General features: G+C 41.9%; 5 protein-coding genes and 2 pseudogenes across 7 annotated transcripts in view; 2 read left to right on the forward strand and 5 right to left on the reverse strand.

The window, feature by feature from the left end:
• Nucleotides 1–21,216: 21,216 nt before the first annotated feature.
• On the reverse strand, nt 21,217–24,151 carry LOC122038745 (L-type lectin-domain containing receptor kinase SIT2-like). Of its 2 annotated transcripts, none has more exons than XM_042598663.1 (2): nt 21,831–24,151; nt 21,217–21,745 (listed from the first exon to the last, which is right to left on the reverse strand). In XM_042598663.1, the coding sequence occupies exon 1, from the start codon at nt 23,857–23,859 to the stop codon at nt 21,841–21,843; it is 2,019 nt and encodes a 672-aa protein (XP_042454597.1). In that variant the 5' UTR covers nt 23,860–24,151; the 3' UTR covers nt 21,217–21,745; nt 21,831–21,840. The 2 variants fall into 2 exon arrangements, with proteins under 2 accessions (XP_042454597.1, XP_042454598.1); XM_042598664.1 differs by having other exon boundaries at nt 21,217–21,753.
• Nucleotides 24,152–24,285: 134 nt separating this feature from the next.
• On the reverse strand, nt 24,286–26,371 carry LOC122038746 (ribulose bisphosphate carboxylase/oxygenase activase, chloroplastic-like). Its single transcript, XM_042598665.1, has 7 exons — nt 26,212–26,371; nt 25,837–26,138; nt 25,635–25,740; nt 25,469–25,554; nt 24,921–25,393; nt 24,545–24,826; nt 24,286–24,462 (listed from the first exon to the last, which is right to left on the reverse strand). Exons 1-7 carry the CDS (start codon nt 26,260–26,262, stop codon nt 24,347–24,349), a joined length of 1,416 nt encoding a protein of 471 aa, XP_042454599.1. The 5' UTR covers nt 26,263–26,371; the 3' UTR covers nt 24,286–24,346.
• A 27,575-nt stretch (nt 26,372–53,946) lies between these two features.
• Nucleotides 53,947–55,447, forward strand: LOC122038747 (AT-hook motif nuclear-localized protein 20-like). Its single transcript, XM_042598666.1, has one exon. It carries the CDS (start codon nt 54,184–54,186, stop codon nt 55,195–55,197), a length of 1,014 nt encoding a protein of 337 aa, XP_042454600.1. The 5' UTR covers nt 53,947–54,183; the 3' UTR covers nt 55,198–55,447.
• Nucleotides 55,448–62,405: 6,958 nt separating this feature from the next.
• Nucleotides 62,406–62,579, reverse strand: LOC122039280 (annotated as a pseudogene).
• A 504-nt stretch (nt 62,580–63,083) lies between these two features.
• Nucleotides 63,084–63,226, reverse strand: LOC122039235 (annotated as a pseudogene).
• Nucleotides 63,227–64,820: 1,594 nt separating this feature from the next.
• LOC122008398 (zinc finger protein 11-like) lies at nt 64,821–65,405 on the forward strand. The gene has a single exon (XM_042564115.1). It carries the CDS (start codon nt 64,821–64,823, stop codon nt 65,403–65,405), a length of 585 nt encoding a protein of 194 aa, XP_042420049.1.
• A 3,800-nt stretch (nt 65,406–69,205) lies between these two features.
• LOC122038748 (transcription factor EMB1444-like) overlaps nt 69,206–71,235 on the reverse strand; it is a 7,298-nt gene continuing 5,268 nt past the window's right edge. Inside the window, exons 8-12 of one of the 2 annotated variants that reach the window (XM_042598668.1) lie at nt 71,142–71,235; nt 70,463–70,603; nt 70,190–70,315; nt 69,978–70,099; nt 69,206–69,600 (exon numbers count right to left, since the gene is read on the reverse strand). The exon at nt 71,142–71,235 is cut by the window's right edge and continues 5 nt beyond it. In XM_042598668.1, the coding sequence (XP_042454602.1) occupies nt 70,010–70,099; nt 70,190–70,315; nt 70,463–70,603; nt 71,142–71,235 (451 nt within the window). In that variant the 3' untranslated portion in view covers nt 69,206–69,600; nt 69,978–70,009. Of the gene's footprint in view, nt 69,601–69,639; nt 70,100–70,189; nt 70,316–70,462; nt 70,604–71,141 lie in introns of those variants that run through there. The other variant, XM_042598667.1, reaches the window with a different exon arrangement.

Here is a 71,235-nt window from a genome sequence, read left to right on the forward strand (position 1 = left end):
CACCTATCCGTCCGGCTGGACTACAAAGCCACCAACAATGAAGCAGAGTATGAGGCCCTCATAGCCGGACTGCAGGCAGCACGGCATGTAGGAGCTGGTCGGGTGACCCTCTATTCGGATTCACAGTTGGCCGCTCAGCAACTTTCTGGCACCTTTGAAATCAACAGCTACGCTGAAGCCTTTGAAAAACTCAAAGCTACTTTCCGAGAGGTCCTTATTCAAAAGATTCCCCGAACGGAGAACCAGGTAGCCGATGACTTGGCCAAACTAGCAAGTTCTATAGTGTCGGTCACCATTCAGCAACCAATTGAAAAAGTACTGCTGGTAGCGCACGTCGACCGGATGGAAAGCCCCACGTTTCCAAGCGACTGGAGGACACCCATCATAGAGTTCCTCCACTCTGGAGCCACACCGGCCGATCGGGATGAAGCCCAGCTGTTCAGGAGGAGGGCCGGTCGGTTCACACTCATCGGTGATCAGCTCTATAAGAAGGCTTTCTCACGTCCGCTGTTGAAATGCGTGAGCTCGGAAGACTCTGCTTACATTCTCCAAGAGGTACATCAAGGATCGTGTGGAGGGCATCCGGGCGGACGATCATTAGCTAAGAAGATCCTGCTGGCCGGATACTTTTGGCCGACCTTACAGATAGACGCCGCTCGGACAGTATCTACATGCTTCTCATGCCAGAAGTATCACAACTTCTCGCACCGACCGGCGGAGGAGATGAAGGCATCAACCGTCTCATGTCCGTTCGATCAATGGAGAATGGATATCATGGGTCCATTTCCGATGGCGACCGGGCAGAGGAAATTTTTGCTGGTGGTTGTCGATTATTTCTCCAAGTGGGTGGAAGCCGAGCCACTAGCCAGGATCACCGAATAGATGGTCAAAAAATTCATATGGCAACACATCATTTGTAGGTTCGGTATCCCTCGCCGATTGGTTTCCGACAATGGGCGGCAATTCACAGGGAAGGTGCTAGAAGATTGGTGCAAAAGCTACGGCATCGAGCAACACTTCACGTCCGTGGCTTACCCCCAAAGCAACGGTCAAGCCGAAGTAGCCAACCGGGAAATTCTCCGTATGCTGCGCGCTCGGCTCGACCACGTGGGAGGAAATTGGCCGGATGAAGTGCCGGGCGTTTTATGGGCCATCCGGACGACTCCTAAGGAGGCGACGGGCGTCACACCTTTTCATCTGGTGTACGGCGGCGAAGCAGTCATCCCGGTTGAAGTCGGCGTCGAGTCCGTCCGGGTCCAATGTTACGATGGAAGCAACGCCGAACGGAGGAACATGGAGCTGGATTTGGTTGATGAGGAGCGGGCCAAGGCAGCCGTACGGCTGATGGCGTACCGTCAACGGATGAAGCAAAACTACAACCGGCGCGTCATTCCCCGATCCTTCCAGGTCGGCGACCTCGTCTGGAAGAAAATCAAGCCGGTCGGCGACGTTAGCAAGCTTGAAGCTCCGTGGGCAGGTCCCTTCAAAATCATCGAAAAGCTCCGCTCAGGCGCGTATTATTTGGAGGACGAGGACGGTCGGCAGCTAGATAGGCCGTGGAGCGCAAATCACCTCCAGCCTTACCGGGCGGGATGAAAGGTGTGCCAGTGTAAATCATCCTGTATACTTTTTCCGACTGAATGCTTGAAATGCAGAAACGAAAAATCTAGAGAATAAATATAAGGCATCGTCAAGAAAAATCGAAGGCCCCGTACAGTTCGGACGGAGGTAAATTATCCGAGCCAAAATGCTCAATGCGGAAGACCCCGTGCCGTTCGGCCGGGCGTACGATACCCAAGCAATGACACAAAAACCGAAGGCCACGTGCGGGAAGCAAAGTGATGTAATATGGTGCTAATTGTATATTGTAAAGCTGCGCCGAACGGGAGCGTTAAAATTAGCCTTAACGGCCGTCTAGCCCAGACGTTAAACCGTAGAGCCGCGCCGACCGGCTATAAATATCCGCGCCGACGAGCTCCGTCGTTAAAGATCGAGAGACGAGCCGGCGTCTATAAACCCTCCGAGCCGGAGACCGACGAGCTCCGTCGTTAAACATCGAGAGCCGCGCCGACCGGCTATAAATATCCGCGCCGACGAGCTCCGTCGTTAAACATCGAGAGCCGCGCCGACCGGCTATAAATATCCGCGCCGACGAGCTCCGTCGTTAAACATCGAGAGCCGCGCCGACCGGCTATAAATATCCGCGCCGACGAGCACCGTCGTTAAAGATCGAGAGCCGCGCCGATCGGCTATAAACATCCGCACCGACGAGCTCCGTCGTTAAACATCGAGAGCCGCGCCGACCGGCTATAAATATCCGCGCCGACGAGCTCCGTCGTTAAAGATCGAGAGACGCCGTCCGGCTATAAACCGTCGCGCCGACCGGCTATAAATATCCGCGCCGACGAGCACCGTCGTTAAAGATCGAGAGCCGCGCCGATCGGCTATAAACATCCGCACCGACGAGCTCCGTCGTTAAACATCGAGAGCCGCGCCGACCGGCTATAAATATCCGCGCCGACGAGCTCCGTCGTTAAAGATCGAGAGACGAGCCGGCGTCTATAAACCCTCCGAGCGGAAGACCGACGAGCCCCGTCGTTAAACATCGAGAGCCGCGCCGACCGGCTATAAATATCCGCGCCGACGAGCACCGTCGTTAAAGATCGAGAGCCGCGCCGATCGGCTATAAACATCCGCACCGACGAGCTCCGTCGTTAAACATCAAGAGCCGCGCCGACCGGCTATAAATATCCGCGCCGACGAGCTCCGTCGTTAAAGATCGAGAGACGAGCCGGCGTCTATAAACCCTCCGAGCGGGAGACCGACGAGCTTCGTCGTTAAACATCGAGAGCCGCACCGATCGGCTATAAATATCCGCGCCGACGAGCTCCGTCGTTAAACATCGAGAGCCGCGCCGATCGGCTATAAACCATCCGCACCGATGAGCTCCGTCGTTAAAGATCGAGAGCCGCGCCGATCGGCTATAAACATCCGCTCCGACGAGCTCCGTCGTTAAAGATCGAGAGACGAGCCGGCGTCTATAAACCCTCCGAGCGGGAGACCGACGAGCACCGTCGTAAAAGATCGGGAGATTGATTAAGGCCGATCGGCCGTCGGTTTGCCAACACTTCGCATTCACTGAAGGCAAACAGTATAGCCAAGCACTAAACGATTTTGAGGAAGCAAGTCAATTGATTAACCCGATCGGTCGTTTAGTAGGAAACAAGGGGAGTCCAACTGATTCTACGAATAAGCAGCAACACACTAAAAGGAGACAATGAAGGACAAACAAAAAATACAAGCAAAGGAACATAAGGAGGCCGAACGGCACGTACAAAAAATTTTTTTTGCATCCGCTGAGCGGAGGAAATACAGAAGGCACTCGAAAGAACTCGCCTCACTCCGGGTCTTCAAAATTAAAAAAGGCGTCCGGGATATCATCAATCATGGCCGCCAGGTCGGAGGAGGGAATATGCATTCCCGTAGGAAGGTGGCCACCCTTCTTCAAATACGCCATGGTGACCTTGACCGCCTCAGCGAAAGTGGAGGAGACGTTGTCGCTGAATTTTGCGCCGAACCGTTCCGAGCGGAGATATTCTTGGCGCGCTGCTGCTAAGCGACTCGGCTCTCCCTCCTTATATTTTTTAAGCACCGCCCGGGAGGCAATTAAGGAATCTTGGACTGCCTTCAAGTCCATCTCAGCTTTTGTGCGTTCAGCCGAACGGACCTCCCGCTCGGCGTTCAGCTGGGCCTCCAGATCCTTGGATCGCTGATCTAGCGCACGGACATCTACTTTCATCTTGTCCAGATCAGCTATCGCTCGCTTCTTCCGGGCAGTAGCGCGTTTGGCATCTGCTTCGCGCTTCTTGATTTGGCCCTCTAGCCGAGCCACCTCTGTAGACAGGTCGGCGGCCTTCTTCTGTTCGGCCTCGCGGGCTTGTTTCTCCCGCTCGGCCGATGGACCCCCCGACACTTGGAGTTTCTCCAGGAGATCCTCCAGCTCGGCTAGCCGATGGCTAGTGGCGATTTGCTCAGCCCAGCGCTGTAAGGAAAATAATAAAATGAGGAACCGGACAGTAACATGGCACAGAAAGAAAAATGAATTCACCTGAGTGGCCTGCTGCATGTTGTTATCGCCGAGCTGCTTGGGCGTCATGAGGGCCACTTGAATCTGGGAATCCTCGAAGAGCTTGGCGAGCGGACCCGTCAGGGTTATTTCATGAACGGGGCTGGCTGGCCGATCGGCTGACAGTAAATATTCCTCCGATGGAAATCGAAGGGTAGTCTTGATGGTCGGGTGGCCGGTCGGCGCTTCCTCAGCCGCAGTCGCCTGGCCGGAGGACTCCCCTATGGTAGAGGTTTCGTCCAACCGTCGTAAGCGACGGCGAGTTCGTGGAGGAGAACCAGAGGGTTGTGCGGTAGGCGAGGCCGCTGGAGTCCCGATATGCGACGGCGTGCGATCTGGCGAAGCTACCCCGATCAGCGCCTGTGGTCCGCCCTCTTGGGTCGGCGGAAGGCTGGAGTCTCTGTGACGTTTTCGCCGAACTTCTAGTGGGGGATCCCCGACCTGGGGGACTCCCAGCTCTGCTGGAGCAGAGGAAACGGGATCCGCCTCAACCTCCGTTGAAGCGGCTGAAGTAACTTCTGTTTCAGGGGCGGACTGCGTCCCCCCCTCTCCTGTAGCTGCCGGACGGCTGGGGATAAGACCCCGCTCGGCGAGCTCTCTTTTGGTGGCCGCTTCAATTTCCACGGCCTTCAACTTCAGATGAGCGGTAGCTTTGGAGCGCCACATGACTTCAGTTGCAATAGAAGAAATTAAAATCAGTTAGACAAAAAAAGGCGAGGAGAGTAAAAAGTCCTTACTCATGCGGTAGGGGAGATTGACCCGAACGGGAGATAATCCGAAAATATACAACACCCCCTTGAGAAGCAACTGGTCGATCTTGTACCGCTGACCGAACAACCAGTTCGCCGCGTGAAGGTATGCCGGGTTGCTTCTGAATTTGCCGAGCTCCGGCTGGGTCGGCACGGCGGTCTGCCATTTGGTTCGAAATGCCGGCCGCTCGGGAAGTTGGATGTAGAAGAAAAATTCCTTCCAGTGCTTGTTGGAGGTCGGCATATTATCAAAAAATTTAAAGCCTATTCTACTCTGGAAAATGAAAGTTACCAACTCGGATTGTTTGGGGTAGAAGAAGAAGTGGAATATTTTGGGGTCAAGTGGGATACTATGCAGCTTAAAGAGGACAACCACCCCGCTCAGCAACCTAAAGGAGTTCGGCACAAGCTGGCCGAGCGGGATGCGGAAATAATTACAAACCTCCAAAATGAATGGATGGGTAGGAAATCTAAGGCCGCCCTGGAATTGGTCTAAAAAAAAGCAAATGGTGCCGATCGGCGGGTTATGGGGCCGATCGGACGGGCTGGCTATAATTATTTCGTGGTCATCAGGGATCCCATACGTCCGAACAAGACGCCGAGCGCCCTCTTCATCAAACCGACTCTCCATGGTCATATACCAAGGGCCATGAACACCAACAGCGGGCTCAGAGGAGCTTGCCATCTCGGAGAAGCAATAAGAGGGCAAGAAAACAGAGGAACGGGAACGAAAGAGGCAAAACGACTTGGGAGGGCCTTGTAAACGAAGGGAGAAGACTCACTGAGAAGGAAACGGGCGGAAAAAATCACCGGTGGGTTGGTAGCCGCCGAAAAACAGGAACTGGATCGTCGGAGGTCGCAGCAGAAGAAGAGGCGGAAGGACAACGCACGAGCAAGCATGCGGCAAAGGAAGTAGACGGAGGCTTTATACGGCCGAGGCTGGTCGGCCTCCGTCGTCGGATGCAGGTCACGAGAGACGAGGTCATCATCTAACCGTCCATTTCAAAGTAATCGGCGTCCCATCGTACGAATTATCACAGCCACACAAGAAGAGTCACGTGGCGCTCTGTCACCAGGCGCAATTAAGGCGCCCATACCGCGCATGCTTCGGTTTAATGAAGAGGATTTGCGTGATTTTCGAGAAGATTTAGACAAGCAAACATCCACGTTGAGCGACAAGACAACCAAAACGAAGAGCCGAGCGAGCCGAGCGGCTGAATTTGGCAGAAGGGCCGAACGGCCCCAGGGATATTATAAGCGACGGAAAGGCGACGACCGCCCGCTCGGACACATAGTCCAGTCAGTCGGACTCACTGCCTCCTTCGACTAGACTTGAAGGGGAGGCAAGTGATCCGGCGGTAAGAATGGGGGATCCACTTCCTGAAGGGTCTCAGCTTGAGGACAGATGGAGGGCTGACTAAGCGGTTAATGGCCGCGCCGAGCAGCTGAGTAGGTCCGAGCGGAACCAAAGATAACCCAGCCAGGCTTGGGTTTCCGACGCCAAGGCAGGAGGATTGAATGGCCGAGCGGGGCGTCTGCCCGGCTGGAACCGAGGGGCCGAGCGGGTTGTCCGTTCGGCCAGGATAAGGGCGAGGATACAAAGGTTACCCGAGCGGCCTATTCGTTCGGCTCGAGATATGGGATGTCAGCAGAGGCATGTCTAATGATTATGCCGTACACAGAATTTCACGATAGAAGATCTTGCCGTCACATCATGGAGAGGTTGATACAGTAGCGGTATGGCCTCATGGATGCCCTTCTGACAGACCCATACCTGGGCATGGTCGAAAGCAGGAGATTGCTTCGATTGGCGCGCCCAGGCTTCTTGGAGAGGTCTATATAAAGTCTCCATTTCTTCACCGGAGGTACACAAGTCTTCATTCTGCAGCCACTTTCTTCATCCATTCCTCGCCTGACTTGAGCGTCGGAGGGCCGTCGCCGGGACACCCCCCCCCTCCCCGGCTCGGTTTTGTTGCAGGTTCACCGGAGCACTCGAGGATCCAGCAGGGAGCGTCACGTCCCCAGCGTTCGTTGACCCCTGGTTCGGACAGGATCAATTATAAATAAATAATTCTAATTATATAACCTTATTGTTAAAAGCGTTTCGGTTTGTTCTTTGTTAGATTATTAGAATAATTTTTTTAAAAAAGAAAATAGAATAGATTCCTTCAGGACCATGTCACCGTGAACAATGCCTTTTATGTTGATAATTTTTTTTTAATCTAGCGCTATATAATATAACAGCTTCGATCTCCACCACTTCACCGCCTCGTTCGAGCCGATTCTTCATTTTATCATTCTTCATAGATCGCCTCTGTTTGCTTTCCGGTGGCGCAGGCCGGTGCGCGAGAAAATGGAGGAGGTGTTGACGGAGGAGGAGTGGAAGGCGTGCAAGAAGCAAGGGGTGTTAGGACGATCGGCGAGCACGCGAGTGAGGAGCACGGCGTCGAGGGCGACGCCGGTGACGCGGTCGTCGTCAGGGCGGTGCGCGAGGCTGGTGAAGGAGCAGAGGGCAAGGTTCTACATTGTGCGCCGCTGCGTCAGCATGCTCGTCCGCTGGCGAGACTGCTCTTGACGCCTGCGTCTGTCAATTAAGTCCTTAATTCCTTTATCGGAGATGATCGGAGTCTTCAGTGCAATCGCCGTCCTTGGAGGGAGAGGAAAGCGGCAGGGATCCCCTGTATACAGTTTGGTTATTATTATATATTATTCATGGTGTTTAGCTTTCTTATCTCTTAAATTGTTGCTTCTGCTCTCTTTGAAAACTTTGGCATTTGACCTGCAATTCAACTCTTTTTACTAATCAGATATGTAGCTCTTTTTACCGATCAAATGGATTGTCACAGAACAATTTTAGCTCAAAAATGCGTCCACCTAAAATTAGAAGGACCATAATATTGTTAGACATAAACAATCTACCGGAGATTTTAGGAGTATTAGCTGAATTCAAATAACACTGATTTAAATTCAACTTACAGTAGAGATGACCTGAGCGGATAATCTCAGGCTGCCAGTAGGGGCTGGTTTCTACTCCGAGCCGAAGAATTGCCGAGCAAGAAGATCGACTGAGCCACTAGTCTGTGTTGCCGAGCGGGCGGCTCGGCCGAGCAGAGGGCAGATCGAGATGAGGTCGGTCGGTCAGCCGGGTCGGTCGGTCGGGTCGGCAGGTCGGGCGGTCAACCGGGTCAGCGGGTCGGTCGGTCGGTCGGCTGGGTCGGTGTGCAGTAGAACAGGTCTTGACAGAAAGGAAGACCAGGTCTGTTTAGAGTAGAATGACCAGGTCTGTTCAAAGCAGATCTGCGGAACAGAAGACCAGGTCTACAGAACAGTCTCGACAGAGTAGTAAGATCGCACAACATCCCGACCGGGCAAGCTGACCGAGGCCTGCAAGTAGCAGTTTCCTTGAAACATATTCGCCCCCACCTCCGGCTGTGCTTCGAGGCTTATTTGGGAGGTCTGTTTCCCAGGATACAACGGTCTGACCGCGAACTCCACCAAGCACCGGTGGTCACGGCAAACTGAGTGGTACCCGAAAGCTACCGCGGGTAATCTGTCGAGCAGGAGTTGCACGACAGAGAAGGGGAATGAGGAGGAGAGCTTTTTCTTGCTTTTGCTGTGTTATCTGTGTAACTTTTTGCCTGAGGTCGCAGCCTCCTTATATAGGAGCTCAAGACCAAAGGACACCATTAATGATCATTACTCAACGCCAGCTTTTCACTTGGCCGTTTTGATTATGCATTAATTTTCCTTTAATGCATCCGTTACACAAGCAGCAAAAAGATATATGTGGCAAAATATTGGTTATTCCGCTTAGGCAAATTTTTGCCCCGACCGGTCCGGCATTCGTGTGCGCAGGTCGCGCTCGTGCACGAGTCAACTTGGTTCAATGCAATCTGGGCCCTGAATTTGCACCCCCCCCCCCCCTGCGCACCCACGCGTGAGAGAGAGCCTCTCCCCATGAATTTGTTCACTTTCTCAATGCATGTGAATCAATATAAACCAACAAACTTGCCTTGAAACTTCCAATGTGGGACTAAAGTCTCATTCACAATGGAGCTTATTCTCTTCCACCTCTTCTCCATTCACACTTATTCAACAATCCCCCACATGAATGGAGATAGGGTATGTGATAGCATTCAGCAGTTGAGTCAAGTATAGGATAAGTAGGGTTTACCCTTTGAACCTTCCCTTGTAAAGATCTGGGTGCTTACTGGCTGATAGTAGACACGATGTCCTTGAACTATACTGTCGTCTGTGTAAGCAGTGACAAATCTCACTCAAGACTCTCCCTGATACAACTCAGTTCTCATGAGTGTGTTCGTTCTTGTCCATGAACACACCTGGTTCTGTGAGAAGTTATAAGAATTGTGCCTCCAATTCTCTTCGAAGCGGCCCCACTTCTTTCTCACATAGGTGATCCCTCAAGAGTTACCATCTACTCTTTTTGATCATTAAAAGCTCATTAGCTTATCCTGCTTTAGTCACTGTTTCAATGGGCTACCCCCACAGTGTGTCTAGTCAGTGCAGATTAGTTGTCCCTTTGAACCTAGTTCTTGGGATCTCCAGTCAGCATAGGTTGGGTGTCCTCTGCACTGATCGCTGACAACGGCACCAAGCCCATTCCCTGTGATGAGCTTGCTACTAACTCTCGATTTAACCCCTTAGTTAACGAATCCGCTAGGTTATCCTTTGACTTCACATAGTCAACAGTGATAACTCCAGTTGAGAGTAGTTGTTTAATGGTATTATGTCTTCGACATATATGTCTAGACTTACCATTATACAGATGGCTCTGTGCTCGACTGATTGCTGATTGGCTATCGCAATGTATGCAAATCGCCGGCACAGGTTTCGGCCATCGAGGAATATCTTCTAAGAATTACCGTAGTCATTCAGCCTCTTCACCGCACTTGTCAAGAGCTACAAACTCATATTCCATCGTGGATCTGGTTATTACGGTTTGCTTAGAAGATTTCCAGGAAATGGCTGCACCTGCTAGAGTGAAGACATATCCACTCGTAGACTTAGAGTCTTTTATGTCAAATATCCAACTTGCATCGCTGTATCCTTCGATCACAGCAGGATATCTCGTGTAGTGCAGTCCATATTCACGAGTATATCTCAAGTACCTCAGTACTCTTGTTATCCCTTTCCAGTGCTCAACACCGGGATTACTCGTGTATCTACTCAGTTTGCTTACTGCGTAGGCCAAGTCTGGTCGAGTACAACTCATTAAGTACATCAGACTTCCAATTACTCGAGAGTACTCTATCTGCGAGATACTTTCACCTCGATTTTTCGATAGATGTTGACTCGTATCTATCGCCGTTCGTGCCAACGCAGTATCACCCTTGGTGAATTTCTTAAGAATCTTGTCCACATAATGGGACTGACCAAGAACAAGTCCTTCTGTCGTTCTAAGAATTTTGATTCCTAGAATAACATCAGCTAGGCCCATATCTTTCATGTCAAATCTTGAGTTCAACATATCTTTAGTGGATTTGATTATCTTATCATTGCTCCCAATGATAAGTATGTCGTCTACATAGTGGCACAAGATGACATAGTCACTCTCTATGGCTCTTATGTAGACACATTTATCACATTCATTGATCTTGAATCCACATTCCTTCATGGCATTATCGAATTTCTCATGCCACTGCTTTGGTGCTTGTTTCAAGCCATATAATGATTTCACCAATCTACAGACCTTGTTTTTCTGTCTTGGCACAGAAAACCCCTCAGGTTGGTCCATATAGATTTCCTCTTCTAAATCCCCGTTTAGAAATGCTGTCTTTACATCAATTAGATGTACTTCGAGATTCCATAGAGCGGCAATAGCCAACAATACTCTAATGGAAGTTATTCTCGATACCGGAGAGTATGTATCGAAGTAGTCAAGACCTTCTCGTTGTCGGTATCCTTTAATTACCAATCTGGCCTTGTATTTATCGATTGTGCCATCTGATTTCATTTTCTTCTTGAAGATCCACTTGCAACCTAGTGGTTTAATTCCCGGAGGAAGATCCACAAGTTTTCAAGTGTGATTTTGTAAGATAGATTCTATCTCAGATGCAATTGCCTCTTTCCAACGAGGTCCATCAGAAGAGCCTACAACTTCTGAGTAACTTCGGGGCTCACTCTCCAACATGAAAGTGATAAAATCCGATCCATAGGATTTTTCTACCCGAGTTCTTTTGCTCCGTCTAGGCTCAACCTCCACGGGTTCCTCGTCATCATCATCTTCTTCTTCGCCTTGTGTTTCGGTTGCCCATTTTGAGGAGCTAGCATCCTCACGGATCTTATACGGAAACACATGCTCGAAGAAAGAGGCATTTCTCGATTCGATTATCGAGTTCCTGTGTATCTCCGGTACGTGTGACTCATACACACAAAATCGATAAGCACTGCTATTATGTGTATATCCAATAAATATGCAATCAACAATCTTTGGTCCTATCTTAATCCTTTTCGGATCAGGTACCAACACTTTGGCAAGACACCCCCACATTCGTAAATATTTGTAGGACAATTGTCTTCCATTCCACAACTCATAAGGGCTCTTATCTATTTTCTTCCGGGGCACCTTATTTAAAAGGTAATTAGCTGTTAACACAGCTTCCCCCCACATGGACTTTGGCAATCCAGAGCTTAATAGAAGAGCATTCATCATCTCTTTAAGAGTTCGATTCTTTCGCTCAGCAACTCCGTTTTGCTGAGGAGTATATGGAGCTGTTGTTTCGTGTCTGATCCCATGTTCAACACACAACTCAGCGAACGGTGACACATATTCACCGCCTCGGTCACTTCGAACCACCTTAATTTTCTTATTAAGTTAGTTTTCAACCTCATTCTTATAGAGAGCAAATTTCTCTATAGCTTCATCCTTACTTTTGAGAAGATACACATAACAATATTTTGTGTTATCATCTACAAAAGTGATGAAGTATTTATTACCACCACGTATTGGTTTACCTTTTAGGTCGCACACATCAGTGTGGATTAGGTCAAGTGGTTCATTACTTCTTTCAATATGTTGAAAGGATGACCTTGTCATTTTCGCTTCAACACAAATCTCACACTTGTGTTTTGGGTCAAGGTGGAATGTAGGTATGCTTTGCATGTTTATTAATCTACGCAACACATCGTAGTTAACATGTCCTAGTATACCATGCCACAAATACGAAGACTCAAGCATATAAGTGGAAGAGCTTTCATTTTTATTTATCTTGGGTCTAATGGCCATTACATTGAGCTTAAACAGCCCATCAGATACATAGTCTCTTCCTACAAAAATTCCATTTTTGAACAATACAACTCTATCCGACTCAAAAACAATGCAAAAGCCATGCTTGCTCAAAAGTGATCCGGACACTAGATTCTTCCGAATCTCCGGAACATACAGCACATTGTTCAGAGTGAGGTCCTTGCCCGAGGTCATCTTCAACACCACCTTTCCTTGGCCCATGATGTCCGAGGTTGCTGAGTTCCCCATGAACAGTTTGTCTCCAGTGACTTCCTCGAAGTTGTGGAGCAGCTCCTTGTTGTAGCACACATGTCTGGTGGCTCCAGTATCGATCCACCATTGCCGCAGGTTTGAACCAATCATATTCAGTTCTGAGACCACAGCGCAGAGGTCATCCATTTCTGGTCTCTCGTTCAGGTTGGCCTCTTGCTTCTTCTTCGGCTTTCTGCACTCCGAAGATTTGTGACCTACTTTGTCACAGTTGAAGCACTTCCCAGAGAACTTCTTCTTGCTGATGCCTCCTCTGGGTCCCATCTTGGAAGACTTGGGGTTCTTCCGTTTCAAGCTTTGACCGTGCTCGACCACGTTGGCTTTCACAGTAGCCTGAGAGAACAGTTTCCTCTCTGAACTCTTGTTATCTTCTTCGATGCGAAGTCGAACAATGAGTTCCTCTACATTCATCTCCTTTCGCTTGTGCTTCAGGTAGTTCTTGAAGTCCTTCCAGCCGGGAGGCAGCTTCTCAATGATAGCAGCCACCTGGAAGGTTTCACTCATAACCATCCCTTTTGAGTGGTTCTCGTGCAAGATCACCTGAAGCTCCTGGACTTCGCTGATCACAGTCTTGGAGTCAACCATCTTGTAGTCCAGGAATCGGCCCATGATGAACTTCTTTGCCCCTGCATCCTCCGTCTTGTATTTCTTGTCCAGGGACTCCCACAGCTCCTTAGCCGTTCTCTTCATGCTATACACAGCGTACAGCGAGTCGGCAAGGCAGTTGAGGATGTAGTTTCGGCAAAGAAACTCAGAATGAGTCTATGCCTCCACTGTACTGATGGTCTGCGCATCAACATCCTCAGCTCACTTGGGATGGTCCTCAGTCAAGAACCGAGCCAGGTTGAGCGTGATCAGGTAGAAGAGCATCTTCTGCTGCCACCTCTTGAAGTTCAGTCCACTGAACTTCTCTGGCTTTTCCCCATGACTGATTGGCACAGTTCCAATCGGGGCGGAGGGGGCCTGCACTTGTTAAGTCTGTTGCACCTCAACATTTTGTTCCGTGGCCATCTCAACAGAAACGATTCTGTTTCAACATTGTTAGACACAAACAATCTGCCGGAGATTTTAGGGGTATTAGCTGAATTCAAATAGCACTGATTTAAATTCAACTTACAGTAGAGATGACCTGAGCGGATAAGCTCAGGCTGCCAGCAGGGGTTGGTTTCTGCTCCGAGCCAAAAAATTGCCGAGCAAGAAGATCGGCTGAGCCACTAGTCTGTGTTCCCGAGCGGGCGGATCGGCTGAGCAGAGGGCAGATCGAGATGAGGTATGTCGGTCAGCCGGGTCGGTCGGTCGGTCGACCGGGTCGGCGGGTCAGGCGGTCAAGCGGTCAGCCGGGTCGGCGGGTCGGTCGGTCGGCCGGGTCGGCGGGTCGGTCGGTCGGCTGGGTCAGCGTGCAGCAGAACAGGTCTTGACAAAAAGGAAGACCAGGTCTGTTTAGAGTATAATGACCAGGTCTGTTCAGAGCAGATCTGTGGAACAGAAGACCAGGTCTACAGAGCAGTCTCGACAGAGCAGTAAGATCGGGCAAAATCCCGACCGGGCAAGCTGACCGAGGCCTGCAAGTAGCAGTTTCCTTGAAACAAATTCGCCCCCACCTCCGGCTGTTCTTCGAGGCTTATTTGGGAGGTCTGTTTCCCAGGATACAACGGTCTAACCGCGAACTCCACCAAGCACCGGTGGTCACGGCGAACTGAGTGGTACCCGAAAGCTACCGCGGGCAATCTGTCGAGCAGGAGTTGCACGACAGAGAAGGGGAATGAGGAGGGGAGCTTTTTCTTGCTTTTGCTGTGTTATCTGTGTAACCTTTTGCTTGAGGTCGCAGCCTCCTTATATAGGAGCTCAAGACCAAAGGACACCATTAATGATCATTACTCAACGCCAGCTTTTCACTTGGCCGTTTTGATTATGCATTAATTTTCCTTTAATGCATCCGTTACACAAGCAGCAAAAAGATATATGTGGCAAAATGTTGGTTGTTCCGGTTGGGTAAATTTTTGCCCCGACCGGTCCGGCATTCGTGTGCGCAGGTCGCGCTCGCGCACGAGTCAACTTGGTTCAATGTAATCCGGGCCCTGGATTTGCACCCCCCCCCCCTTGCGCACCCACGCGTGAGAGAGAGCTTCTCCCCATGCATTTGTTCGCATCCTCAATGCATGTGAATCAATATAAACCAACACACTTGCCTTGAAACTTCCAATGTGGGACTAAAGTCACATTCACAATGGAGCTTCTTCTTTTCCACCTCTTCTCCATTCAGACTTATTTCAACAAATATTGCGTTTACTAGGACAAATCTTTGTTTTGCCCCCTTTCTAAAGGGAGCATCGCAACCATCCAAACAGGGAACGGCGACAGGGAAAGGCAAGGCTGTCAAGAGGGCGGAGGACCATGAGGGTCCTTGGTGGGGAAAGAGTAACGCGATACACCGAACTAATAACATCTAATTATCCAGTGATACGGTACATGATCATGGGGTCAGGGAGATGACGTGGTTGGAAGTCAAGCCCTTCAAAGGGTCAAAAGTCAAGCTCGTGTGGTGGTCAGAAGTCAAGCTCACGGGACGGTCAAAAGTCAGGTCTACGTGCATGATGGTCAAGAGTCTGGCCTACATGGAGGTCAATAATCCGGCCTACATGGAAGATCGAAGGGTCGAGTTATAAGAGGGTCCTGGTCGAGCACAAGTGTTAATCCGAGGTTAGGCCTGCGCGTCGAGTAGGAACTCGGGAGCAAAGATACAGGTCAGGACTTATAGTTTGACGGCACAGGACACATTGAAAAAAGCGTACAGGTCGGGATGTACCAGCAAAGGATACAGGTCAGGACTTATAGTTTGGTGGCACAGGACACACGGACCAAAGTGCACAGGTCGGGATGGGCCAGCCAAGGATACAGGTCAGACTTATAGTTTGGCGACGCAGGACACCTAGACAAAAGCGCACATGTCTGGATGTGTCAGCCAAGGATATAGGTCAGGACTTATAGTTTGGCGGCGCAGGACACTTTGACAAAAGCGTACAAGTTGGGATGTACCAACCAAGGATACAAGTCAGGACTTATAGCTTGGCGGCGTAGGACACCTTGACAAAAGCGTACAGGTCGGGATGTACCAGCCAATGATACAGGTCAGGACTTATAGTTTGGCGGCGCAGGACACCTTGACAAAAGCGTACAGGTCGGGATGTACCAGTCAAGGATATAGGTCAGGACTTATAGTTTGGCGGCGCAGGACACCTTGACAAAAGCGTACAGGTCGGGATGTACCAGCCAAAGATACAGGTCATGACTTATAGTTTGGCGACGCAGGACACCTTGACCAAAGCGCACAGGTCAAAATGTATCAGCCAAGGATACAGGTCAGGACTTATAGTTTGGCGGCGCAGGACACCTGGACAAAAGCACATAGGTCAGAATGGGTCAGCCAAGGATATAGGTCAGGACTTATAGTTTGGCGGCGCAGGACACCTTGACAAAAGTGTACACGTCAGGATGTACCAGCCAAGGATACAGGTCAGGACTTATAGTTTGGCGACGCAGGACACCTTGACAAAAGCGTACAGGTCAGGATGTACCAGCCAAGGATAAGGTCAGGACTTATAGTTTGGCGGCACAGGACACCCTGACAAAAGCGTACGGTCGGGATGTGCAAACCAAGGATACATGTCAGTATTTATGGCCTTATGACTCAAAATACATGGATCAAGAGCACAGGTCGGGATGTGCAAACCAAGGATACAGGTCAGGACTTATAGCCTTACGGCATAAGATACATAGGCTGAGGTGTACAGGTCGGGACTCAGGATAAGCAGAAGCAGGCTAAGGCGTACAGGTCGGGATTCAGGATAAGCAGAAGCAAACTGAGATGTACAGATCGGGATTCAGAATAAGCAGAACTAGACGAAGGCTTAAACAGGTCACGACTTACAAGGTAAGGCAGGTCAAGAATTCACAAAGCAAGGCACACAAGACAGAGAGGGACATATAGGTCTGGAGTTATAAAGCGGCAAACGCAGCTCGGGAAAGGTAGGTCCTCACCCACAAGTCGAGATTGACAGATACAAGGATCCAGTCCATGGTTAACAGAGCGGCATAGGCATACACTATACGACAAGCAAGCCAGAGAATCGTAACAACTTGTCAGGGAATAATCTCTGCATGTCAGAGAATATGCTAACGATCTGGTGCTCACCGCCCGTTGATTCCTTCCTAGACCTATAGGAGGACGCCACGTGTCATTCACCGCCCGACAAAGCCTGGCATCCAACATTCTCTGACACCCGTCAGACTCCAAAAGCATCCATGGCAGTATAAAAAGGGATGTTTTGTCCCTTACGCAGATACGCTCACTCGTCATTTCATTCTCGTCTTTACTTTTCGTCCTTTCTCTGTGTTTCTAGGGAAAAAGTACCTGACTTGAGCGTCGAATGGCCTAACCCGGGGACTTTTCCCTGGTTTCTGGTCTCTAATGACTCGTGGGCTCGTCCGAGTGTGCGCAGGATCCTTTCTTCGTCATCACCCCCAGTCATCCGCTCGTGTAAGCTTTTCCGGCGGGTGCCAGATTGACCAGGCTTAGCAATGATTTTCCGTCAACACCAGCAACAACGCGGCCCGCCTTCATCCGACTCACATTACGGATAGGATCATCAATCATTTATAAGGTTATATTAGATATCGAAACAATGACCTACGAAAACGAAGACTAATCTGAATCCAGTGCTAAAATCATTGTAAATTCCTACGAGCACATCGAAATGACTTTCTACTGGGATCGGAATGATTTTCTCTCAATGAACAAGAGAGACTAAGCTTAGTTCATCATGTCCAATTTGTAGAAATTAAGAAAAGAAAAAAAATAGTTATATTATTTAATCCAAAATTGATAATTAAAAATACAGAGTATACGATCTTATATAGTTTAGTTAAGAAATCCTAAACTCTAAATATAAAAAAGAAAATGGCTAAATTGTCCTAAAAACTATAAACAAATAAAGATATATAATCTAACATCCCCTCAAACTCATGATGTTATAGCTAGAAGCATTGAAAATTTGTCAGATAAGAAACGAAAGTGTGAAACGGAATGTGTCTTGGTAAATATATCAGCAATATGTAGCTTTGAAGGAACAAAAGACAATATGATGGTGCCAATCTGAAGATGATGTCGAGTAATGTGGCAATCAATTTCAATATGTTTCGTCCACTCATGAAAAACTGAACTATGTGCAATTTGAATGGTACTCTGATTATTACAATATAAAGGAGTAGGTTGATGAACAGAGATACTCATATCCGTAAACAACCAACACAACCAAACTATCTCACAAGTAGTTGAGGTCATAACACGATACTAGCTTCTGTGGAAGATTTAGGAATAACATCTTACTTCTTACTTTTCCAAAAAATGAGGGAATCACCAAGAAAAATGCAGAAGCCAGTGGTAGATTTACGATCTGTAGGATCACCAGCCCAATCTGTATTAGAGTATGCATGTAGTTCAAGAGATTAAGTAGAAGGAAATAAAAGTCTTTGAAATTGAGTACCCTAAAGATACCTGAGAATACGAAGAACAACAACCCAATGAACTATAGTTGGTGCAGTGATAAATTGACTAACCACATGAATAACATATGCAATATCTAGACAAGTCACGATGAGAAACCAAGCTTCTAATAATAGTTCTGTACAAACTAGGCTCTAACAAAGGTGAGACATTAGATAGAGAATATCGAGCATTAGTCTCAATAGGAGTATCAACAACTCTATTATCAATAAGACGAGCATGTTCAAACAGATTAGATATATACTTCGACTGGGATAAAATATAACCTTTCGGGGAATAAGCAACCTCAATGCCCAGAAAGTAGTATAGTATACCCAAGTCTTTCATAGCAAAACAACAAGTCAACTTAGATTTCAAAAAAGTAATTTCATCAGAATCATCACTAGTAATAATCATGTCATCAACATATAATGATAAAAGAATACAACCTGCACTCGTACATCTAACAAACAATGTTGAACCATGATTACTAGGATGAAAACCAAGCGAAGTAATCACTGTAGAGAACTTCTCAAACCAAGCACGAGGTGCTTGTTTGACATCATAAAGAGCTTTACGAAGTCTGCAAACTTCACCAGGTTGGTGTGAAATACCAGGAGGATGTGTCATATAAACTTCTACATGAAGATCACCATTTAAAAATGCATTCTTGACATCCATATGAAATATTCTCCATCGAAAAATAGAATCAACAACAATCAGAGTACGAACAATCGTTATTTTTACAACAGAAGTAAATGTTTCCTCATAATATATGGCATACTCCTGAGAATAACCTTTAGCAACAAGACGAGTTTTGTATCATTCGATAGAACCATCAGATTTAGTTTTAATCTTATATACCCAACGAGAACCAATAGTGTATTTTCCTGGTAGCAACGGAACCAAATCTCATATATGATTCTAGTGCAAAGCAGTTAGTTCATCAGTCATAGCACTATGTCAAAGTGAGTTACAAACAACTTCTTTATAGGATACAGACTCAGAAAGACAATGAATAGATGAAATAAATGAAGTAAAAGAATGAGAATAACAAGAGAAAGCAAAATTTGGTAGTTTAGTAGACTTACGAATACTAGTGGATTGACGATGGTGGAGAGAAGGATCATCTGTAACCTCAGGAGATGATTGGGTAATGGCAGAAAGAGGAGCATGTGGAGTAGATATCTCAGGAACCAAAACACCAGATTTAGTTGAGCTACCAGTAGGAGCTGTGGGTGAAACTTCCTCAGTGTCAGTATTGAAAGGATCAATACAAAGCAGATCTGACTTTGCCATATTATGTAGACTAGTTGGAATAGAAAAGAATAGAATATACTCAAGAAACACAATATAATGAGAGACATACAATTTTTTACTAACGGGATCAAAGCAACGATATCCTTTTTAAGTAACATCATAACCCAAAAGACACAAAGAGCGGACCGAGATGCTAATTTATCATACTCGACATGTGGACAAAGGACAAAGTAAGTACAACCAAAAACACGCAAAGAGGAATAGAGGGAGCATGCCCATATAATTTTTCAAAAGGTGACAAATCTAAATTATGTGAGGTTGGAACTCTATTAATCACGTGAGCAGCAGTAAGGATTACTTCCCTCTAAAATGTACTAGGAACACTGGTAGATGATAAAAATGAACATGTTATTTCAACAAGATATCTATGTTTTCGTTTAGCCACACCAGTCTATTCAAGAGTATTTGTACAAGAGATTTGATAAATAGTGCCATCTGAAGTAAGTAATTGTGAAAAATGATTCGAAGTGTATTTATCCCTCAAATTACAATGAAAACATTTTATGACATTAGAATGTTGAGTTTTCACAAGAGCTCTGAAGTTGTTGAAAATGGTAAGATAATCAGACATGTGTTTCATATGAGAAACTCAAATATAACGAGTGCAACCATCAATAAACGAAATACAATACCTTGATCCCTCCCCCCTTTTGTAGGAATAGGAGAGGATCTCCACACATCAAAATGGATAAGATCAAATGGAGCAAAAGAAAAAAGAAAGACTTTTAGAAAATGGTAAGGCAAAAAATTAGGCTAGTTTACAACCACTATAATACAAAATATCAAAATTTTTTAAAGGTCTGATACTCCTGTAGAAGCTAAAAACTACAAACGAGATGCTGAAACATGACCTAAACGAGAGTGCCACAAATAAAAATCAAAAGATGAATGACTCAAATGAAAAGATGATAAATTAACACTCGAAGCTACAACTTTTGGTACTTTGAGTTGATCTAAAACACAGAGTCCTCCTTGCCTACGACCTGTCCTAATCAACATCTGAGATTTCGGGTCCTGAACATAACAATTGGATGAAGAAAAAGAGACTAAGTATCTAAACTTACATAATTGACTAATAAAAATAAGATTTAAAGTAAGACTCAGAATATAATAAACAATAGTAAGAGATAAACAAGATGTAACAATTGAACCGACACCTACTAATGAATAGGAGTACCATCAGCAGTCATAATAGATATAGATAAACCGGGAGAAAAAGAAACAAAAGATGATAAATTAGATGATATATGATGGGAGGCATCAGAGTCCAAAATTCAAAAGGTTGAAGATATACTTGAAATACCAGACGATGACAAACCTATATAAGAGGAAGCTGACATGGCAGAGGGCTATGAAATAAATAACTATTAAAACTGCTCCAACATATACGAATCAAATTTTCATGAAGCATCTATACAACCAGACATGATGACAGAACGAATAATGCTCATAATAATCAAACTATAAGGATACACATTTGTACGATCCGTAAAAACTAGTGTCAAGATGACCTGTAGTCACACGAAGAATTTGAGACAGAAAAGGATGTCAAACATATAAATCAGCAACACATAGCGTTGGTATCGAAATAAGTAGAAAAGGACGTCAATGTCAAAATTGGTAACACAGGGTGTCAGCATCGAAATCGATAGAAAAGAACGTCGATACCAAAATTGATAGCACAGTGTGTCAGTGCTGAAATCCATAGCAATAGGAGACGATAACGGCAACATGAAGTAATAACAGAGAGCGGCAGAAAAAATTAGGTCAGAGAAGTAGAATCGCTTTGATATCATATAGAAATTAAGAAAATAAAAAAATTAATTATATTATTGAATCCAAAATGGATATATAGTATAGTGAAAAATAATTATTTAAATTTAATAAAATAATTTTTAAACCCTAAATTATATATTTTAAATATGAGATATGAGTATAATGCATGTGCAAGTGAGACCCACAATGAGTTACATATATTTTATAGAATAACAAGAAAAACGAAATAAAAGAAGACTTTAGGAGAGAACTTGTTACATCAATTAAATCATAAACGCTATTAAATTACATTGGATATTTTCAATGCTCCCATAAATAGTCATCTTTGACTTTAATCCAATCTTCTAAAATTTATCGCCCAATCAATTGTATTCAACTTTCTTTGAAATTGTCAAACCATTTATTTTTCCAATGTGGTTGAGAATTGTTATTCTCTTTAAATTCTTGATAAGCGCATTAATTCCAACCACAACCGCAGGCAACCAATGACCAAAATGACGTTTGTAGGCGAAGGTGAGGTTTGAGGGATCATAAAGACTTCTGAAGTGTCCTCAAGGATTTTGAACAAACGATATGTTCGTTGCTGAATGTTTTTATTTCAGTGTGACAGTTACACAACTTTAAGGCGCTATTTCTTAAACCTCTGAAAACTCGACCATGGAGTATCTGCCTGGTTAATATGTATACAGCTCCTGTTCATCCCGTACCGAGTGTCACTGAAAAGCTTAAAGAAACCGATGGGGGAAAACAAATTTACAAACAAAGTCGTAATTCTAACAAAATCAGACAATTAATAGTGACCTGCAATCGTTCAGCCACCGCCAGAAAATAATGGCGACGACTGCTGTAGAAGTGCTTCAGCATGTGAAGAGGACGGATAGAGCTTGAGGAAATCGTCGAAGGACTCGTCATACTTCAGCGTGGCCACACCGTCGATCAATCCCTCCGGCAACATGCTCGGCAAGGAAGCGTCGCCTTCTAAGAACTGCACCACCTGCTTCATGGTCGGCCTGGCCATAGGATCAGGGTGCGAGCAGAGCAGCCCGAGCTTGAGCACGGCCTCCACCTCCTCCTCCGCCTCCGCCGCCAATTCCTCCCCCAAATCCGCGTCCCTCGCCTCCAGAAGGGCCTTCTTCTTCCAGCACTCGAGCGCGAACTCCACCAGTCCCGGAGAGTCCGCCGACCCCTTCACCTCCAGCGGCCTCCTCCCGCAGGCGACCTCCAGCAGGAAGGCTCCGAAGGCGTACACATCCGTCTCCTTCGTCGCCTTCCCCGTCTTGCTCAGCTCCGGCGCAAGGTACCCCAAGGTCCCCACGATGTGCGTGGTGTGCGGATTTTCCCCGTGGTCGTACAGCCTCGCGAGCCCAAAGTCCCCCAGCTTCCCATTAAACTCCCCGTCGAGCAGCACGTTGCTGGCCTTGATATCCCTGTGAATCACCACTTGCTCCCATCCATCGTGCAAGTAATAAAGCCCCGCCGCCACGCCTTTGACGACGCGGAACCTCTGCGACCAATCCAGCCGCGGTCGGTCCTTGTAGAAGATGAACTTATCCAGGCTTCTATTGGGCATATAATCGTAGACCAGGAGCAACTCCCCCTGCCGTCGGCAGTAGCCGAGGAGCTGCACCAGGTTCCGGTGCTTCAGCTTGCCCATGCTCACGACCTCCGAGATGAACTCCTTAATCCCCTGCTTCGATTCGTGGGTGACCCTCTTCACCGCGACCTCGACCTTTGACGACGGTAGCACACCTCTGTAAACCCGGCCGAAGCCGCCGGCGCCGAGGAGGTTCGCCTCGTTGAAGCCTCTGGTCGCTCGGTACAAATCTTTGTATGAGAACCTGTGCGGTCCGTACTCCAGCTCCCAATCCTCTAATAACTCTGCAAATTTCCTCCTCCTTATAGCGATGAAAATCATCGCTGTTATGCAGATCGATGAGAGGATTACAGTAGCTAGAGGAAGGCTAATCGCCAGGACATCGGATTTCTTCTTTTGGCTTCTGGGAAGAGGAACTGGAGGAAGCTTTGAGATGTTGAGTGGTTGCGCATCTCCGTTGAGGTTAAAACTCCATCCGAGAATGTAGTGGGATCCTGTGGCGGCGCCGGTGGAGGCAGAGAAGCCCACGAACATCTCATCCAAGACGATGGAGGAAAGATTGATCTTTGAGGAAACGATGGGAATCTCTGGTTTGGAAACAGAGAGAGGAGCCACCACGACTTGGAGCAGCAGGTCGTGGCCATCGAAGTCGACCCACACCTGCATCGGGTCGCCGCTTATCAGCGTGAGGTTCTTGGGGACGCCGGATTCGAAATAGGCCACCGGCGAGGAGTTCGCCGACACCAAGGTGTTGACGTCGATCCCGACGTGGTTGTTGTTGATGTCGTAGAACTCCACGGACATGACGGTGTCGAACTCGACGGCCACGATGTGGTTGCTGGGGCTGCCGATGTTGGAGACGTTGAAGAGGCCGAGGTGTTGACTGGGCATGGAGCCTTGAATACCGACGGACGGAGCGATAGCGAAAGCAATGCCATGGCCGCTCACATCAGAGTGCTCCGGCACGATGGCGAACACGAAGGTGGCCGAAAAGGAGCGAGGCGCGCCGGTAGCGGAGTCCTTGAAACGGAGAGGAAGCGGGTGAAAAGCGTGTCCTTGGGCTTGTTCTGTGTCGTTGGTGAGCTTGATGAGTCCGTCGCCGGTGATCTCCGCAAAACCGTTGAGGCTCAGGTTCGCCCCTACGAATCCATTGTAGACGAAGGCCTCATCGGCGGCGGTTGCTGCTGCAACGACGATGAAGCAGAGGACGGCGGAAAGCATGGGCAGTTGACTCATCGTTGGCACAAAAACTATCTAACCCCAATTTCTTATGCTCATCTTGCATAATTAAGGCCCTAATTATATGGGCTCGATCTCACTAAATAGAGTTAGATTTGTTTGTTTTCTCTTTATTGGGTTTTTTTTTCTGTATAATAAATACAAAGGCAACGACTGAGGAGATACTATACGTTTAATTCAAGGAATAAGCGACAGCCACCTCTTCAAGAAGGCAATGTTAATTGTATGATTTGGTCTCACTAAGGAAAACAGGATCTGGGCATTAATGTATCGAGACGTGATATGGGCATGCTACCTTGTCTCTTACAACAGAATCCAAGTCAACGCTACGGCTAGATTAATTAAGTTTTCTACACGTTCATGCGTAGCCTTAAAACAAAAATTAAAGGAAATAAAGAGATAGAATTCAGATTAACCTCAGAATAAGTCAAAGATCCGAAAAGCTTTTATTGTTCAAACTTCAAACATTTAGCTTCATAGAGACTTAGACAGTGTACAAACAGCTACCGTCATCGCTCCTGGCTGTCGGATCGAAGTTCTTGGCGATGGGATCGGTGCATCCTTCCGGAACTGGAATGTGGACCTGCTGAGCCGCTTTCCCTGCGCACGATACGCCACACAATTCGTCGATCTTCTTGTCAATTGCAGAAATTGGAAGAAGGGATGGGATCGACATGCTCACCGTAGAACTCCCCGGTCTTCATGGCGTCCTCATTGGCGTCTCCGAGGGCGGCCTCGCTCAGGTACTTGTCGGCCAGCTGCACCCTCTTCACGTTCTCCTGCTCCTTCACCAGCATCTGCCCGTACTCCATGAGCTTGTCGAGAGTCATCTTCGGCTGGTCGAACGTCGGCGGCCCTTCCAGCGAGTTCACCAGCTTCTTCCCCACGGTTTCCACTCCGGTCTCTGCCACCCATCTCCTGACCTCGTCATCGTAAACCCTCGCTCGCACTGCACCGAAGAAGTCTGCATTTTGCATTGGAGGAAGTTGTCAATCATGATTGATTAACTGTTTTTGTTCATAAGAGAGGTTAGAAATAATGAATTTAATTTGGTTTACCGATAGATTGGCCAGGGAAGGAGTCGACGAGCTTGACGATGTCTTCTCTGGGCACGTTGTCGGTGCGGAAGATGCCGGTGCAGACGCCGATGCGGTCCTCCCGGGTGGGCGCCCAATAGAACTTCTCCATTCGGCCGTCGCGGATGAGCGGCGCGTAGAGGGTGGAGAAGTCGTTGCCGGTGACGATGATGGGGACACGCGGGTTCTCCTGCTTGTTGTACATCCCCGGCAGCTGCACGTTGGTGGGGTTGTCCGCGATGTTCATCAGCGTCGCGTTCACCATCTGGTTGTTCACCGTGTACTGGGTGGTGCCGCCCAGCCGCCCCGCGCCGGCGTCGAGGTCGTTGATGAACAGGCAGCACATCTTCCCCTTCTTGATGATGTCTGCAGCCTCGCGGTAACGCTGACGTAATAGTTTCGCCGGCTCCCCGGCGTTGCCGCTTTCCAGTTCTCCGGCGCTCATCATGATCGGACTGTCGACCGAGCAATTATATATATTAATCATCGAACAGTTTAATCGGATTTAATAAATTGAAGAACAAACTCACTTGATTCCCATCTTTGCAAACACAAGCTCGCATTGGAATGACTTCCCCTGCCCTTTGCCTCCCCAAATACCCAAGATCAAAGGAATCTATCAACCATCACGCAGAAATCAAAGATTCAAGTCGTGACAAGAACAACAAAGATATATACATTTGTAATTTAGGTAACCTTAATGTTAGGCAAGTTCATGAAGTTCTTGGCTATGTGAACGACGAGCTTGTCCATGAAGGCAGGGGCGATGTAGTATCCTCCCATGGTGTTGTCGAGGCTGTACCTGTTACGCCGTAACTGATCAATTCAACAAATTAACCCAACAAATCTGCAACTTGAGTGAAGTTTAATTCGATCGGTAGCTATATATATATGTTACTGGCGGAGGCCTTGGCTGATGTATTCTTGGGAGAACATGACGGCGATGTGGGTGCCGTCGCCCGAGGGCGCCTGGAACAGGGAATCCACCAGCCCCTTTCCTCTCGTGATGTCCTGTTGGTCGTCGGAGGTGTCGTGGTAGAGCCCTCCCCACCGGTCCTTCTCCGTCTGCTTCGACTCGTCGAGATCGGCGGCCAAGACTCTGAGAGTGCCGCCGGAGATCCTGGCATGGCTCGTGCCTGCGGTGCTCCACTTCAACCTGCTGCCCAAGAACGCCGAGCTCGGGAATGCATTCGAGCTCCGCTGAAAGTAACACAATTCGAGTTAGAAAACAGAGCGAGCAAGAGAGAACAGAGCTCATACTGATGACTGTTACCGGCGGCACTAGGTTGACAGCTCCGACGGTGGACGCTGCTGCCGTAGCCATGCTGGAAACGGGAATTCGAGGAGAGCAAACAAGAAAAGATGCGTTGGGAATTCGAATATATCGGTGAAGCAGCCGGACCGGAGCGTCGGCTTGACGGCTTCGTTCCTTGCATGTGTGGTTGTGGCTCGCTGAGCCCTGGCGGCCACACAATTTCAGATTGGCTAAATTTCCCTTATCTCTTAACAACGATTAGTCGTAAAATTCAACTTATTGCCATGACTTTCAGAATAAAAAAAAATACTATGCTAAATGATTAGAATCGGATTATAGAATATATTTTATAAATCATTATTAAGAATATTTTAATAATATTATTTTTAAATATTAATTATATATATATATATATATATAATTCTGGCAGCCACATTCTGACTAGATAGATTTATTGTAATAAAAAATTAAAACTAATTAGTCTTATTGATTAATCTTGGAATGATCGATTCGATAAAAAAAAAATATCGGTTATCAGGATATATTTAACGGTGAAGGATGCGTTGCCACTACTAGACCTTCGTACTAGGTCAGGCGAAGCAATTGAAAGTGGTACCCTCGGTCCTGCGCATACCACACACAAATCGCACAGAAGAATTAGAGCGAGAATCAGGGAAAAAGGTCCCTGATGTAAACCCTCCGACACTCAAGTCAGGAGTAGCATAAAGAAAAAAGTACAAAAAGAAGATGAATAGTAGTCCTGTAATAGATACGTGAGTGCGCGTACCTAGCTAACGGAGAGGACCTCCCTTTTTATACTGCCCCTCGGAACTTCTGTAATTATGAGGTATCAAAGAATGTTAAGTGTCAGGGTATGTTGGGTAATAAAGGATGTATGACGGACTCCCATTGAGTAGAGGAAAATTCTGCTTCATGTGTGTGGCAGAACATTAGAATATTCTCAAACAACAGTCGTTATTCTCTGACAAGTGGTTACGATTCCCTAACAATGTTATTTCCTAGAGATCCAACCAACGCTTGAGCCGACCAAGAGTAGACTAGGAATTGTGCCCAAGAGAAGTGAGGGACTAAGCCATGAGGGGCCGGACTGGGCCCTGAGGGACCTGACCAACTCTTGAGCCGACCGGGAGCATACTTGGAGTCGTGCCTAGGAGAAAGTGAGGGACTGAGCCCCGAGGGGCTCGACTGGCTCTTCAACCGACCGGGCGTAGACTAGAAGTTATACCCAGGAAAAGTGAGGGACTGAGCCCTGAGGGGCTTGACTAGCTCTTGGGTCGACCGACCATAAACTGGGAGTCGTGTCCAGGAGAAGTGAGGGATTGAGCCCTGAGGGGCCCAACCGGCTCTTGAGCCAATCAAGTGTCATGGAGACATGAGTCCCGGAGATCCGACCGACACTTGGACCCGGTTGGCTATGAACCACGAGCAATGACCAGGAGGCATGGGGAACTGTGCCTTAGACATCTGACCGACGCTTGCGCCGACTGAGAGTAAAATGGGAACCTTGCCCAGGAGAAGTGAGGGTCTAAGTCTTGAGGGGTCCAACCATCTCTTGGGCCAACTGAGAGTAGACAGGGAGTCGTGCCCAGAAGAAGTGAGGGTTTGAACCTTGAGGGGTCCAACCAACACTTGGGTTGATCAAGCGTAGAATAGGAGTTATGCCCAGGAGAAGTGAGAGAGTGGGCCCTAAGGGACCTTACCTGTGTTGGATCGAGTCGCACATGAGAGGGAGGGGGTGAATCATATGGTTTTGAAAAACTTTTATTTTCATTTTGAGATCAAAGTAAATGCAGCGGAAAAACATAAAAATTAAAAGCAAGTAAAAGACAGAAACAGACATGGTCAGTTGTACTTGGTTCAGAGCCTTTGGCGACTCCAACTCCAAGACTCAGGTCTCGTGGACCTATCGATGGGTAATCTACTAAAATATCTCTTCCGAAACCGTCGAAAGAGTGAATCAAGTACAAAGAAAGTTGGAACAAGTGCAACTGCACTTATTCTTTTGCAATAATCAAGTACAGAATTTAAAAATTACCAAACACTTTTTCAGAAACGATCAGCTGGAGCTTGGCATTTGAGCAGCTTCTTAACTGTAGACGGGCATTGCAGTGATGTAGTAGAGTCGTAGCAATAAGCTAGAGCAGTTGAAACCTCAATCGGACGCGTAGAAAGTTGTATCTGAGTTGTATCTTGAAGCTTGGTCGAGCACTTCTTTTATAGGCTGTGGAAGGCGCCTTCCATAGGGTTGAAGATGCCTATAGTTTGTAAAATATAATCTTGAAAAGTGTTGATCCTTATCATCGAAGATGTCAGAATTTTATCCTGCGGAAGACGCTTTCCATGCACTGAAGGCGCCTTCCATGAACAGTGCGAAGGGGTTTTCCTTCACCTGGAAAGCGCCTTGGGCACTGTTCACCCGAGGCCTTTTGTGCTCCCTTTGCCTTAGAAAATATGAGTCTAAAACTAACACATCTAACCTGCAACACAAGGTTAGCACAATAATAATTAGTTCCTACCCTCCCTAGACCAAGAACTAGTCAAGGTCTCAGTTTAAGGATCCAAAATGGATCTAAAATGGACCAATGTCTGCTTCCCTCAATCTAGACGCGTCCTCACCAAGTCACTCTACTGCAGTGACTTACCTTCACTTACCAACTTGTAGTCGATTAACTAGCCTCTTGACCTACCAGGTCTTTCTGCAGTTATCAGGTCAGCAGACCTAATTCGACTTCTGCCAATTGTCAGGTCCCGTGGACCCAATCGAACTTTCCTCCAGATATCAGGTCGATCCTTTGACTTATTTGGGCTTCGTACCAACTATCGGGTCCTTAGACTGGATTTCAGCCGGGTGTTAGATCCTCTAGATCAGTCAACTCCTGCATGCTCGGTAAAGCAATTAGATCATATAAAGACCTAACTTAACTCACTTGTCATTCATCAAAATTTAAGTTAGACCGTTAGTATAAATTGTACCAACAATCTCTTCCTTTTTGATAAAATGATAACCTGAATTAAAGTTAGGAAAAGATATGCATAAAATAAAATAGTAATAACTTTATTCAAGAGAAAAGATGCTTGAGTAAGATTTGTTATTTGTTTAATTCTCTTGATGGTTTTAGAGTTAAGATTTGTCACAATTTAGTGGCTTTTTCTTACTTAACTCTTACCCTCTCCTTTTAGTATTCATCAAAAAATATGCAGAGGAATTTAAAATAAATTGTAGAGTAAGCATGGAAGGTAGGCATAAAATTTTGACAAAGAATGTAGAAACTAACTAAAAGCTTAAAAAATTTGTAAGTACTAAGTCAAAAATTTGTATGTAAAGTTTTGATTAAGCTTTTAAAAAAAATTCTAAGTAACATTAGAGAACTTTTGTCAAGGATTTCTGAGTAAACATATTCAAGAATTTGATCAAAAATAAAGTTTTGCAAAAATATTGAAATATAGTTTTGCAAGAATACTTTTCAAAAGGATTTTTAAGGATTTTTATCAAAAAATTAAAAAGGAGATATTTTTCAATAGTTTTTTGAGTCATAGTAAGTTTGAAAAATGTTCAAAGGAAAATAATATTAAAGAAAAAAATTTCGTAAGTAAAAATTTCAAAGTGATTTCCAAAAAAACCTCTTCTCAGAGAAATGCTTCAAAAATTGTCCAAGAACTTGTTTGCAAATGTTTTAAATACTTTTAAAGAGAGATACTTTTCTAAGATAGATGTTTAAAGAAGAATTATTTCTAATGTGAAATACTGTCAAAAAAAAATTTTTTGGTAAGAAGTTCCAAAAGAAACTTTAGTAAATGTCTTCAATAGTTTTCATGTTAGTAAATATTTTCAGAAACTTAGAATTTATTTTCAAAACAAGAGTTTATCTTAAAAATATTTTCAAAATGCTTTTAAGTTATTTTGAGTAAAAAAACATTTTTAACCCAATCTTCGTTTTTAAAAGTGAAAGTTAAAAAAAAAAATTAAAGGTATTTTTTCATTATATATATTCTCCCCCTGAACATGATATTATTTAAGAAAAATATTCATATAAAAATTGTCCTTAAATGTCTAACTGTTAGTTACTGACTAATTATCAGAAGATAGCAGTGCTCACTTGGTTAGTCAAGTTAAGTAAATATATTCAGTTAGTGTTTGATTAAGATAGATTACTTAACTTGATCACTGTAATTTGGTATTTCTCGCCCAGACTTATGATGATGCATTGATATAAGTATCTTAAGTCCAGACAATTTGCCTATGCATGTCACACCGTTCTAGTTTTTTGAATATACAATCAAGGAAGGCCTAGTGTGTTTATGAGATGCTCAATACCTAGAACTATAGGAGTATGCTTTCTATGGATTTGATCTAGACTAAGGATAAAGTCAATTTTGAAAGACTAAGAAAATGGAAATTTATAAAAAAATCAAAGCAAAGACTTTTTCCTAAAATTTGTAAATTATTTTGAAAAATTATTTTGAAAGTAGCAATCCTAGTCTATGACACACATTCCTAATTATCGACGTAAATTACTAAATTTACTTTCAGGGAGGGATTTGGTAAATATGTTAACTAAGTTTTACTTAGATTCAATGTAGTTGAGTTCAATGTCTTCTTTAGTTACATGATCCCTGATAAAGTGGTGTTTGATTTCAATGTGTTTAGTTCTTGAATGATACACTAAATTTTTTGTTAAGTTGATTGAGCTAATATTATCAATTAGTACTTTTGTATTTTTAAAGTTTAAATTGAAGTCTTTTAGGATGTGCATCATCCATAATAGTTGTGCAACACATTCTCTTATTGCTATATATTCTACCTTAGTAGTAGATAAAACAACACAGTGTTGTTTTCTACTAAACCAGCTGACAAATGATGGTCCAAGTAGTTGACAACCACCACTTGTACCTTTTCTATCTAGTTTACAACCGGCATAATCTGAGTCAAAGAAACCTATAACTTTGAAACTGGTTGTTCTATATGGTACTACATTCCTATGTTGGATGTTCCTTTTAAGTATCTAAAAATTCTTTTAACATTAGCCAAGTGTGACTCCTTGGCGCATGTTTGGTACCTAGAACACATATTGACTGCAAATAAAATATCAAGCAGACTGGCAGTCAAGTATAGTAGGCTTCCTATGACGCTTCTGTAATATTTGAGGTCTATGGGTTTTTCGCTTGGATCACTGTCTAAGGTCACATTGGTGGCCATTAGAGTTTTAATTTCCTTGAAATTTTTCATACCAAATTTTTTAAGTAATTCAAGTGTATATTTTTGTTGATAAACTTAAGTTCATTTATTTGTTTGATTTGAAGCCCTAGGAAGAATGTTAGTTGCTCTACTAGACTCATTTCAAATTCTTGTTCCATTAATGTTATAAACTCTTGTAGGAGTTTTGAATTAATTGACCCAAATATTATATCATCTACATAAATTTGAGCTATAAAGAAATCTTGATTAATTATTTTTACGAATAGAGTTGGGTTTATTTGACCTTGTTCGAAGCTTTTTGAGATTAAATATGTGGTTAACCTCTCATACTAAGCTCTAGGAGCCTGTTTTAGACCATAGAGAGATTTCTTTAATTTAAACACATGGTTACAATGTTCTTGTTGAACCTCGTGGTTGTTTTGATGTGATCAACCAAGTTAGGTTAGGTCCTGTTTTGGTTTGATCCCTGTGTCTAAGTGTGCAGGAGCTTAGGAGCATAGGAAGTCGAGCGGAAGACGCAGCTAGCGAGAAGGATGGCACGGGAAGAGAGCCGACGGGCTCGGTGCATCCGAGGGACGAAGTACTATGAAAGAGTACTACACCGGTGGACGAGAAGAACATATGTGACGTTCGAGGGACGAGAAGCCGGAGCGGAACCCTGCTCGAGGAGAAGACCAAAAATTAGGTTCAGGTAAGCCCTATTTCGGTAGGAAAGTCCTGGTGAGTGAAGCCGGGCAAGGAAAAATCCAGATGGATCAAGGGTGATCGGACATCTGGTGATGGGAAGTCCAAGTAGGTCATAGGAGTGACCGGATACTTGGCACGAAGAGGAAAGTCCAAGTGGGTCAAAGGGATTGACCGGACACTTGGTGGGGAGTCTTAGCAGGTCAAGGGAGTGACCGGATGCTAAGCATGATGTACCAATAGGTCAAGGTTGACCGGATATTGGTTTGAAGGTTTGGGATTGGTTTGGGCAAAAACCAAGCTCTGGATCGGTCTGCAGACCGATCCAGCGATACGTTTGTGTATCTGATCGATCTGGTGACCGATCAGATAACAAACAGAAGGCAAAGCGCAGTTCTGTGAGCTTACTGATCGGTCTGGGGACCGATCAGCATGAAGCCTGATCGGTCTCCACGACCGATCAGAGACGCAGCCGAGAGAAGTGGGATCGGTCCACGGACCGATCAGGAAACGAACAGAAAGTTGGGCACTTTCTGTGGAGCAATCTGATCGGTCCCCAGACCGATCAGAAGGGTTCTGGACCGATCAGGGTGGAGCCTGATCGGTCCACGAGTCGACCGTTGAGTCACAACGGGTCGCTCCATCTTCTCCGCTGGCTTCTGTCTTCGCTGTGCAGGTTCGCAGGTTATAAAAGGAGATCAAGGCTTTGGTGCTTCTACTTCCTCTTCCTTCTTCCTGTTCTTGGTGCTGCTAAGCTTGCTGTTGAGCTTTGTTGAGCTGCTTTGAAGCTTCGCGTGAGCTTCCGGCTGGGTCACCTGCTGTTGTAGGCGCTTGGAAGCTGCTGCTTCTTCCAGTCGAAGAGAAGGCAAGAAAGTTTACATTTGTATTGTACTTTATTTCTTGTTTTCCTTGTACTCTTTTCTTGCTATTGCAAGAAGTGTCTGTGGCGAGGTTTCTCCACCCAGAAGGAGTGTTTTTATTAGCCGGTTTTCCGGGGACTCATCCACCGACGGATTGATTGGGTTCGTCCACCTTACGGACACGCCGAGGAGTAGGAGCATCATCTCCGAACCTCGTACATCGCTGTGTTAAGGTTTGATATTCTTCCTTTCGTTTCTAGTTTATTTTTCCGCTGCGCTAACGAATTGTAGGAAGAAACGAGCGATTTGGGGCGGCTATTCACACCCCCCCTCTCTAGCCGAGTACGTAGGATCCTAACAAGTGGTATCAGAGCGAGGTCGCTCTTCATCGGATCAACACCCGTGGGAGCAAAGCTAGAGAATGGATCTCTATGGAGAAGTCATCACCATTCCACCCTTCTACGAATGCGGTGACTTCGCGTATTGGAAGGTAAGGATGAAGTACTTTCTTATGACTAACATAATGAATTGGTTTTGTGTACAAGAAGGTTTTATTCCTCCGGTGGATAAGGAAGGAAAACCACTTGAGAAGAAGGATTGGACAAGAGAACAAATTCACAAATCCGAAATCAATGAAAAGGTAATGAGAATAATTGAATTTTCATTGCCTACTAACATCTTGTGTAAGATAGGTTACAACAATGCCAAGGAATTATGGGATAACTTGGCCAAGTTCCATGAGGGAAGCTCAAATTCAAGCCATGAAGAGGAGCTAAGTGAGCCAAGTAGCTCACATCATGGAGGAGAGGAATTAGAAGTTGAGGGTTACTCAACATCTAAGGACGAAGAGGAGGAGAGTTCTTCTTCAAGTTCGGAGCAAGAAGAAGAAGCTTCTACCTCCGAAAGGGATGAAGAAGAGAGCTCGCATCCACCCTCAACCCTAGGTAACTCAAGCAATTTAAGTTCAATTAAATTACACATTATGTGCTTTGAGTGTAGGGAACGTGGACATTACAAGAGTAAGTGTCCGAAGAGGGTAAGAAAGACTCCACCGGCGCCAAAGGTCAAGGAAGCCGGAGTCCCGAAACGCAAGGGCAAGGAGCACATCGTGTGTTTCAAATGCAAGCAAAGGGGACACTATAGGAGCCATTGTCCGAGGGGGAGGCAACCTCACAAGGGCAAGAGACCGGGCACATCGATAGGGGGAGCTAAGGCAAACCCTAAGGTAACCTCTAAGGTTCATTTTTGCAATTCTAATAAAATACATGCTAGGAATTTTATTGCACTTGTCGATAATAACAAGCATGATAACCTTAGGAATCAATACATGTGCTTAGGAGCTAAACATGTGAGTCTAGATAAGGATAATTCTAGAAAGGCTAACCCTAGGATCAACTCATCTAAGGCTAAGGATAACCTAGGTAGGAATCCTAAATCAACTAGACACATGCCTAGGAACACCTCAAGAAAGAATGACAAATTAAAACTTGAGGTATTAGAAAAGGAGAATCAAGTCTTGAGGTCAAGACTTAATACTTTGGAAAAGGCTCTTAAAAACATGGAGAAGTCATCTCTAGGGTTTAAGAGTCAAAAACCCAAGTCCAAGGACAAGAAATGTTTGGGTCACAAACCTAAGTCCCAAGTGGTCAAGCCCACTTATCATAGTGTTCCATTCGATTATGGAACAAAACCTAGGGCTAGGAAGACCACCACCAAGGTCACAAGGGGAGTCACCCCTAGAGTTGATCTTGATGAGTCCCAAATGACCAAGGCTTCAAAGCCTAAGAGGGTCATTAGGAGGGTTGCTAGGGAAGTCATCCCTAGTGAATATTTAGTGAACCCAATGAGCTCACATAGATATTGGGTTCCTAGGAGCATCTTCTCTATCCCATAGATGGGTTAGAGAGTGTCAACTCCAATTAGAAGGGTAGTTAACCCAACTTTGAGGAAATTGACACTCAATGAGCATTTTCAAGGTTTTGATAACCTTTGAAAATGAAAAAGAATTATTATTTACTCCTTGAAGAGTAAATTGTGCCATATTTGAAAAAATATCGATTTTAATCTTATTTGGCACAATTTAAGAAAACCTAGAGAAATACCATAATTGGGATTTTGGTTTTCTCTTAGGGATATATGGGCAATCTAGGGTTAGATTTTAAGTTAGCTAAGGCTAAGGATACTTAGATAGGGAATTTAGGTATTTTATTTGTGCTAACTTGCCATGATTGGTTGCCATATGCCATGCCATGACATCATATTTAGTTTACTATCATTTGAAATGTCATGATAATGCTTAGGCTAGTTTATATGTCATGCTTTATTTAAGTTTCACACTTTATGCCATGACATCATGACATTGGCACATGTTTTTACTTATGAAATCATTATATGCCATGTCATCATCTTGTGCATTAATGATCAATGAAATTGATTTAAGGACTAAGACACAATTTGATATGGAGATCAAATTAATGCTTAGAAAATGCATGAGAATCTAGCCTAAGATAACCTAAACCCATATCTCACATCAAAATTGACTTGGATGTGTTTGATACACCTTAGATGTGTGTGAGATATTAGGATCATGAGTTAGGATCAAGGTGCATAGTTCTTGTACCTAGATGAGACTAATTCAAGTAGGAGGATCATAGGGAAAGCTTGTGTACAAGTCATGTACATCTAGCCCTAAGATTATGGTCCTAAATTCAAATGGTTTTAAAAGCATTTTAAAATTGATTTGAAAAATCTTGATGAAGCTTTCCTAGTGATAGCATTCATCATTGAACATTGTGATACAAAGTTGAGTTAAACTTGAACTATTTCAAAGTTTTTGAACTTTGTATCAAGATTGAAAAATGGAAGTTATTTTCATAGAAAACTATTTTTCCATGATAGTATATGTTATGAGGAATGTATCCTCAAAATTTCACAATTTTTCAAATTTTCTGAAATTTTCTAGGAGTTTCTGAATTTCGAGAAGGAAATTTCAGAAATCTGCCTATCAAAGTCTGGATCGGTCTGGGGACCGATCCAGGTAAGTCCTGATCGGTCTGTGGACCGATCCAGTGAAGCATGGATCGGTCTGCAGACCGATCCAGTAAGAACCAGAGAGCTTGGTGCGATCTGGTGAAGGCTTGATCGATCAAGTGACCGATCCATGGGGTTTCTGATCGGTCTGGGGACCGATCAGAGCGTGCCAGTTTCTGATTTTCAGCTGTTGGTCTGAAATTTCAGTTATGGAAATGGTGTTTTTTGGATTTCTAAAGGTTTGGAACTCACAAAGACATTGTTGGTGCAATGGTCAAGGGGAGTTGACCTTTAGGGGGAGTTTTACCTAATTGTCAAGGGGGAGTTGACTTTTAGGGGGAGTTTTTACTCCTTAAGACTTTTGAGGATTAGTGATATGGGATTATCACTAAGTTGATTGTTGAGTTTAGTATCAAGAGGGAAATTAAGAGTTTCAATGAAAGGTATGGGACTTTCATTAGGAAGAAACTCTTGACCTTGATACCCTCCTTTTTCTTTTTGATGTATGTCAAAAAGGGGAGAGTGTTCATTGGAGAATTATTGGAGAAACCCAAGTTAGGTTATCGGGTTAACCTAAGCTAGGGGAAGAATGTCAAGGAATGTTCGAGGAAGAACATTGGAATTCTTTTTGATGTGTGTCAAAAAGGGGGAGAATTATTGGAGAACCCAAGTTAGGTTATCGGGTTAACCTAAGGGGAGAATGTCCAGAGAATATTCAAGGAAAGAACATTGGACATTGGAAGATGATTGGAAAACCTAAGTTAGGTTTTCGGGTTAACCTAACTTGATTATGGGTTTTGTCAAAAATCAAAAAGGGGGAGATTGTTGGTGCAACCTTAGGTCAAGGTTGACCTGACTCGAGTTGACCTGACTCGAGTTGTATTTTGATGTTTGACTTAGGAAGATTGTTGGTGCAACCTTAGGTCAAGGTTGACCTAGTTGAGTTGTATTTTGATGTTTGACACTCGTGGAAGAGTTGTATTCTTGATATGGGACAAGAATAGATGTTTGGGAGATTATTGGTGCAACCGTAGGTCAAGGTTGACCTAATTCGGGAAAAAGTCCAAGTATGGAGACTTGGCACTGGAAAAGTCCAGCTTAGCACGCGAAAAGTCCAAGTATGGAGACTTGGCAGGAAAAGTCCAAGTATGGAGACTTGGCTGGAAAAGTCCAAGCGAGGAGCTTGGCGCGAAAAGTCCAAGTATGGAGACTTGCAGGAAAAGTCCAAGTATGGAGACTTGGCATCGAAAAGTCCAAGTATGGAGACTTGGCACGGAAAAGTCCTAAGTGGATGTTAGGCAGGTGGAAAGTCCCGGTGAGTGAAGTCAGTGGGAAAGTCCTAACTGGGATGTTAGGCGGTTGGAAAGTCACGTGAGTGAAGCGGTGGGAAAGTCCTAAGCGGGATGTTAGGCGGTTGGAAAGTCGTGAGTGAAGCGGTGAGAAAGTCCTAAGCGGGATGTTAGGCGGTGTGAAAACCCTAGTGAGTGAAGCTAGGTGAAAGTCACGGTGAGTGAAGCCGGGCAGGAAAAATCCGGATGGATCAGGGTGATCGGACATCCGGTGATGGGAAGTCCAAGTAGGTCATAGGAGTGACCGGATGCTTGCACGAAGAGGAAAGTCCAAGTGGGGCAAAGGGATTGACCGGACACGTGGTGGGGAGTCTTAGCAGGTCAAGGGAGTGACCGGATGCTAAGCATGATGTACCAATAGGTCAAGGTTGACCGGATATTGGTTTGAAGGTTTGGGATTGGTTTGGGCAACCAAGCTCGGATCGATCTGCGACCGATCCGATCGTTGTGTATCCGATCGATCCGGTGACCGATCGGATAACAAACAGAAGGCGATCATGGTTCTATCGGTCGGGACCGATCGGCGATGAAGCCCTGATCGGTCCACAGACCGATCAGGAAACGAACAGAAAGTTGGGCACTTTCTGTGGAGCAATCTGATCGGTCTAGGGACCGATCAGCCCAGGGCCTGATCGGTCCCCAGACCGATCAGAAGGGTTCTGGACCGATCAGGGTGGAGCCTGATCGGTCCACGAGTCGACCGTTGTGTCACAACGGTCGCTCCATCTTCTCCGCTAGCTTCTGTCTTCGCTGTGCAGGTTCGCAGGTTATAAAAGGAGATCAAGGCTTTGGTGCTTCTACTTCCTCTTCCTTCTTCCTGTTCTTGGTGCTGCTAAGCTTGCTGTTGAGCTTTGTTGAGCTGCTTTGAAGCTTCGCGTGAGCTTCCGGCTGGGTCACCTGCTGTTGTAGGCGCTTGGAAGCTGCTGCTTCTTCCAGTCGAAGAGAAGGCAAGAAAGTTTACATTTGTATTGTACTTTATTTCTTGTTTTCCTTGTACTCTTTTCTTGCTGTTGCAAGAAGTGTCTGTGGCGAGGTTTCTCCACCCAGAAGGAGTGTTTTTATTAGCCGATTTTCCGGGGACTCATCCACCGACGGATTGATTGGGTTCGTCCACCTTACGGACACGCCGAGGAGTAGGAGCATCATCTCCGAACCTCGTACATCGCTGTGTTAAGGTTTGATATTCTTCCTTTCGTTTCTAGTTTATTTTTCCGCTGCGCTAACGAATTGTAGGAAGAAACGAGCGATTTGGGGCGGCTATTCACACCCCCCCTCTCTAGCCGAGTACGTAGGATCCTAACATATCAGTGGATGAAGAAGGAGCAAGCGGACTTCATGGTGAACGGTAAAGCAGAGTTCTATTTGCTCAACGTCCTTCCGCCTCATGTGGTCAATCGAATCGGCAGCTACGACTCCGTCAAAGATCTCTGGGAGAAGTTTCTAGAACTTCACAAAGACACCTCAGAAGGAAAGTTATCAAGGAGAGATATTCTCCGAACCTAGCTAACAAACCTGAGGATGAACAATGGAGAAAAGGTAGTGCAACTCCAAGCATTAATCAAGGAACTGATTACTCAGTTAAACAATCTTAGAGAATCAGTAGCAAACCAAGATTTAATCCGGTATGAGCTCAACGCCTTCCTGAGAATTTCAGAATGAGTGTCCTTAGTATATGTATACTACATCTCTAAGGATCTTGAGGTAAGTATGCTAGAGAATTTGTTTTCCACTTTTAAACTTCACAAATCTCGAATTGTAGATCCTAAGGAAATGGAAAAGACAAATCTCAACGTTGCCCTAAAAGCAAAGACAGAAGATCAAGACTCCGAAGCATCCATCGATGAAGTCGAAGCGACTCTTATGATAAGAAAGTTCAATTAATTTATTAAATATAATAAATTTAAATCATAGGTGAGAAAGCATCTTCGAAATAGAAGGATCGTCCGATGCTACAATTGCAATGAATAAGGGCACATTAAAGATGACTGCCCAAAACTGAAGAACAAAGACAAGGAAAAGAATAAGAAGTCAACTCAGCCCAAACATAATCTCAAAACCACATGGGATGAGTCGTCATCCTCCGAATCTGAAATCGAAGCATATGCCGGACTAGCCCTAATGGCAATCAATCAAGAAGAAGATGAGACCAGCTCAGAGATGAGCATAGATGAAAGGGGAGGATCATCAGAAGAAAGCAACGATGGAGGGGGAGCATTAGAACTTAAGGTAAGTGAGATACGTGCTCTATCCCCCAAGTAGTCCTTTCAGTTTATTAAAATTCTTACCAAAGATTTGGCAAAATTAGAAAAAGAGAACGATGATTTAAAAGGATAATTAAACAATTTAAAGGTTGAAAATGATAACTTGAAAATGCAAATCGACAGTTTAAAAAAAAAGTGCATGCTCAAAATTAAATAACTTTTAAAAAATCAAAACTTAGTATTCTTGGCAGGTTAAACTGGTATATTAGACATCACCAAAGATAAATTAGAAAATTTTCAAAAAATTATATACCCCCTAAATTTTTGATTAACCCAGTAGGAAGGAACCTGTATTGAGTTCTAAAATCTCATTTAGATTAAATATTTATTTTTGGCTTTCAGAAAAATTAAATGTTTAAATTCTTTAAAAGGCTTTGTCTAGAAGTGGTTGATGATCCAATAATCAAGATGACCTAGTACCTCACCACAGTCTGGAAGTCATTTACTGAATTAAATATTTAATTGACAAACTGATAAGCTTGTCAAATTAGATAAATAATACTTTTAATATTTGTCAATTATTTGAAAATTTCATGACTTAGAAATTGGTTAACTAGCAAGATTTACTTTTTTTTAAGGTACCCCCAAAGATTTAATTTCAAAATTTTTTGCTAGTATTTTTTTATGTGATCAAAGTGGAGAAAAAAATACAAGTTTAGGGGAGTTAGGGGGAGTGAGGTTTTTTTTTAATTTGAATATTTTTTTAACTCAAATGCCATTATACTTGTTTTTACAATTTCTTATATTACAATTTAATATTTAAAATGTTTTGCAATTTTTTTTATCTATTTGGTTTACCCTAACTAGAACTTGGGTTGATGCACATAAAAAAGGAAGAGATTGTTGAACCCCGTGATTGTTTTGATATGATCAACCAAGTTAGGTTAGATCTTGTTTTGATTTAATCCCTGTGTCTAAGTGTGCAGGAGCATAGTAGCACAGAAAGTCGAGCGGAAGACGCAGCTAGCGAGAAAGATGGCACGGGAAGAGAGCCGACGGGCTCGGTGCATCCGAGGGATGAAGTACTGCGAAAGAGTACACAGTGGACGAGAAGAATGTACACGATGTTCGAGGGACGAGAAGTCGGAGCTGAAGTTTGCTTGAGGAGAAGACCCAAAATTAGGTTTGGGTGAGCCCTATTTCGGTAGGCCGCAATCACCGAAGCGATCGGAACAGCTCAAGACCATATGGAGGCTGAAGAATCTACTGAAGGCACCTTCTAAAGGAATGCAAGGCGCCTCCAACGCGCCCCATGTGCCTCCGCTTCCTTCAAGAGGAGGGCGCCTTCCATGGGCATGGAAGGCGCCCTCCATAAGCAAGGGAGACGCCTTCCATACCTATGGAAGGCACTCTCGACCTGGACAAAGTAGTCATTGGCAGCGAATAAACATTTATCCGCTACTGCCTCGCTGGAGGCGTCCTCCATTCCCCTTGGAGGTGTTGGGACCGATTATGTAGCTAGAGGGGGGGTGAATAGCTCGGTGCGCTCGTCTTGCTCTTCGTTGCTTGTTTCTTCAAGATATGCAGCAGAAAATACAAAGAAACAAAATACACAACGCTAACAAGAGGATTTACTTGGTATCCACCTCACAAGAGGTGACTAATCCAAAGATCCACACACTCACGCACCCTCCACTATGAAAACACTCCTTTATGGTAACTACCAAAGGCGGAGAAGCCCTACAAGTTCACACTACAAGAAGAAAGGGAAAGGGAACAAACTACAAGCAAAAGCTTACAAGTTTGCACAAGAAAACCCTAACCCTAGATTTCTTCTTCTGCCATAGATTCACCCCTTGACTTGGAAGAACCTCCAAGAACTGGCGGTGAGAACTCTGTGGAGAAGCTCTGTGAAGATCTGTGCTCGCTGGAGAAGAAGCCGTGGAAGTTCTTGTGAGAGAACAGCTCGCCAGCAGCTAAATGCGACGCCAACGGTCGGATCCCAATCGATCAAATTGCTTCCAATCGATTGGGGAGGCTTTGGATCGATCGGTTGATCGATCCAGAGTGCCTCTGTGCTCTCAGGAATTGCTTGGATCGATCAACTGATCGATCCAGGGCTTATCGCGCAGAATCGAACCTCCCAATCGATCCACTAATCGATTGGGGGCTCTGGATCGATCGGCCGATCGATCCAGAGTTGTTCTGTTCGCGCGACACTTCTCCCCAATCGATCCACTGATCGATTGGGAGAAGGCTTGTCGTGGGGACTCACCCAATCGATCAGCTAATCGATTGGGCATGAGCCAATCGATCGGCTGATCGATCCAGCTCATGGTTTTTGCCCAAAACCAAGTCCAAAGTCCCCTAAATCAACATCCGGTCAACCATGACCTGTTGGTACATCATGCCTAGCATCCGACCACCCTTGACCTGCTAGGACTCCCTCACCAAATGTCTGGTCAACCCTTTGACCCACTTGGACTTTTCTTCTCGTGTCAAGTATCCAGTCAATCCCTTTGACCTACTTGGACTTTCCAACAACAGATGTCTGATCAGCCTTGATCCATCTGGATTTCCTCGTGCCTGGCCTCACTCACCAAGACTTCCTTCTGCCTAGCTTCACTCACTAGGTCTTCCAACTGCCTAGCTTCACTCACTAGGTCTTTCACCTGCCTTCACTCACCAGGACTTTCACCTGACTTCACTCACCAGGATTTCCTTCTGCCTAGCTTCACTCACTAGGTCTTTCCATCTGCCCGGCTTCACTCACCAGGACTTTCACCTAGCTTCACACACTAGGATTTCCCATTGCCTAACTTCCCAGTTAGGACTTTCCATCTGCCTGGCTTCACTCACCAGGACTTCCTTCTGTATTGTCAAACATCGAAACCACAACATCAAGACTCGAGCTTGACTCAATTCAAGCTCAGTCAACACGGTCAACCTTGACCTGGGGAATATTGCACCAACAGGAGGCGCCCTCAAGCTACGGATAGGATTTTCAGGAGCTATAAAAAGACCCCTGGAGCTAGGAAATAGAACATCAACTCTTGTATTAACTTCCTAACAACTGTTTGAGCTTTCATTGTGTGTAAAAAGCTTCTCCGCCTTCAGAGAAGGAGATTCTTAGTAAGCTTTGCAACTGCCTTGGATTAACAACCACCTAAGTTGTAACCAAGTAAATCCTGAGTCTCTTCTTTATTTTTTGTCACTTTTATTTTATTATTATTGTTGTATTTTAAATAGTGTTGAAAGAACAAGAAGGGTATTTTAGTATTTCAGGTGATTCAACCATCTCTTGCCAGTCCCGCTGCGCCAACAGTTCTAAGTTATCAAACCCTGGGGTTGACCTACATATACCTCTTCTTTAATTAATCCATTAAGAAAGGCTGATTTCATGTCCATTTGATATAATTTGAAACCCTTATGGGCCCAATAGCCCAACAACATTCTAATTGATTTGAGTCTAGCGACAGGGGCATAGGTTTCATCATAGTCGAGTCACTCGGCCTAACTAAATCCTTTGGCTACTAATCTAGCTTTATTTCTAATGACTTCCCCTTTTTTATTTAGTTTATTTTTAAAGACACATTTTGTTTCTATTAGTTTTTTATATTCTGGTAATGGAACTAGATCTCATACTTCATTTCTTTCAAATTGGGTCAGTTTCTCTTGCATGGCTAAGATCCAATCTGGATCATGTAATTATTCTTCTATTATTTTGGGTTTGATGTTAGAGATTAATATTATTTGGCTTAGGTTTCTAAAACCAGATATAGTTTGGGCTCTTAGGTCTGGGTCACTAATTATTTATTCAAGTGGATGATTTAGGTTAACCCTCGTGGTTCTAGTTTGTTCGTTTTCTTATGGTTGATGTTCTTCTTCGTGTTCTTGACTTAAGTTTTCATTTGCACCCCCTTGACTAGTACTACCTCTAATAAAATCAATAGGTTGAATCTAAGTTTGATCTAGGTTATGGTTAAATTCTTTAAATTTTACGTTTGTGGTTTCTTCGATACTTAGTGTATTTTTATTATATACTCTGTAACCTCTACTGTTTAATGAGTAACCTACAAAAATTCTCTTTTCTACTTTTAAGGTAAATTTTTCTAAGTATTCTCTTGTATTTAGTGTGTAAACTGGGCACCCAAATACTTTAAGGTATTTGATATTGGGTATTTTATTATGATAGAGTTCAAATGAAGTCTTGTTATGATTTTTATTTAGTGTAGTTCTATTTTATACATAGCAGGCTGTACTAACAGCTTCCGCCCAAAAGTATTTAGGAAGTTGATATTCGTTTAGCATTGTCCTGGAGGCTTCAAGTAGAATTCTATTCTTTTTTTCAATTATTCTATTTTGTTGGGGGTATTTTAGGGCACAAAAATTTATGATGGTAGTCATTTTCTAGGCAAAATATATTGAAATTATGATTCCTAAATTCACCTATATTATCACTTCTAATTCATTTGATTTTTTTGTTTTTTTTTCATTTTCAATTTGTTTGCAAAAATTGTTGAAGACTTCAAATGTTTCATCTTTATTTTTTTAGAATTTTACCCAAGTGAATTTTGAGTAATCATCTATTATTACTAGACAATAGAGACTCCAGTTTATTAATTTGATCCCATGAGAGTCAAATAGGTCCAGGTGCAACAGTTCTAGTATAGAATTTGTTTGAGTTTGATTTGTTGATTTGTGAGTTGATTTGGTTTGCTTTTCTTGTTGACAAACATTACAAATTGTTGAATCTAAGTTAGATAAATTTAATAAGCCTCTAACAAAGCCATTTAATTTTGTTAGATTTCTAAAGTTTGTGTGTGACATTCTTCTATGTCATAACCAAGTTTCTTCTTTCAGTGTCAAATGACACTTACGTGAAGAGATGATTGGTTAATTGCATAGATATTGTCCTTCCTAAACCCTTTTAGGTTTATGTTAGGGATATCTATGTGCTTAATTGAGCATTCAGAAGATAGAAACCTGACCTTATATCCATAATCACATAACTGACTAATGCTCAATAGATTGTATTAAAAATTATCAATAAGTAACAATAAAGTCAGTTTTGAGTTCGATATTGCCTATCCCAATTATCTTAAGTTTTTCGTTGTTTCTAAAGACAACCGTTCCTAGGCTTTTATATGTTAGTTGAGTAAACTTGGTGTGATCCCCAATCATGTGTCTGGAACAACCAATATCCATTTGGTTTCCTATAAAAGGTGGGAGTCATTATTAACTAGATTAATTTAAGTCAAGAATTTAAGTTAAGTTATTTAAATGTTAAAAAATAGTTAAAAATTGATTAATGTTAAGAAATTAATTTAAGTTAAAATTAATTTATGAATTAATTAAGTTAAGAGATTAGTTTAAGTTACAAATTAATTTAAGTTAATAATTAATTAGGTTAAGTTAGAAATTAATTTAGGAGGTTAGTTTAACTTTAATTGAATTTAAATTTAAATTTTTATTTGAATTTTAATTTGATCCTTAGTCTTCTCACCCGATCTATATTTTCAATTAGGGAATCCTATGATTTTGTGAGATGAGTTAGATTGAAATTCAAGATTTGGTTTAATTTTATGTTAGACTCAAGTTTAGTTTTGGGTTCAACAAACAACATTCTTTGGATAAACTTCTAAGCTGTGGTGAGTTACCTGGACATTATTAGAGTAACCACGCCTTCGAAATTTTTCAAATAATCCTATCCACTGAACTTAATAAAAAAAACTCTCGTCTAACTAGTTAGGATTCGTAAGGGATAACTTCAGTTAGTTCCATTAAGTCAAATGCACAAAGTCGAAATCATATCATCCTAGACATGCATAGACAAAGTTTCCCTAACCTACTATCATCCAAAACTTTACAAGTACTATTTATCAAGTTAAACTTTTGTCCCTTTTAGACTAGTCCTAATTACCCACTCGGGTAAATTATTGATTTTGGAAGTACCAACTAGTTTGAATACTCCCCTTGAATTATTGGACTTGGATTTTAGATTTTGGGTTTGTGTCGATTTGCTTTATAGTTATAATAGACTTAGTTATAATATAGATTTAGATTATTATTTTTATTTAATATTAGGTTTAGTTATTGCTTTGTTCGACTTTACTAAATTTAGGTTAAAGGGTTTAATTTTTAAGATTAAGGTTGACTTATTTGGTTTATTTAGTTTTAGATAATGTATTTTATTTTTAGGTACGTAGAATTTATTAATTCCTACTTACGTGGTTAGGCATGCTTTCGGAACCCAGACCTTGATTTATTTTTCATTTTGATTGACTAGAGATATAAAGGTTTTGTTAATCGAGCTGGAATTGTATCTGAGTTCGGACATATTCTAAATAGCTCTTTGTGATCCAAGTATCATATCAAGATACCTAGATCAAGTTGTGAATTTTTCTAGTAGTTGTTTTAGTTCAACTACTTTACTTTTTAATCTGAAATTGTCCTCCTCAAGTTTTGTAACTTGAGTTGGGATTTCAAGTTGAATCGGCTCAGTTGTTCGTTAAGTATTTTATTTTCTAAACTTAGTTCGCTTATTTAATTTTCAGACATAGTTAATTTCTAATGTAAACATGTAATGATTTAAAAAAAACTTTTTTACTTAAAATAGATTGTACCTCATCAGAACCTTCAGAAACGAGTGCAGACTCGTAACTTGATTCAAATTTGGACCCATCTTCCGATTCATTTTCTGATTCTGGTATGTATGCCATCAATGCGAGGTAGTTGATGTGCTTCGGTTCATCGCTGTCTGATTCCTCCGTGGACAATTTGTCCCTAGTCACCTTGAGGGTTTTCTTCTTCTTGAGATTTAACAGTGTTCTTGTAATGTCCCTTCTTGTTACATCCAAAGCATGTCACGTTTGTCTTGTTGTTATTGGAAGTAGTTTTGATCTTCTGCAGATCCCTTTTGGTGAAGTCTTTCTTTTTCCTAGTGAACATCTTCCTTACCAGGTTCACTAGGTGTTCTTCATCATCTAAGTCTGGGTCAAACTTATCTTCTGGTTCTGGTTTAGGTCTGGATTTTTCTTTTGACGATCCTACAACAAGAGCAATACCTTCCTCGGGGTTGTCGTTAGTCTGTTCGTGCAGCTCTAATTCACAGAAGAGTTTATCTAATTTTAATTTAGATTCCTCGAGATTTTGTAAACATCCAAGATGGATGCCCATAGTGCATTTCGAGAAAATATATTTAAAGCATACCTGATTAGATCTCGGTTCTCCATCTGATGGTGTATTATGTGGAGTCCGTTGAGGATGTCCTTTATCCTCACATGCAACTAACTGGTGAGCTCTCCTTCCTACATTCTGATGTTAAATAATTTATTTAAGAACAAGTCCCTTTTTGTTACCTTTGCGTCGTTGGTTCCCTCATGTAGTTCTATGAGCTTGTCCCATATCTCCTTTGCATTTTCATGTGGGTCGACGCGGCTTAGTTCCTCCTTCTTTAGTCCTCACTGGATTGTGTTGAGGGCCTTGAAGTCGATCCGGGCCTCTTCTTCATCTCCGGATTCTAATTTTCTGGGTCCATTTGAATTCTGGTGTTGTGGTTGACTGGTGCCTTGTATCCTTTGGTGACGTTGAACTATTGGTCGAAATCAGTCTTCAGGTACACTTCCATCTACTTCTTCCAATATGGGAAATCATCCCCATTGAATAGTGGCAGATGAACGGTGTTGTAACCTTCGTTTTGGGCCATTTATCACTGAAATAGAGAGCTAAAGGGAGGTACCAAGACTTAGTCTTGGATTAGCAGAGTTTAAAGAGAGAAAAAATATCGAAGAACTTTAGTGATGTTGCACCAACTTCGAGTAAAAATCGAATAAGAAAGAATTATTTGAAGAGGTAAACTTTTACCAATTCAAATAAAATAAGAAAAATTGAAATTAAAAAAAAAACATAAAACAATTCTCCCTAGCTTGATTGGTGGTTGCACCAATTCAGAGCAGATCCTTGCTCTGATACCACTTGTTGGATCGAGTCACATGTGGGGGGGGGGGGGGGGGGGGGGTGAATCATGTGATTTTGAAAAACTTTTATTTTTGTTTTGAGATTAAAGTAAATATAGTGGAAAATATAAAAATTAAAGGCAAGTAAGAAGACAGAAATAGACACGGTCAGTTTTAATTGGTTCAGAGCCTTTAGCGACTCCTACTCCAAGACCTAGGTTCCGCAGACCTATCGATAGGTAATCCACTAAAATATCTCTTTCGAAATAGATGGAAGAGAGAATCTGGTATAAAGAAAGTTGGAACAAGTGCAACACACTACACTTATTCTTTTGCAATAATCAAGTACAAAATTTTAAAGTTAGCAAACACTTTTTCAGAAACGGTCTGCTCAAGCTCAGTGTTTGGGTGGCTTCTTAGCGGTAGACGGGCGTTGCAGTGTCGTAGCAGAAAGCTGAAGCAGTTGGAACCTCAATTGGATGCATAGAATCTTGTATCTGAGATGTATCTTGAAGCTTGGTCGAGCATTTCTTTTATAGGTTGTGAAAAGCACCTTTCATAGGGTTGAAGGCGCCTCCAGTGTGTAAATTTTGATCCTGAAAAGTATTGGTCCTTATCGCCGAAAAGGTCAGAATTTTATCCTGCGGAAGACACCTTCCATGCACTGAAGACGCCTTCCATGAATAGTGCGAAGATGACTTCACCTGGAAGGGGCCTCATGCACTATTCACCAGAGGCCTTTTGTACTCCCTTTGCCTTGTAAAATGTGTTAGTCCAAAACTAAAATATCTAGCATGCAACACAATGTTAACACAGTAATAATAAGCAGTAATAATTAGCTCCTGTTCTCCATGGACCAAGAATTAGTTAAGGTCTCAGTTTAGGGATCCAAAATGAAGTTAAACTGGAACGACGCCTACTTCCCTCAACAGGGATGCTTCCTCATTAGGTCACTCTTCTCTAATGACTTACCTTCACTTACCAACTTGCAGTTGGTTGACTAGCCTCTTGACCCACCAGGTATTCATACCAGTTGTCAGGTCCACCGGCCCAACTGGACTTCTACTGGTTGTAAGGTCAGGCAGATCCAATCAGACTTCTCGCCAGATATCAGGTTGGCCCTTTGACCTATCTGGGCTTCGTACCAACTATCGGGTCCTTAGACCTAGCTGAATTTCAGCCTGTTGTTAGGTCCTCCAAATCCGTCAACTCCTGCATACTTGGTAAAGCAATTAGATCACATAAAGACCTAACTTAACTCACTTGTCATTCATCAAATCTAAGTTAGACCATTAGTACAAATTGCACCAACAACCGACTCTTGAGCCGACCGGAAGTAGACTTGGAGTCGTGCCCAAGAGAAGTGAGGAAATGAGCCATGAGGTACCTTACCGGATCTTGAGCCGACCGGGAGCAGACTTGGAGTCATGCCCAAGAGAACTAAGGGGCTAAGCCTTGAGTGGCCTGACCGGCTCCTAGGTTGACTGGGCATAGACTAGAGTCGTGCCCGGGAGAAGCCAGGGACTGAACCCTGAGGGGCCTGACTGGCTCTTGAGCGGATTGGGCGTAGACTGGGAGTCATGCCCAGGAGAAGTGAGAGACTGAGTCCTGAGGGGCTCGACTGGCTCTTGGGCCGACTGGACATAGACTAGAAGTCGTGCCCAGGAGAAATGAGGGACTGAGCCCTGAGGGGCCCGACTCTTGGGTCGATCGGGCGTCATGGGAAGCTGAGTTCCGAAGATCTAACTGGCACTTGGACCCGGTCGGCTATGAACCGCAAGCAATGACCAGGAGGTGTGGGAAATTGAGTCCCGGAGCAAATGTTCCGTTTGGATACGTACTTCCCAACCTTGATTGTCACCTTCTCTAACTTTTGACTATCACAGCATCTTGATTGTTGACCTCATATTATCCTAGGGTCATCCATGATACGTCGTATCAATATATAATGCAATTGCAATCCTATAAGAAATCTAGAAAGTGGATATATATATATATACAGTTTTGATACTGTGCGCGACGCGCACAGTACGCGACGCGCACAGTACGCGACTGTGCGCATCGCGCACAGTATCAACGTTTTTTTGTTTTTTTTGTTTTATTTTTTTATTTTTAAATTAAAAAATAATTAAAAAAATTCTTTACGATTTTATTTATAGGGTTCAGGCTTTGGGTATAGTATTAAAGCTATTTTTTTTTTTAGATTTTACCTATAGGGTTTAGGCTTTCTAATTAGGTTATAGTGTTTGGTTTAAAAAAAAAATTAAAATAAAATTAATTTAAGTATTTATTGAGTATTGTAATGTGTTTAGGGGATATATCTATATATTAAATTTTAAATAAGGAAATATTGAATTTTTAAAATTCAAAAAACTAAAAAAAAATTAAAAAGCGCTGATATTGTGCGCTGACGCGCACAGTCGCGTACTGTGCGCGTCGCGCACAATATCAAGACAGTATTGCGTCGCGCACAATATCAGTGTTTTTTATTTTTTTTTTTAATTTTTTTTAGTTTTTTTTAATTTAAAAATAATGAAAAAATTTCTTTACGATTTTATTTATAGGGTTCAGGCTTTGGGTATAGTGTTAAAGCTATTTTTTTTTTAGATTTTACCTATAGGGTTTAGGCTTTCTAATTAGGTTATAGTGTTTGGTTTAAAAAAAAAATTAAAATAAAATTAATTTAAATATTTATTGAGTATTGTAATATGTTTAGGGGATATATCTATATATTTAATTTTAAATAAGAAAATATTGAATTTTTTAAATTCAAAAAAACTAAAAATAAATAAAAAAAATAAATAAAAAACACTGATATTGTGCGCGCACAATATCAATACTCACTCATATATATATATATATATATATATATATATATATATATATATATATATATGCAAGTGGGATCCTCTGATCCGCAAAGTACGGACCAGAGGATGGATCATAGAGACTGAATGATTGATTTGGATGGACTCTACCTGTTTAACAAGTAGGGTCCATCCAAATCAAACAATAAATATAATGATTCATTTTCTGGATCGCAGTATGCAATCCAGAGGATCTGCAAAATGGTTCAGATGAGGTTGAGTTTGAGTCCTCACAAATTAAGTTCTCAACATTAGCATAACCATAGCCCTCACTTACCATCAAATATTTTTTTTATTTTATTATTGTTTTAATAATACTTTTAGTAAAGAAGATTAATTTTAAATTGTTTTTTTTTCAATGGAATGGTGATAAATTAAGGTTGATGATCTAATAGGGAAGGTGAGGATATAGATAGCGATAGGAGGTAAAGAAAATGAAGGTCAAGGCGACTAATTGGATGGAGTGCAATAGAAGGGGACTTGATAGTATGATTGAAAATGCCACCAAGAATTATCTAATTGTATTTATAAATAAGAAATTTATATATTATAAATAATCTTATACCTATCTTTAATTATTTTAATATATATTATATAATTTTTCTTTTTCTTAAATTCTTCATACAATTTCTCGTACGACTCTGCCAAAAAGAATTTTAAGGTCATACGGTGTGCAAGTTTTATTTTATTTTTAATACTTTTTTTTATCATTTTACAAGAAAATAATAATTAAAATAACCAGGACAATAACTAAGCTGAAATGGGCTCCTTTTGGGAACCGTAAGGTGAAATGGGCTTTAGTGCAACAAAGCTACAAACCCAAACAAATTGATGAAACCTATTAGAATAGACCACATCTAAATCAAAATTCTCTTAGAATTTAACTATATTTTTACGTGTGTTTTTTTTAAAAAAATAAGGTAAAAAGGATAGAATTCTTTCCTCTCCTACCGAACTCGGTTTTTTACCAGCGACATCCGAAATTTAAATATGAAAAAGTAAATATGTTCCAAGACATTGCTCGCACACATGGCTACAGTGTTCTTTACCCATATCCATGCCCTAGCGAGTAATAGCATGTAACCGATGAAAAAAAACAGTGAAAAGAAAGGAAATTAAATTAGTCAAACATGTATGAGTAGAATAGGTTTATAAAATCATGATTCGGATAGTAAGATCATACAATTCTATCATTTAAAATTACTAAATTGATCTGGGATCGATTGAGATTATATTTTGTAGTGCAATTTTATGATTTTTATATTATAAAAGGTCATAAATTTTGACTCAGATTGAATTACAAGACGTCCAATATATCAAATTGAAATTCGTTTAAAAATCTGTATTTATTATCACGTGTAACTCATAACAAGATAGTATTAAGTCCAAAAAATATCATTTAAATTTTTTTTTGGACGAACTAAAGAATTTTTGTTATTGTATTAGGGTTAGTTTTATTTTTTACATCGCTAGAATTTTGAGATTATTTAAAATATTTATTTAGTTGATATTTAATAGTTTTGATCAAAATATATATTTTCTGATATTATGCTGAATCGATAAGTTTGTAAAAGATTGTTTCAACGGAATTAATATCCGATCCAATCCTATTGATCTTGTGTAACATCGCAATCCTATAAACTATGAGGAGAACACCCAAGTTAAGTAATGCCTCGTTCACATTCTTGTACCTGAAGCAGTAAAACTTAAAAAATCACCAGCAGCTGGCATAGAAACGCGAGCGATACGTACGGTTAAATCTGCCTGAACATTACTGCTCCAGCACCACCGCAATATGATATGATGCAGGAGGAGGGCCAGGGCTCGGGCCAGCGACAGCGGGGCGGATGCTGAGATCTGGCATCGCATTGAAACGCTAGCCACCCATCACTTCCTGCGTGCGCATGTTGGCAGGGCCTGGTCGCTGGAGGTCCGATCTCCGCCCCGCACCGCCCTTGAAATGACAACTCGAAAAGAGAGGAAGAAAGATGCATGCATGCATGCATGCACGCACCAACTGATTCAATTATTGGAGTATCTTTCGCACCATCACCTGGCAAATGAACAGGATCCTAAGCAGGTTACCATAAAAGGTTTAGACCACCAGCCGCAGCCTGTTTCTTTCAGCAGTATATGCTACTGCGCGCAGTGTTAATTTAATAATTAAAGTTTTGATCAAAGTTATTAATTCACCTGATATTAAATTAATTTAGTAAAATATATTAGCACGGATATTTGGATCGATGATGATTTGAATAAAATCTCCTCCTACGTACCGAGAACATCAAAAACACCTGGGCACGAGAGAAACGGGCATGCACCGGTGGTGGATCCCATCGGAAACAAGTTTCAAAATGGCAGATGATATTAAAAATAAGAGCACGATTTCAAGTTCGCATTTCGATAATAATTAATAATAATAAAAAAGACAAGAAAAGAAAAAGGTCCCCTAGCCGTCGCCGGGCAAATTCACGGACACTGCTCGACTTTTCATGCGCGGAGGAGCAGCGTCGGAAAGGAGCGAAGCAAAGAGGACGGCTTCGGGACGCACGCACATGCAGGCAGTCCACTGCGAGTTTTCGGGAAGAGCGGAAGGCGGAAAGGAAAGCGGCACGCACGGAGAGCGTGGCGCTGCAGCCTCGATCGAGCTAGCTAGCGGCAGATCTGACCGCGGGAGTCACCTTCATTCCGAAACGACGAAAAGAATCGAACGAGATGACGTGAAGCGAACGCATTGGAGACAGCTCTACCCATGCATGCAGGCAGGCATGCATTGATGATGGCCGCATTAACTTTAATTTTACTCGATCGATTAGTTCAATATTGATGGCTTGAAAACCAAAAAATACTTTGATCGATGTTATATTGTTTTAAGATACATAATGTTGTTTGGGTCGATTCACGTGTGAACAATGAGGTATTGATTCAGTGACGCTTAGCATATTCAGATGATTGGCACGATGCCTTTCCCCTCTTCCATCTGCGTCGCATCTCAATTTAGTGGCTGTCGGGGACGTCCTGTCGATCCCTGCCTGCGACGGCCAAAGACATGCAGGCACGCCACGAACTAGACGACAAGCACCTCCACGTCCTATCGATCGATGCCCGCGACGGCCAAATGCATGCACGCCACGAGCTAGACGACAAGCACCACCACGGGAGGCCGAGGGGGGCCGGTCGCACCCTCCACTCCCCGCCATATCTTCTACGTGGCGTAATTATGACACCCATCTCCGGAACACGAACGGCTTGTGATTTAAGAAACGGTGATTGAAGATTTTGTTTGTCCTCGGTCTATCCCCCGTGATCCAATCTAATGCTCGATCGGAAATGCTTTTTATTATATATATTCACTGGCTAATGATGGAGAGGGCCGGGAATTGAAGATAGATTTCGATGAGAGGCAGCCGCAGAGGGAGTCGCTTTCTGGGGTTATCCGTTATCCTGTACTTACTGCAGCTAGCGCAGGGGCCCTACTACACCACCTCCGCTCGATGCCTGCCTTAATTGTTGCATGTGGACTGCGGTATCTTCAGATCGCCCCCTTCTTAATTTGGACTCTTTTTCATTCCCAATACTGGTAAAAATCTTTCTCTTCCTCCTCCTCTTCCTCCTCCGTACCTCCTTTCCCCCCTCTTTTTTTTTTATATATTTTTTTAACTTGGCTTATTGTGCTGCTGCCTGTTGTTCTTCTCCGAGTCGGGGTTCAGATCTCGGAGATCGTAGGGTTGGCCTGGGAATTGAGTTGGGGATCGGAGATTTCGTTGTGGTGGTAGTAGTGTAGGCGGAGCTGGCGAATCGGTGGTGGGCAGGAGCGGTGGCGATGGGAGGGGTCGACCCCAGGGTCAACTCGGCTACCTCGGCCCCTCCCATCCATCTTCGCCACCTCAACAGCGAAGAGGGGCACCGCCAGTTCATCGGCCGAGGAGATCACCAGGATCCCAACGCCGCCGCGGTCGCCGCCGCCACGAATAGCAGCGGAAGTAACAGTGGTAATCACGCGCGGAACGAAGGCGACGAGCAGTCGGGCGGAGGGGGGAATAATACGGGAGGATCCGGAGGCGGGAGGCGCCCCCGCGGACGGCCGCCGGGGTCCAAGAACAAGCCGAAGGCGCCGGTCATCATCACGCGGGAGAGCCCCAACGCGCTGCGCTCCCACGTGCTGGAGATCGCGAGCGGGGCCGACGTGATGGACGCCGTCGCGACCTTCGCCCGCCGGCGCCAGCGCGGCGTCTGCATCCTCAGCGGCAGCGGGTCCGTCTCCAACGTCACGCTCCGCCAGCCCGGGGTGCCGCCGCCGCAGCCCGCGGCCGGGGTCGTCGCCCTGCACGGCCGGTTCGAGATCCTCTCTCTGTCGGGGGCGTTCCTACCGGCGCCTTCGCCCCCGGGCGTCACGGGGCTGACCGTGTACCTGGCCGGCGGGCAAGGGCAGGTGGTGGGGGGAAACGTGGTCGGCGAATTGGTGGCCTCGGGGCCGGTGATGGTCATCGCGGCCACCTTCTCGAACGCCACGTACGAGCGGCTACCGCTGGAGGAGGACGAGGACGCCGCCGCCGCGACGGTCGAAGCTCCACCAGCTCCGGGAGCAGATCAAGGGAGTACCCCTCATCCATTACATCAGAGTCCGGGAGGCGGCGGCGGCGGAGGAGGCGGGGGACGATCGTCATCTCAACCACCGTACGGTGGATTGGACGCGGTGTCAATGGCGCCGATGCCGATGTACAACCTGCCGCCCAATCTTATGACCAACGGCGGGCAGATGGCACAGGAAGTCTTCGGCGCTTGGGCTTCGGCAGCCGCCGCCGGTTCTCATCCACGCCCGCCACCGTCCTACTAATAACCGAGTACTTAATTTCTCCCTTATATAAATAATTAATTAGACACTGCTAAATAGAAGTTAATCAAGCCCTCTCTCTCTATATATATATCTCGTTTCTTAATTATCGCTGTTTGCTGGTTAATTACCTTCGTCGTCGTTCTTCATACATATGAATGCCATTGTATGCCCTCTCTTGCAAACATATGTATTTAGTAGTTGCAATCATTTTGGTCACAAGCTAATTAAGTAGTTTCAAGGTTTAGTATAATGCTTGAGTACATTTAATTCACTTTCCCTTCTTCTATCTGATCTCTAGATTAATAAAATTCTCATTTATATATAATTCGTGTTACTAGATTCAGATTCATATCTTGGACACACTATACATAGATCTTCTAGTGTCATGGCATGAGATATTGTTCATCCAAAAGGAGCTTTTTGATAATCTAGATGTTCCAACTTTGCCCGACTATTCATAGAGGTAGATGATATCTTGATTCACCTACCGATCAAATGAATGAATGAATGATTGATTATGTAGGAACAGTGTTAGGATAATGCAGGGCTAGTTTTTCTCTAAGAGTGAGAGATTTGGCCCTCAATTTCTAATCCTAATGGAGGTCGTTATATTAGACATGTTTAAGTATATATAAATGATTCAAATTGTTTTACAATTGTTCTTAGGCAAAACAACCATGTAGCTTTTAATGTGAGATTCAAAATATACACCGATCACTCGAAAGACAATCGGAGTGTAGAGATTGCTAGATCATGATTGTTGTCGATTGTACTAGGAAAGGCATGGCCTAAATTGTGATAACTTCACACACATAACCTTGTTTTTTCAAGTAACATAGAAGAATTAGTAATTGGCTAACTATCATATGTGTATTAAAATCATAGTGAAAATATATGATTTAATATGAAATTAAGAATAGTAAATTTTTATGTTTGTGAGTTCATCACGTCTATTGCGACACTCAATCAACTCAATCAAAATTATTGAATCACTATTTTGAAACAATGGAGCAAATAATTCTCAGAAATGTCTTAGAGAGGGCATGAGAATAAGCGCAATTTAACCGTAAGATTTTTCATAAGAATAAAACTTTAACAAGCTAGATATATCTAGATAAGATGCAAAGATGAAACATCGATCCAACCTATGATTTTTCCACAATAATAAAACTTCAATAAGCTAGGTACGTCGACCTAAGAAATGAGATTTCTAATCTCTCTTTTAATAATGCAACGAATAGATCTAAAAAGAGAAATCTCATGTCTCACCTTGCAAGATCCAATCAACCCTAGGCAAGACTAGTTACCCATCTTGCAATCAACCCTAGGCAAGACTAGTTACCCAAGAAGTGCTGCAGGAGGAGATCCAAACAAGACAAGGCATGACAACAAGGCCTCATCGAACCCAACATGACTTGGTCATGTGGGCAAACACGGCATGAGCTTGGGGGAGATTTGGATCCGTATCTTTTTGGGTTTACTTAATTAGTTATCTGTTTTCATTAAGTCCTGATAATTTTTTACTTAATTATAGTTAGCCTTGTCTTTAACCCTGTTGGGATGTATACTATAAGTCTAGCTTTTATATAAACATCTGTTTTGAAATATTTTGAAATGAGAATCACTTTGATCAAATGTTTATATTTTATATTTATATATATGTTAATGCAATTGTCCATTTAATTTATATTGTAGATAACATGGTGTGTGGTGCCACACATAAGATCATGTTATCAGTTCCTTATAAATTATAAATAGTAGCTCACAACCAAGATGGATTGGAACAAATCATTGGAATAGTTGTTTGATTCCATTCCTACACTATGTGTGTATTGAGCGGGACCATTTGAGGTTGTTTGATTTATACTGACTATATAAAAGAACAGAACCTCTGTTATTATGGATGTGTGTCCTCTTAATCCCTATATAATAACAAGCACGTATACTTAGTATTTATTTCTTTAACTTATCAATGGGTGAGATTTATTCATTAAATCAATAGGCACGATGAGTTAGGAGATAGTATTGTTTTATATAGTGTGTTGTTGATTATAGAAGGAATATGTGTCCTAATTATTTAGGCTGATGATGCCCCCTTAAGGAGTTCATAAGGATTATCATGTAAACCCTGTAGGTGGATTTAGTCTGGCATGATAATAAAGTTGAGTGGTACTACTCTTGGAATTAGATGCTAATTAATTGAGTTGTCAGTAACTCAATTAATTAACGGACATACGATATCTTAAACACAGAGAGATTAACACACTCATGCTAAGAAGGAACTCATATTATAACATAGGATTGGTGCGGTAGTTCAATAATAACTCTTTAGTAGTATGAGTTATTAAGCCCAAGTCCATCAGGAGGCTTAAACCAATTCCTCCTCTAGGTCCTTGTTGTATCCTCTATATAAAGTCTCGCATCCACCCATCCACGAGTAGTTGTTGTTGGTTTTGGTTTTTCGGCGCCACCTCCTCCTTTTTGCTTTCTTAGGGTCGGCGGCACTCCTTTGCTTTCCTAGGGTCGGCGGTCCTCTTCCTTTGTTAAGGGTCGATGGTCCTCTTCCCTTGCTTAGGGTCGGCGCCACTTTCACCTATTGCTAGGGCTGGCGCCTCTTGCTTGCTAGGGGCCGGCAGCTCTTATCTTCCTTGGTGGGTGGCGGCTTGGAGAAGAGGAAGAAAAGGAGAAGGAAGAAGAGAAGAAGGCGCCCCATCCTCGGGCTTCTCTTGGTGGTCGGCGGTTTAGAAACAACGAAAGGAAGGGTGTTTGTTATCTTGGTAGATCGTCGCCCACACAACGTCCAAGAAGAGGAGAGGAATACAGCAGAAGATCAAGAAATTTTTAGCTACAAAGGAAAGGTACAACTAATTCTTTAATTCCGCTGCGTAATTAATTTAGTTTTCTTTGTATCGATTTTGAATACCAACACAAGAAGCCAACGATCTTGTACTTCGATCAAGGTGTGCTTCGATCCGTCAAGAACTTGCTTCATTGATCAAACACATATCTGATCAAACATGCGGGTTGCTAGGAAAAGTTCTGTACTTGTACAATTTTTGTACAGGGAAATTTAAACAGAACGGAATTCCAGCGTCTTCAAACCCTAGTCGGCCCTTTAAATAGACTTTTTTTTGTTTAAGACCCTTAATCTTAGTGGACTAAGTCTCGTTGATTAGTTTCCCATTTAGATTTTTTGTTGGTTAATTTGTCCTTAATCTTAGGGGACTAAGTTTCGTTGGTTAATTTTCCATTTAGATTTTTTTTAGGGTTTGAGAGCTATATAAATCTATATTTAGATGATATTTAGGACAAGTTATTTTGATATTGAATCAATTAGTTTCACTTAAACCACGTTACGACTACATCTCTTTTTCTTTGCGCTCTTGATTTCATAATAGGTTTAAGTCTAATTTCAGCTATTCAATTTTTTGTTTGTTATTTCTCTCTTGTTTTCTTGTTAATCCCTCTGCAACTTCACACCCTAGAATAATATACATATTCTACTTGACGTCAAGAAGCCTTTAACTGCAAAAACTTTGATTTAGTCTTGTAAGCCTCTTTGTAACTTTCAGGCATTTTCATAGTCAAATAGGAGAAATGAGAGAATTAGGATAGTAAACAAGCCTAGTTTTGGGGTGTGCAAGTTTGATTGATAAGGTAATCAAACCAAGTCAAGTCGAGACTAAATTGAACTAAGTCATTGAAATGATTGTTCAATCTTGGCTTGGTTTATTTTTTATAAGCTTGAGTTTGAGCGTGGTTTGTTTATATGTTATCGAGCTCTCAATTCAAGTTTGTTTAATTTGTATTATTTTAAATTTTTGTTTGTTTGATTGATTATTAAGCTTGATAATTCAAACTTATTTGTTCATTTTAAAAGATTTTTTATATGTTGATAAGAGTTTTATTAATGAGCATAGTTCATGAATATTATTCATGAACGTTGTTCGATCGTTGTTTACGAATATTATTCATGAACATTATTAATGAACATTAACAAACTGATTAAATATGTGTTCAAACTTATTTTTTAGTTTAATGAGTTATTTATGCGTGTTTATTTAATTAATTTTATGTGTATTGAATTAACATAAATAAATTCTTACCAAGTCAATTATAAAACTTGTTTATAAACGTTCGATTCATTTACAACCCTACAAGAGATATATATGTAAAATCTTATGTTAAAGACCCAACTTTACATTTTTCATTCATTGGAATAGAGAGATCCTAATGAGATACAAAATCGTCATCATCCTTACGAAAAGATTCAATGGATACAATGAATTGTGATAATAAATCAAAAATGTTTTCCAATTCAAGTGATAAACTATGATCATTAAGGGCTATAAGATATATTCCCAAAGTACCATAATATCTTAAAAGTCAAGCTAATACATGTGCCTCAAAGAACCTCGCTAGCTATTGTAGGGCAATAGGTGATGGAATAATTAAGAGGTAAAGAAGTTCCGTACACATTTCTCGACATCCATGCATGAAATGCCCTAGAGATGAGGAACCCCTCCTCTCATCAAGTGCCATGCAGACCACTCAAGTTCATCAAACTTGAGTTCCACGTTTGTCTTCGATAAGAAAAGATGAACTCATCCTCTTATTGCAGTTGATCAGAACATCTCATTCTCTCAGTTCATAGATCATGTTTGCATTATGATTCCGTCTGTGATTTACCTCTTTCGTGTTGATTCTGGGACGGATTGACGGAGGCGTTAAGGACGAACATATTCACCTTTTGTCATCATGTTTGCATTATGATTACTAAAGTTCTTAAGCTAGTTCAAATTGTTGAAAAAGTGACTTGATCGATCACGCCTAATTTAGTCTAGTAACTAACCTAGCTCATCGAAGAACTAAAGTATGAACTTAGCTTGCACCCTAGCTTTCCTAAACATTGCAACCACTCCTCTTTGCTCAACCTAGCTATCTGGATTGCATCAACCTCCAAAGTCCAATTCTGAAAACAAAATTAGCTAAATTAGTCTAGTCCTTGCCTCAAAGATTCTGGGATTTATGACACCATTAATGCCATTGAGCCTAATCCGTAACAGAGTCTAACCTATCACCTTCCCAAATAATTGACACAATCTGGCAGTAGTAGAAAGATCTAGTTCGAATCTTGACAATGCATGATCTAGAGCCTTGCAGATAGTTGACCTAAGCTTACTTGCAGGCCCCTTTAGTTGACAAAATATTCCTCCTCCGGGAAGAGAAAACAACCCCTTGAGCCTTGCTCAATTACTCTCGTCTAATCCCTGCTTTCAGATAGATCAGTTGTCATATCGCACTCGTTCAAAGGACAGCCTTAATTTTCAGCGTCTGTTGTACGTGTTTGAATCTGTCATACAGAGAGAGGCATCCATTGTTTAAAGAATTGTTACTATCTTTTCACTACATCAAGTCACCAGCTACTCCTTCCCACCATCCAAACTGTTAACCTGACGTTGAGAGTGACTGAGAATAAAATATGTTTGATGATAAGAAAGTTTTTCAACTCCATGTCCAATGTTTACTGGATCTACATTTGAATTCAACAGGTTAATTTCAGAACCTTGTTTATTACGTTGGGACTCATTCCATTAAAAGCTAAACTAAACTTCAGCTCCCTGATTTCCTGCCGTAGAATTTGGACCTCAAGTCCTTGTTGGACAAGGCAGGCAGCACCTAATCATTCTTCTCCTTAGCAGATAGGATCACTCTGGAACAGTCCACACGACAAATAATAAAAGCTGAGAGGCAAACAACGAAGAGAGGGCCATGGAGAGGAAGATAGAAGATGTAGCCTTGCACGCATATCGTGAGATTGATACCCTGTCACTCTCTGACTAGGTCCAAAACAATAGAAAACTATCATGTCACTCATAATTGAGCCTAAACTATTCTGCCAACAACAGCTTACAGTTTTGGATGCTTCGAAAACACCATGATCAAGGCACAAGGCAAGGATCAGCATAAAGGGGAGCTTCAGGATTTCCTGATCTCTCAATATGGTTTCAGGTACACATTCACAAAAAGGATTCTGCAATTATGTGCTCCATCTGTTAGCAGTGACTATGGACAATGAGCTTAAAATACCAACCGACACTACTTTATTCATTCTGTGTCTCTCTCTTTCTCTCTCTCTCTCTTGAGCTGGATCAGCTGCTTCAGAATTAAAAAACCACAATGCAACCTCCTTTCTGCCATTAGATTTGATCAGAATTTTTCCTCTACTGTTCATGGTTAGCAATCAGCAGGCTTATCACTTGAGAAAGAGCCTTTCTTTCAGTGGTTGGATCTTTGTATAATCTTTCAGAACATAAAATTAAACTAATTAGTTTCATCATGTTTGTTGGCATCAATCATGTCTGCTCGAATAAACAGCCACAGTTGCCTCTTACTACTGATGTTGAAGATATATATTATGTATAATAATTTTTTTTTAATTATTTAATAAAAAATGAAAGAAATAGGATGACACTGGTCAGTATGTCAGAGCCAATCTTGAATATGTGATATCAACAATTCCAACATATTTTCCTGTGCCAAGACAAGACAATCCCCCCCAATTGATGGTTCAGTCAAAGAAGCAACCTTTTGTTAATATGTAACACTATACACAAAAGGAAATAATAGCATAATGGCCATTTTATTAATCAAATTAAATAAGTAATTGTTAGAGAGATTTTCTACTGCTAAGGTAACATGCATTTTCAATTTTTATGATTAAATATTTGGAAAACATACAAGTTAATTACGTAAGAGTGACAATTCATGGTTATTAATTTATTTAAATGACTACTTAATAATAATTTAACATGTAATTATCTGAATCCAGTCATCTACTTAAATAAATATTCATAAAAAATAAACACCTAACTAACTAAGCATCATATATAGGGTCGAACTTTACTAATATTATAGTAGAATGTTTAGCACATTTTTCAATATATAGATTCTTTGAGCACTCACTATCTTAATCTTGTAAATTCAAGACACTTAAATTATCTCGACCACTTAATCCGGATTAACTATTTGATTTCCTTCAGTTTAATTATTCATTCTTTTATCTCATTCATAATATTATCGGCAAATTCAAATACTTTATTTAGGTTCAAATTTATTCTAATAAATAGTCATCGCATGCATGTATTATATGTGTAATATAATATATGAATACAAGTAACTTATCTCAGCCCATAAATTGAACTTGGTAAGAGTACGTCAGGTTCATACAGTAGTACAAGGCAAGAGCGATGCTTGAGAACCCCAACAAGTTACTGTAATGAAATCTTCTCATAAAAAAATAATTTAATTTTTTATATAAAATGTTAAACTGAAAAAAATAAATACTACACTTGATCTTAGTCAAAAGACTTAGACAGCATATATTTTTATATAAAAACAACCAAAGAAAATTTTTAATAAGGCTTAAAATTATTTCAGTATGAAAAAAAAATGACATTAACGTTAATTTTATTTTAAGTTTTACCAAAATTAGTTAATAAAAGATACAAATTCTTAATAAAATAATAATAAGATAACATTTTATAAACTAATAAAAATATAATCAATGGATAAAATACACTAATAATAATGTAATCATACATATCAATGACTCATTCTTTTCTAAGTGAATAAAAATTATATAGACTAGCGATCGTGCACACGTATTGTATGTGTAATATAATACATGAATACTAAAACAGTCATTAGTATAAAGTACTCGTCTCTTTGACAATCCGAATTATTTGGGTTCTCAAATGTAGCCCTTACGTGTATAAGGGTATCTTTTTTTATAAAAAGTTAATTTAATTCTTTGTATCAAATATTAAACTGATAAAAACAAATATTATACTTAATCTTAGCCAAAAAGTTGCCCATAAATTGGGTAAGGGTGTGCCAGACTCATGTAATAGTGCAATACAAGGGTGACATTCGAGAATCCAGTAGCAAGCTACTGTAATGGACTCCCCCTTATAAAAAATTAATTTAATATTATATTTGATCTTAGCCAAAAAATCGAGAAAAGTATGTTTTCTAACGTCGTCGGCCTAAAGTATATACCGAATCTTTTTTGCTCGTAGTGTTGTCAATTATAAGATGTGAGACTAAATAGAATCATGATAGTACATCTCTGCTATATAAAACAACTAGATAAAATTATTGATAAAAAAAAAATTCGATAATATGTCGTAGCTGAGTCTAGAACTTTAGATTTTTAATTGATTAATAAGAAAAATTTTCAATAATACGTTGCAGCTGAATTTCGAATTCTAAATCTCTGATTGATTAATTTGAAGAATTCCCAATAGATTGAGTCTTGATTAATGAGAAATTTTTTTAATAATGCATTACTTATATGTCTGTATAAATTATTAATAAACTTTGAAATTATTTTTAAAAAAAGAAAAAAAGACATTAACTAATTTTGGGCTTCACCAAATTAATTAAGAGTTAGTTAATAAAAAGTTCAGATTTTTAATAAAATAGTTATATATAAATTTATCTAAGTATCTACGAATATTTAGAGTTACCTGATTAATCATATAAATAAAAATTGAAATTTTTTGTATTTTTATTAGAGATGTATTTTTAATAGTATTGTTATCCTTATAAATTATATAAAAATGTTTATCAAACTTAGGGATGTAAATGAACCAAACGGTTCGTGCGTTATTCGGAGCTTGGTTCGATAAAAAAACTCATTCGAGTTCGTTCGTTTATCTTATCGAGCCGAGCTCAATTTCGAGCTCGACAGTTTTATCGAGTCGAGCTCGAGCATAAGAATATTCGGCTCATGAGCTCGCGAACATGTTCATTTGTAGACTCACGAGCCAAAAAACGAGTCTTAAAACGAGCCTTAAATCGAGCCAAAAAATGAGCTCTAAAACGAGCCAAAAAACGAGTTCTTAAACGAACCTTAAAACGAGCTTTAAAACGAAAAAAAAAAATTGAGCTCTAAAATGAACTTGAAAATGAGCCCAAGCTCGAGTTAGGCTCGTTAACTATGATAATCGAGCTAATAACGAGCCGAGCTCGAACTATTCGCGAGGTTGATAATTCCAAAACGAACTGAGCTCGAGCCTTATAATAAAAGTTTAATTTGAACTTGAGCCGAGCTCGAGCCTATTGTTCGACTCGATTCGGCTCGTTTACCTCCCTAATCAAACTTATATTAAATTTTCTAATATTAAACCACCTTTGTTCTATATACTTTTTATTATTAAACTAAAATGAACGAGTTTTATGGATGGAACACAAAAAATGTGTTTATACGGACGTTCAACATAATTTAGGTGTAGATGACGAATGTTACAGTGCGAGAGGGACCAAGTCCTGCCCCCATTAATTAATTAATTAATTAATTATTAATTGAATTGTTGTTGGTGCACTAAACTAAACGAATCTAAATTAGCTACCCTAGCAAGAAAATATTAATCCAGAATATATAATTATTCACACATTTATTACCAAGAACAACTATATATCCATCCATCTCAGCACAAGATTCTCTACAATTTAATCTTTTCTTTAGAGTGTCAATTAATTCGTTATCTCCTAATTAATTCCCCTCCTCCTTCTCCTTCTTCTTCTTCATCTTCGTTCTCTTCCTTTTTTTGTTTTTAATGGATCAAAGAGAAAATTGGACGTGGAGAAGACACCAGCTGTACGCTCACGATCCGTCGTGGGAGGAAAAGGCCTTCGCCGAGGACTCCGCCGGGCGTCTCCTCGGCGGCTGCGTCTGGCCGCCGAGGTCCTACTCTTGCAGCTTCTGCCGGCGGGAGTTCCGGTCGGCGCAAGCGCTGGGCGGCCACATGAACGTCCACCGCCGCGACCGAGCGAGGCTCAAGCAGTCCGTCGAAGAAGGCGGCGTCCCCGCCGATCATGCCGTTGCACTGCTGAATCCCGATCATCATCGTCCCTATCTTAGGGCCTCAGAAGCGAGTGCCGTCGCCACTGCCCGCGACTTCATCTCTCTCTCTCAGGCGAGAGATACGACTCCCGCCGCGTCTTCTTTTCTCGACTCGGCGGCGGCGCGCAAACGGATCGCCGACGGCGAGGAGAGCTTCAGGGCGAAAAAATGGCGGACGGAAGAACTGGCCAGTAACGATCACGAGGTACTCAAATTGCTTAAACCTCCTCGTCCTGTAGAAGAGTTAGATCTCGAGCTTAGACTCGGACAAAACAACAAGCCTGTAGTCATTGTGTAATTTAATTAATTTCTTCCAAATCAAACAGCCTCCTCCTTCTGTGTTCTGTTCATGGTGATCGATCTCCTTCAAGAAGATCTAGTTTAATTTAAAAACTACACCCTTTTTCATTCTACATAATCAGTTTCGTTGATTCTATATATATAGAGAGAGATTTCTTCCTTAAATTAATTAACCTCAATTTTATTCTCTTATTTGCTTTGCTCGAAGCCTAAAAAGTAGAGAAGCTTTTGGGCTTCCAAAACATTAAGGAATCTATATTATGCAATGCAAATCCTGAAAAGCAAAGAACTACCTGTGAATATAATATTTATTATTTCTACTATTTGAGGAACAAACTGGGGAATCATTCCAGTCTGCAAAAAATTTATATGTTATTGCAAAAAGAGGGAGATGAAAACTTTTGCACCCTCAGAGTTGCAGCACTGGCTTGTCCTCTTCGCTGGGGCATTTCTCCACTTGATATTATATCTACTACTTACGTGACTGATGACACTTATCAGAAGAAGAACTATATCACATGCAAACATGTCAATAGAAGAAGTACACTGGATATGGAACGTGTCAGTGTTTAGATTCCCTCTCCTGCCATGTACGTAAGTTTCCTTATGGTCAAGCCCTGAGGTCGATCTTCATTTATGTTTCCTGTTGGATTCTTTGGTTTCAGGATTTTCTTAGACAATGTATAGATTTTGTTCTTAGTTTATATGATTTCTCTCAGTCTGTAAGTTCTTTGAAATTGTGAGAAGCTGCCCAAAAGCATGGTTAGTTTGGGCTTAAGAGGCAGTTTATTGAAATGAGAATCACTAGAGACATCTTTATAATGATTTTTTTTTATAAAAAATAATCATCTATGTAAAATAATTATTTTGCTTTTCCTAGAATGCTCTTGTTTACAGATATAAAATTTATTAAAATGAAACTTTTAAAAGCTTATAATCATTAACAAAGCCTTTAATTTAAAAGATACAAGTTGATTTTCACCTTGGAAGATGATAATTGATTTAAAACTTATCTGATGATGAATTATTCATTAAAATAAACATTTTAAGCACGAGAAAATATAAGATATTTTAGTCTGAAATCTCATATTGGTCAAATTGAATCCTTTTAAACGTGCAAGTAGATTAGCAAATAGACTTGTGCCAAAAAAGAATAAAATAGGTGTAAATTATTTGAATTTGGATTCTTAGATTTTTTTTTAAAAAAAAATATTTTGATAAAAAATAATCAAGTTGCATAATTATTTTAGTTATGCCAATCTTTTAAGTGAGCTTGCATTTTCAAGATTAAGAATTTTGGCTTTTAAGCATCCAAAAGAGTCCATTAATTTTGAAAAGATTAAAGCTATAATTAAGTTTATGCACAATTAAGGTTTAAAATGCCTCAAATTAAATCGACTATATGAGACTAAAAATTGCTCAGTAAATTATCTATAGTTTTATGTATTTTCAAGTAATTTAGAATCAAATAGGACTAGGGTGTGATTTGGCAAAAGAGATATATATACAAAGGAGAGTAATTCGGTCAATTAGTAATAATAGAGGCATGATCTACAAATTTATATACATATAGTTTTTACAAAAAAGCAAAGCAAATTGATTAGTAAATTAGTCTATATTATAATTGTCTATTTTACAAAATTAATTTTAGAACCAAAATAGAGTTGGAATATAGATAATTGTGTGGCTTAACAAGTACAAGTCAAACTCGGTTGAGATCAAACTAGGGAACGTTATAACTTGTTAGATCTAACTAAGGTGAGGAGCCGAGGCAAGCTTACTCTAGGGCTCAACTAAGGTGATGGACCTCCTTAATTGAAGTTGATAGTGACAACCTAAGGTGAATGATCCTATCTAAAAACAGGAGAGATGGCGGGATAGGTAGGTGGTTGTGTTGTTGACTACGTGAAGACTTCGAATTAGAAAAAAAATGGCTTCTTCTTCCTCTCTGCACACACCAAAGAGAGCAGATAAGACGTCAGTGCCAAAAACCAGGAAGGGGATTCCTGGCATAGGCTCTCTGACGCTCGAGTAAGTACAGTGCCTGAGCAGGGAAGGAGAGAGATGAACAGTAAATGCGTGTGTGTAAGTAAGACTGTTGTAAGACGTCTATGTGACCAATGGAGAGGACCCCCTTTATATACCACCTCTTATAACCTCCGTAATCATGAAGTACAGAGAATGTCAAATGTCAGAAGTTGTCGAGTAAAAGAACACATACAGCCTGGGAGGTGTACAATTACCGTTCGAGGAGTTTTATGTTACCCATATGTGCCCCTCTTTTATAACTTACGCCATTAATGAGACGGTTAAAAGAATATTCGTCTTTTATGAGACGGTTAAAAGAATATGCTGTCATAATATATCGGCTGATGAACAATGTAACGTCACCTTCGAATAAGGCTCCAGCGAATGCTCATATTACAATAGAGAAATATTCTCTGACAAACAGTTGTTATTCTGATAAGTTGTTGTGATTCTCTGACCATGTTGTCTGTTGAGTGTATCTCAACTGGATCTTTAGACCAACTGACTGTATAGCCATCCTTCTCTTAAACTGCTTCGTTATATACTGGGTGATGCTGGAGATCTACTCTAGAAGTAATATGAAGCTAAATCCCCTAAGTTCGATCGGTTCTGTGATCGATCGATCATATACCAGGATACTTTCTTCTGAGAAATAGGGAACTGAGTGTCGAAAGATTTGATCGGTACTTTAAGCTAATCGCCTAAATAATCGAAGACTTACCTTTGAAGTGAGAAACTGAGATCTGGAAGTTTAGCTGAGTTTATAAGGAGATTTGTTTTACACTTTTATCTGCTATATGTATAAGAGACGAGCATGCTAAGCTGTATAAATATGACCGGAGTTATTACCGACCGCCAACCGGCTATATGAAGGAGGACTGACATGTGAGAAAACGCTTGAGGTAGGCCGGCAGTGGGGTCGATCGGTCATATGCTGAAAGATTTGTGCTGAGTGAGAAGCTGGATCCTCTTACTCCAGCCGAGCATATGATCGACCGACTCTGTGGTAGGTCAGACATCCCTTAAACTCGATCGGCTATTGAATGTTCGGATATATAATAGATGTCTTAATACAAGAATGGAGCACTAAGTTCCCTAGGTCTGACTGACTCATGGGCTCGTCATCCTCGTACTGAAGGTCATAGCGTTGGGCGAAGAGCAAAATCCTGTGGAGAATCGCACACTAGCTATCATCTCCTTTTGACTTTGACTAACATATCATATTTGGATCTGCCCGTAACATCCCATATGAGTGAACATGGATCACTTGATGTAAATGGATCTATAATTTACCTAAGTTGTTTGCTACTCTTCTGGTGTCCACAGAGTGAATGGGGCATGCTAGGCCAAGATAAAGAATAGGATGCGGTAGTGGTGTCCAATTTGACGATGATGGATGACTTCCTTTATCGTTACCTTCCTCCGAAAGCTACTATGGTTACTCAAACAAATTAAGAATGCTGGAGGTTATCAATGTTGGAAAAGCCACCAAAAGATTCTTTTGCTATTGTTATACAAGCGATATCAGCTCTCGAAACGTGCCTCCAATGTCGTTCTACTACATAAACATGAGGTCGATTCGATGACTACTAGGCGTCATTTCTTATATATGGCACCCCTAGCTATCGTGAATTCGTGATATATGTATACTAATGTACATTCTTAATACACTCAGGTTAAAAACATAAGAACAAACAATACACTGCACACCAATCCAATCATATCTATCCTTATCATTGTTTAACCATTTTATGTTAGTATAGCCCCTACTGAGGCACAATGGCTTGCTTTATTTTATCAATGAACCTTTGTATCTTAATCACGTATTAGAACACAAGTCTGCAGGAAATTTAAAGTGCTACAGTTTTGTGAATTAAGAGGGAATATTTGCAGTGGCATGTTCATGAAACGCATTTAGTGAGGTCGAGAGATCAAAGAATCCAGCTACAGGAACTCGGAGACACACTGCAGCATGGGAACTTGATCAACAGGTAGATGCAGTAGCATACTGCAGCTCACTTTTGTTGGGATGCAATGTTTCTCACAGTGTTGTGTTGTTATGATCAGGTTTTATTGTTTTATTTTCAATCTATTTAGTTTTTTTTCCCTCGATCTTCTTCACTAATCGCTTAGTTTCTGAGAAGCTGCATTCGCCCAGCTGCTACCTGAGGATAAGCAGAAAGAGGTGGTGAGTACACTACGACAAATAAGTGGGAGTTCAAGAAAGAAGTAGGTAAATTCATGAGGAAGAGAAGAACACAAGTTTAGTTGATATGTATATATGATTTTGCAAGCAAAGGTTTTTTTAAAAAAAAATTAATAACGAAGTTGTAATAACACTAGTAAAGTTTATACACACATATATATAAATAACCAAACTTGTCACTGCAGAAAGCAACCATCCCTTGCAAGAAGAAAACGCAAACAAGAAAGATGAACACCACCAATTATTGAAACTATACATTCAAACAGAGTGCATAATAGTTGTGCCTGCACTTATGATCTCAGAAGTGGTAGTTCATGTGGTTGAGCATCCATTTACATTTTTACAGAAGCACTGTAATAACGCAAGAATCATAACTTCCTTGGAACAGCTACATAATTTCTCTGCAATAGCTGCATCAATGGCCAAAGAATATGCATCCTGTGGAAACCTCTGGAAACCTTTCAAAGGGGGGAAAAAAGAGAAGAAAGTATTAGGACGGATTTCTTATACATCACAGTTTTAAGAGTAGAGTTAGAACATCAGCCTACCTCAACGACAAAATGAGCCCAAAGCTCATTTGATCTACTCTCAAGAACTCCTTTCAGGATAGTCAGCTCTAGGTGCCTAATGATGTTGGCAATCTCGAGAAAGAGCCCATAGTCATTGCACAGAACCTGATGGGATTCATAGCTTAGAAAAAGGATGTGGTAAAAATCTTGACAGGAACTGTAAGGCAAGGAGGCCTACCAAGACAGTCATGAGGAAGGAATATTTACAAGTTATAGAGGGATATGTTGCAAATAATTATTTCTAAATGGTACCTCTACAAGGATTTGCCCTGGCTGATTGAGGTATTCAACAACTACGGGCCAAATTTCTTGTTCAGTACCCTGTTCCCAGGTTGTTTTGGGCCCACTGGATTCGGTCCCAGGTTTAGCAGAACTCTTAACCTCTCTTTTAACCTGCAAATCAATTTATAGCCCATAGTCATCCTGGTTTGTCAGTGACAATATATTACAAGTAGTGTTCTTGAAATATGTTAACAGTGTTTGTGTCGTCATACTCTACTTCTCTAGGACACATTTTAAGCATGGTTTTTGCCTCCAAGTAATCAGTACAATTACAACCAGGATGAAGGCATTCTCCAAGAGAAAAAAGTGTTCAGGGCGGCCTCATACATTGTGTAGCAGATGAAGTTGAGCCCTCAGACCTTGCATCTACATTAAGATGGCTTTATGTATACAATCCTATTGTTGATACAAGCTTAATTTGACGTTCTCGATATAACAAGGCTGCCATCTCATAGCTGAAGGTATATAAGCAAGCATTAACCATGTGCATGGGGTGGCAGATTAATTTTATTGTGGCTTGAATATTGGCATAATCTGAAATATTTTCACCATTTCCAAGAAAACAAGGGGATGAAAGCCACTAAGATTGAATAATACAATGCTTAGAAATCTGCATATATGATAAAAGGAGTTGCTTAGAGCCGCCTACCTCATGTGAATTCTGTTTCAATTTCTCAGCGTGAGAGGAAATACTTTCTAAGAATAGCATATGGCTTACAGTTCTATCCAATAATGTATCAATG

Source organism: Zingiber officinale, chromosome 1A (assembly GCF_018446385.1).
Source record: "Zingiber officinale cultivar Zhangliang chromosome 1A, Zo_v1.1, whole genome shotgun sequence".
Classification (NCBI taxonomy): domain Eukaryota; kingdom Viridiplantae; phylum Streptophyta; class Magnoliopsida; order Zingiberales; family Zingiberaceae; genus Zingiber; species Zingiber officinale.

What these genes read in the sequence shown, in the direction of transcription:
- LOC122038745 (XM_042598663.1), bottom strand. Translation starts at nt 23,859, where the DNA reads ATGAGTCAACTGCCCATGCTTTCCGCCGTCCTCTGCTTCATCGTCGTT.
- LOC122038746 (XM_042598665.1), bottom strand. Translation starts at nt 26,262, where the DNA reads ATGGCTACGGCAGCAGCGTCCACCGTCGGAGCTGTCAACCTAGTGCCG. An exon ending in CTGTCAACCTAGTGCCGCCG is followed by an intron (nt 26,139 to 26,211) that starts GTAACAGTCATC and finishes TGTTACTTTCAG; the next exon opens with CGGAGCTCGAATGCATTCCC. An exon ending in TGAACTTGCCTAACATTAAG is followed by an intron (nt 25,555 to 25,634) that starts GTTACCTAAATT and finishes GATGGTTGATAG; the next exon opens with ATTCCTTTGATCTTGGGTAT.
- LOC122038747 (XM_042598666.1), top strand. Translation starts at nt 54,184, where the DNA reads ATGGGAGGGGTCGACCCCAGGGTCAACTCGGCTACCTCGGCCCCTCCC.
- LOC122008398 (XM_042564115.1), top strand. Translation starts at nt 64,821, where the DNA reads ATGGATCAAAGAGAAAATTGGACGTGGAGAAGACACCAGCTGTACGCT.